General features: G+C 40.4%; 1 long non-coding RNA gene and 1 pseudogene across 1 annotated transcript; both read right to left on the reverse strand.

Annotated features, from left to right (window-relative positions):
- Positions 1-5861: 5861 nt before the first annotated feature.
- LOC142450810 (uncharacterized) lies at positions 5862-34679 on the reverse strand. Its single transcript, XR_012784963.1, has 3 exons — positions 34414-34679; positions 30219-30385; positions 5862-6014 (listed from the first exon to the last, which is right to left on the reverse strand). It is a non-coding gene; the product is annotated as an uncharacterized LOC142450810 (long non-coding RNA).
- Positions 27097-28033, reverse strand: LOC142450550 (malate dehydrogenase, mitochondrial pseudogene; annotated as a pseudogene).
- Positions 34680-72089: the final 37410 nt, after the last annotated feature.

Genomic DNA, 72089 nt, shown 5'->3' on the forward strand with positions numbered 1-72089 from the left:
CAGAAAGTAGAAAAGCATATATATATATATGAAGGAAGATTTTCCATAATCCAAATAAGTTTCGCACTTAATCGCTTAGTTATGTTTTCTACTTCTACTTCATATGCTCTTTCTTTACTTAAAAAAGAAAAAGAAGAAAAGCATATCAAGAGTTAAGTACTTATATTTTCTTAGCCATCTGTCACTATTACATCATTTTCTTGCTATAAACAGCCTAAGAGAAAAAAACAAAACAAACTATAATTATTTTTGTTATGCAGAAACCACAACAGGTTCTGAGCTTTATTTGGCCACATATGTCGACTTGGCATTTACTTCCTCGTCGTCTTTGTATGAACTGTAATTTTTCATAACCCATGTTTACCTAGCCAAAGCAACCTAAAGATTAATTATACCTATCTTAACTATAATTAATCATTTTTTGTTTTTTCCCTGGTGTTCCTGTCAAGCTTTAATTAGGGGACTTCTGTTGTTGTTCACTGTTGTCGAGTAAATCCAATTCATGGTGACCGTTGTGTAGAGCAGAGCTGCTCCATTGCCAGGCCTACCTCCTGACGTACCTCTGTATAGGCTCAAATTGTCAACTTTTCAGCTAATAATTGAACACTTAACTGCTTGTGCCACCAGGTTCTCTCACCCAGCTGTCTCTAGAATATTTTTAGGTGATGTAATGCAGGTACTCATAAAGGCCTATTACTGATCACCTGTGTCTGCTACAATACTCTCTCTCTCTCTCTCTTTTTTCCCCAGATCTCGCTGGTGATGTGTGCTGCCCAGGAAATCACCTGGTACTGCTTGACCACTGCCACAGCTACTAGTGCCCACCATCAAAGTGCTGATGTTCACTGTGAGGGTGTTGTCCTCACTTCCAGCAAGCAAGGTTGTGGCATGTGCATATCTCAGGTGGTTAATAAGCCTCCCTCCAACTTGATGTCCCATTATTCTTCATATAGTACAACTTCTCAGATTATTTTCTCAGCTTTCAGATTAAGTAAATATGATGAAAGGATCAACCATAAAGCAGATCATTCTTGATTTTGAACTATTCAGTATTTCCTTGTTCCATCCTAATGACTACTTCTTAGTCCATATACAGGTTCCATATGAGCACAATGAAGTGTTTTGGAATTCCTGTTCTTCTCAATGTATGCAGAGCATGTTAGACTGGGTTCTCTGGAGATGCAAAACTAGTGATTCTTATGTCTATATAATGAAATAAATTTATATTAAGAAAATGGCTCACCCAATTGTTGAAGTGGGTAAGTCCAGTTCAGTTCAAGTTCATGAATCAGATGTTAAACTGGTGGCTTTTCCTGACCCATATGTGCACACTGGTGGCACAATGGTTACTCACTGGCCTTCGATCTGCAATGTCAGGAGTTTGAAACCACTAGGCACTCTGTAGGAGAAAGATGGGGGTTTATATTCCTGTTAATAGTGACAGTCTCAGCAACTCACAGGGGGCAGTTTCACCCTGCCCTACAGGCTCACTATGAGTCAGCATTGACTTGATGGCAAAGAGCTTTTTTTTTTTTTTTTTTTTTAAGAGCTTTTTTAATAGCTGCAGAGTCTGCAGGAATACCACAGACTGGTGGAGAACATGTGGAAGAATCTGTCAGCAAGTCAGGCTCATAACTACAGATACACTTATATCCATTTCACAGGGAGTTTTGAGATTTTTCTCAGGAATGTGCAATTTACAAAAATAAATAAAGCAAAAGATCCTTCTGCCATCAAGTTAATTCAGGCTTATAATTAGCTAAGTCGAGTTCCCCTATAAGGAGCAGACTATCACATCTTTCTCCTACAGATTGGCTGGTGGCCTTGTACTGCCAACCTTGTGGTTAGTAATCCAATGTCTAACCCACAGGGCAACAAGGAATCCTTACAAAAAGAGTTAAGATGTATTCACATGTAAACAACTAGTCACACAGCCTCCCCCAACTCTTAATTGCTGCTTTCATTCCTGGAGATCTTTCTGCTCTTTGTTCTAGTTGATATCTAAGCTACTTCAGTGCCACCTATTGATCACAATTAGGAACTGTCTGACTCAGTATTTTCTCTGTTCTGTCCCTTATTTTTTCCCCACCAAAGTAGGATACAGAACATTGTCTTTGTGAAAAGTTATGCCAAGTTACCCTGGAATCCCCCAAACCTATAATCCCAAGCCCTCATCCCAGCAACTCATTCCCTCAAGATGTTTAGTTATGCCTAAGAAGCTTTCAAAACTTTGCCCACTATGTGTTCCACTCCATTCATTTTTTCATCTGTTGGAGAGTTTGGTTGATGTATTCAGCACGTCTCTCGTTCAGGGATTATATGTTTTAAATGCTTAGTGGTTCTTTGTATACTGTTCCCTTGAGCATTAAATAGTGTCTCTCCTTATCTCTTTTTATAGTTTGCACTTTGAGGTCAATTTTATTCGATTAGGATTGAAACCCCTGCTATTTTTGCTGTTTGCTTGGTATGCCTTCTCCAGCCTTTGATTCTAAGCCTATTTTTGTCTGTATTCTTGAGATGTATCCCCTGTAGGCAACAGATTGATGGGTTGTGTTTTCTAAGTCTGTCTGCTATCCGCAGTCTTTTAATGCCTGAGTTCAGTCCATTGATATTCAGGGTTATTACCTCCATCTGTGGACTTTGTAATGTTATATCTTTTGTGTTGGGTGTTTTCCTACTTCCTTTTCTTATCAGTGTGTTGTACAAGTGTGTGTGTGTTTCATTCTTGACTTCTTTCCACCCTTAAGCCAATGCAATCTTGGGGGATGTTTGTTCTTTGTTGCACTCTGAGTGTGGTTGTTCTATGTGGCAGTCTATTATTTGTGCTCATTGAGTGCTGTTCTTCTGCCCATACTGGGTCGGCAAGGATCTTTTGTGGGGCTGGGTTTCTTTTAACATATTCTTTGAGTTTTTCCTTGTCTGGGAAGAGTCTTACTTCTCCATCTATCTTGATAGATAATTTGGCTGGATAGAATATTCTTGAGCTTGCATTATTTTACTTCCATTTTTGTAATATGTTACTCCACTCTCTATTCTTCTTCATAGTGTCCACTGATTGGTCTGAGCATATTCTTATTTGGGAACCTTTACATGTGATTGTTTGTTTTTCCTTAGCTGCTCTCATGATTTTCTCCTTTTCCTCAAACTTGGATAGGTTAACTATTCTGTGCCTTGGTGACTTCTTCTTGAGATTCAGTCTAGCTGATGTTCTTTCAGTCTCCTGAATGGTTTCCTGGTTTTCATTCATTAAGCTGGGGAAGTTTTCCTCCAAGAATTCTCTCACTATTTTTGCAGATGACTTCTTTGTTGTATCTTCCTTCAGTAATCCAATTATTCTTTTTTTTTAAACATTTTATTAGGGGCTCATACAACTCTTATCACAATCCATACATATACATACATCAATTGTGTAAAGCACATCCGTACATTCTTTGCCCTAATCGTTTTCAAAGCATTTGCTCTCCACTTAAGCCCTTTGCATCAGGTCCTCTTTTTTCTCCCTCCCTCCCTGCTCCCCCCTCCTTCATGAGCCCTTGATAATTTATAGATTGTTATTTTTGTCATATCCTGCCCTATCCGGAGTCTCCCTTCACCCCCTTCTCTTCTGTCCGTCTCCCAGGGAGGAGGTCGCATGTAGATCCTTGTAATCAGTTCCCCCTTTCCAACCCACTCACCCTCTACTCTCCCAATATTGCCCCTCAATCCCCTGATCCTGAAGGTATCATCCACCCTGGATTCCCTGTGCCTCCAGCTCCTATATGCACCAGTGTACAACCTCTGCTCTATCCAGTTTTTCAAGGTAGAATTCGGATCATGGTAGTTGGGGGAGGAAGCATCCAGGATCTGGGGGAAAGCTGTATTCTTCATTGGCACTACATCGTGCCCTGACTGACTCATCTCCTCCCCTAAACCCCTCTTGTGAGGGAATCTCCAGTGGCCGACAAATGGGCTTTGGGTCTCCACTCTGCATTCCCCCTTCATTCACTAATCCAATTATTCTGATGTTGTTCCTCTTCATAGCATCAGACATAGCTCTGAGGTGTTCTTCAGCTTCTCTGATGATCTTATTAGATTTTTGTTTGCATTTGTTAAAGTCTGCTTTAACAAACCATCCTCTAGGTCACTGGTGCAGTTCTCTACCTCCTCCAGTTGATTGGCAAAGTCCATGAGTCTGCTCCTGGTTTTTGTTTTCTCCTCCCTAAGCTCTTGTATTTACCTTTGGTGTATGGTCACTATCTCTTCTCTCATTTCATCCTTTTTCTGTATTATTTCCCTCATATCCTGTGTAACTCCAAGCAGCAAACTGAAAATTTCTTTCTGTGGCATATCAATGTCTGCTCCTTCTATGCATGTTGTTAGGTTCAGGACATCTTCTGCCATTGCCTTTTCCCCCCCCTGCCATTGCCTTTTGTTTCCCCTGTTTTTGTCATTGAGATTGTTGGGGCTGATTGTTGTTTGTGTTGCATTGTTTTAGAGGAACCTGGTGTCATTTTCTAGGGAGTCAAAGAGCACTGACTCTCTCTGGGAGACTCATAGGAATGCTTCTTAGAACTGCCTTAGAATGCTTCTTAGAATTCCAAATTGCATTATGGAATTGGCCTACCGCTTTATCCTTCTGTGGCTTCACTCTTTCCCTAGACAACCAATATTCTGTTATTTGGAGAGAAAGTTGGATGGTCCTTTCAGGGGACGCTAGTTTGGTGGTTGTGGACCTGTGAGGATAGTCCTGTACTGTGTAATCTCACAAGGCACCATGATTGTGTGGCCTACAGCAGCTTGGGGCTCTGCAGAGGGCGTGTGGGAGTGCCTGCTGCAATGGGAGTGCCACAGAAGGCTGGTGGGTTTCCTGCTTTGGTGTAGAGCACAGCAATGGTGGGTGGAATTTCCCTGGTCAGGTAGATGACTGTGGAGGTTGGACAGAGATTGCCATAGTAGAGTGGAGCATTGGCAAGTGTTGGCTGAGATGCCTTAGGCCGTGTGAGGCACTACAGGAGGCAGGAAGAAGTTCCCTCAGTTATCTGGAACCAAAGAGGACAGGTAGGAACTCCCCCAGCCATGCAGGCAGAATTTCCCCCAAAGAAGGTGGGCCGGATTTTCCCTGGTGGAGGGTGGGTGGGTTCTCCCAGTTTCAGTTCATGCTGCAGAGGGTGGAGCTCTCCCAGCTGGTTGGAGGGCAGCCTTAAATGCCCTAAGTTAAGGGAAGTGGTCTGGAGGTTGTTTGGCAGTGGCATGTGAGAGAAAATGGAAGAGGAATAAAAAAAACAAACGAAGACCACTGAGACTGTGGGGGCACAGAGAGAAAAGAGGGAAACAAAAGTAACAATATAGCTGATCCCATATCCCTGTGAGGCTGGAGGAGTTTAATCCGTGCCCTGAGGTGGTGGCAAGCAGTGGCTGTGTTGAGATAATCCCCCCTGCGCTGGCTCCAGATGATCCCGGCTCTGGACGAGACAGTGGCGGGGCTAAATTCAGCTAGCCAGCCACCACTGTGGTAAGCCAAAAGCCACCAGCTCCTCAAAACCTAGTGGCTCTCTGCCCACTTATCTTTATGATGCTCCTCCTGCAACTCGGCGGTGTGAAATGTCCCTTTTAGTAACTCTCCTGCACTGATTTCTGTGGAGTCCCTCTGACATGTGTTACTCAGTCACCATCTTTCCAGAAGTCCCAGTTCCCATCTTGACCTTCTCCCTGTGTTTTCTCTTTTTTAAGTGGAGTGATAACTCCTGCGCTCATTCGAGAGCACACGCAGTGCTGGTCGCTGGGGTGCCCTCCCCGCTCCCCCCCCCCCCATCAAGGGAGCTTGTCCCATTCCTCCGGTGGGTTTCATTCCACCAGGAGACGGCCAGCTGTTGGGTGTCTGTGTCGCCATGTTTCCTCTTCTCTTGTCACACTGGGGATAATAAGTGAAAGGGATAACAAAGGGAAGGACAACTGTCAGCTACTCCGTGCTTGGGACTTCATGAAATGGCGTTGCCAAAGCCAGCCAGTGTTTTCTCACCGACTATGAGCAGTTTCTAGGAAGAAAAAAAGAAACCATGACTTTGAAGTATTTTATTCTTTTACCCAATTATTTTTAACAATAGGAAGACCAAGGGGGTAACTGGGAATTGCTGGCTTTGGGGGCCCCATAATTTCATCATTGTCCTTCCTTAGTTCTTTGATTTTGACCTTTGACACTCCCTGCATTTGATGGAAAGTATTTTGAAAAGTTAGTTTCAGGGACACTTTTCTATCTAGTCTCCAGCCTCTTGTCCCTCCTGAATAGAACTTCTGGACATACACAACCTCCTACAGACCTGTAGCAGGAGAATGAATGACAAAGTAAAGGGGTTGCTGATGTGCTTAAAACCTTCGCATAATTCTCTACCCTCTAGTGTCTCTAGAGTCTAGACTGACACAAATAATTTGCATTTGACTGCTAAGCTAAAGATTGAGAGTTCAAACCCACCAAGGAGTCCTGCAAAAGAGATGTCTGGCAATATGCTTCTGTAAAGATTGTTGTTATTAGGTGCCATTGAGTCAATTCTAATTTATAGCAACCCTATATACAAGAGAGCAAAATACCATCTGGTCCTGTACCATCTTCACAAGCATTGCTATGTTTGAACCCATTGTTGCAGCCACTGTGTCAATCCATCTCATTGATGGCCTTCCTCTTTTTCACTACCCCTCAACTTTACCAAGCAAACTGTTCTTGTCCAGAGACAGTCCCTCCTGACCACATGACCAAAATACATGACTTGGAGTTTCGTCATCTTTACTTCTAAGGAGCGTTTGGGTTGTACTTTTTCTAACACAGCTTTGCTCTTCTAGCAGTCCATGGAATATTTAATATTCTTCACCAATACTATCATTCAAATGCATTTTCCGCATTCATTGTCCACTTCTCCTATGCTGACCTATGAGGTGACGGAAATGACCATGACTTGGATTAGAAGCGCCTTAGTCTTCAGACTTTTTGATCATATGCTACCTCCTAAAATGGCTGAACACCTAGCTTCTTTGTTTACAACTTTGAAATTCCAGTCACCAGTAATTATCAGTGTATCTGGATTACATGTTTGATCAATTTCAAAGTACAAAATTTACTAAAACTCCTCAAGTTCTTCATCTGACATGAGTGGTGGATACATCAATGTGAATAATGGTCTTACTAACCGGTCTTCCTTGTAGGCACTTGGATAATATCACATCACTAACAGGTGTCTACTTCAGGAAAGATCTTGAAATATCCTTTTCAACCACAATGTTATCCTTTTTAGTTATTCTCAGACTAGTAGGTCAGACATCTGATTCAAAATGGTCAATACCAGTCCATTTCAGCTCTCTAATTCCTAAGGTATCAGTCTTAATTCTTCTGTTTTATATTTGACAACTTAAACATTTACTAGGCTCATACCTGGTGAAGATTAGAGGCAAGAAAACCCCATAGCAGTTCCAATCTATAACATATGGGGTTATCATGAATCAGAATCCACATCAGGACAATATGCTAAACTTGTTTATCTTTAAATTTTATCTTCATAGTCTATGTTGTGCCCAGGAGCAAGAGTCTCCTGTGTCAGACAGAACCTGGCTTCTGTTTTAGCTTACTTCAAGTGATGCTTTTGTGGATGGATGATGTTTCTCAGTGTCTGTAGTATGGGGTTATGACATGTCTTAGTTGCAATGTAAATGGAGATTCCTTTTCCAATTGTTTCAATTCTTTACATTGGGTATGAGAAATGCTTTTTAAAATTTTTAAAAAGTAAAAAGCCAACCTTTCCAGATGAAGAAGTTTGGAGGCCTATAAAAGTAAAATAGTCTGCTTGGATTCACATGATGAGCAGCAGAGTAGATGTCTGTAATGGCAGGGCCCCTGCTGTTTCATGGACCTGATTTTCCTGGTGCAACAGATTTATTTTCCATCTTTTAATTTTACAATGTTTGATGTTTCAACTATATTATGAATTTAGTTGGTAGGCACCTCAGAAATGACTTACTACTTAAATCAAATTTTCTTTGAGAAATGTAATTTTTATTTTAATCATTTTATTGGGAGCTCATACAACTCTTATCACAATCCATACATATATCAATTGTGTAAAGCATATTTGTACCTTCATTACCCTCATCATTCTCAAAACATTTGCTCTCAACTTAAGCACCTGGCATCAGCTCCTCTTTCCCCGCCTCCCTCCTCCCTCCCCCTTCCCTCATGAACCCTTGATAATTCATAAATTATTATTTTGTCATATCTTACACTGGCCGATGTCTCTCTTCACCCACTTTTCTGTTGTCCATCCCCCAGGGAGGAGGTTATATGTAGATCCCTGTAATCGGTTCCCCCTGACTACCCCACCCTCTCTCCACCCTCCCGGTATCGGCACTCTCACCACTGGTCCTGATGGGATCATCTGTCATGGATTCCCTATGTTTCCAGTTCTTATCTGTACCAGTGCACCCATCCTCTGGTTTAGCCAGATTTTTAAGGTAGAATTGGGATTATGAAAGTTGAGGGGTGGGGGAAGCATTTAAGAACTAGAGGAAAGTTGTATGTTTCACTGTTGCTACACTACTCCGACTGGCTTGTCTCTTCCCTGAGACCCTTCTGTAAGGGGATGTCCAGTTGTCCACAAATGGCCTTTGGGTCCCCACTCTCCACTCTCCCTCATTCACAATGATGTGATTTTTGTTCTGTGATGCTTGATACCTGATCCCTTCAATACCTCGTGATCACAAAGGCTGGTGTGCTTTTTCCATGTGGGCTTTGATGCTTCTGTGCTAAATGGCCATTTGTTTAACCTCAAGCCTTTAAGACCCCAGATGTTATATCTTTTGATATCCAGGCACCATCAGCTTTCTTCACCACATTTGCTTATGCAACCACTTTGTCTTCAGTGATCGTGTCAGGGAGGTGAACATCATGGAATGACAGTTTAATAGAAAAAAATATTCTTGCATTGAGGGACTACTTGATTGGAGGCCCAATGTCTTTCTGCTATCTTAATACTAAACCTATAAATATACATAGATCTATTTCCCCATTCCCATATATAAATATATTTGCATATGTACATGCCTGTATTTAGATCTCTATATATGCCTTTTGCCTCCTAGTTTTTCCTTGATTTCCTTTTACTTTCCTCTTGTCCCACTATCATGCTCAGCCTTCATTTGGGTTTCAGTAATTCCTCTGTTACATTACCCTTGATCATGCCCTACCAGGCCTCCTACACCCTCCTCACCACCGATTTGGATCAGTTGTTGTTCCCTTGTCCCTGTGTTTGTCAACACCACTACATTTCCCTCCCCCTCCCCCTCTCCCATGTTCCCCCAGAACTGCTGGTCTTGTTTTCTCCTCCAGATTGTTCATCCAGGCTATCTTATTTAGACAGACCTGCAGAGATAATAACATGCACAAACACAAGACAGAGCAAGACCAAGCAACAAAAGAAAACAAAACAACAAAAAGCCAATAACAAACAAACAAACAACCCCACAACACAACAACAACAACAAAGAAAACCTTGTAGTTAGTTCAAGGATTGTTTTCTGGCCTTTAGGAATGTTTTCCGGTCGAGTCTGATAGGGCGCCAAGCCCTGACCCCAAAGTCTATTTTTAGTATTCCCTGGGAACTTCGTTGCTCTGTTCCCCTTGCTGTTCTGTTGCATGCCCTTAGTGTTTTGCCTCGGTGTGGTGGGAACAGATCGGGTGGAATTCCCACACTGTGTCTCCAGTGTTGTCCCCTGTAGGGATATGGGTCAGTGAAGGATGTCATGTCTCACAGTGGGGCCGGCCATATGGTCTTCTCTGTGGATTGGCTGCTCTGAGTGGGAATGTTGTCTTCAAAGGTTGGTGGGCCAGGATGTGCTCTACTCTCTCTCCCCCTTCATTTGCTCCCATGTGCTCTGATCAGAATGCCCCTCTCCCGGAGCTGCAGCTTCAGTGTTGTCCTCTGACGTAAATTCTTTTGGGGGAGGGGCAGCTGTCCACCTAGTTGGGATTAGGGCCAGCCTCTCAGACCTCTCCACTGGTTCCCTACTCCATTTCGGCATGTGAGAAATGCATTTTTAAAATCTTCCATTTCTTTATGAATCTTTGGCACAGTATTCACAAAGATTTCAGGACATTGGTTGAAAATTGGAAATACTTATGTGGAAAAGGCCAGTCCAGGCCTGTTTATGGGGGCAAGGTCCATCACAATTGTGGGGGAGTGTAACACTGGCCGGTGAGGATGGAGGGAGAAGGGTTCACTCGAGCGGCAGCCCATAGTGTTGGTTCAGGCTTCAGAGTCTTAAGTTGGGTGATGCAAATTACTCACTCAACTCATTAATCAGCTATTTTAATTAAGTTACCCCTGTCTGTTCTGCTATCATAATTTCTAGTAACTCTTTCTCAGAGTTAATCAACTCTTAAATGGTGAAACACTATAACCATCCAATCTTTTTGGCTCTCTTATTTTGGTTCTAATTCCTTTCTGAAATGCCTCCAGGCTTAGAACAAAGATAATTAGATTCTTAAAACTAACACACATTACTATTCTTCAGCAATGCCAAGGAAGGCAGATAGATTAATTAATATAATTATATCTTTTCTGTACTAATAGTTAATCCAAGGGTAACTTATAGACGGAGTGGAGAATACGTTTTAAAAATAAAAGAATATAGGAACTGATTCAGAAAAAATAGAAGCAAATATGTTTATCTGTGAACTAAGTTAAAGAATATTTTATATACTTAGATGAATTCTAAATGCTTTTCTTCTGTTAACATAACTGCTTGTTTTTATTCTACCTAGATCTTGCTTCCTTAGTTTGATCCTATACTATCCATCGCAGGCAAGTCAATTCCTACTTATGGCTGCCCCCATGTGTTTCAGAGTAGAAGTGCAAACCGGGGGTTTTCAATGACCAGTCTTACACATGAAGCTGTACAGGGATCAAGAGACATAGGTAGACCAGAGGCTGTACACTGGTACAGACAGGAACTGGAAACACAGGGAATCCAGAACAGATGACCCCTTTAGAACCAGTGCTAAGAGTGGTGATACTTGGAGGGTGGAGGGAAGATGGGGTTGAAAGGGGGAATCGATTACAAGGCTACATAGAACCTCCTTCCTGGGGGACAGACAACAGAAAAGAAGGTAAAGGGAGATGTCGGACATTGTAAGATATGACAAAAAATAATAATAATTTGTAAATTATCAAGGGTTCATGAGGGAGGGGGTAGTGGGGAGATAGGGGGAAAATGAGGAGCTGATACCAAGGGCTCAAGTAGAAAGCAAATGTTTTGAGCATGATGATGGCAACAGATGTACAAATGTGCTTGACACAATTGATGTATGTATGGATTGTAATAAAAATAGTATGAGCCCCCAATAAAATGATTTTAAAGTAATTTTTTTTAAAAAAGAGGTAATTGTAAGAACAAAACAAAGGAAAACTGCATGGTTTAAAATCAGAAAATGTGTACATCAAGGTTGTAGCCCTTCACCATGCTTTGTAGCCCTTCACCATTCTATATGCTGAGCAAATCACCAAGAAACTAAATTATTTGAAGACAAATGAAGCATCAGGATTGGAGAAAGGCTTTTAATCACCTGAGATATGCAGTTAACACAATCTTGTTTGCTGAAAATGAGGAGGACTTGAAGCACTTGCTGATGAAGAACAAGGATTTCAGCCTTCACTAATGATAAATTATCATTCAAATTCACTGTATTTTTAGAATCGCTTCTATTTCACTTTTTCTTATAATATTTAAGACAAAAATGGCTACTACAGATATGTGCCTAGAATTGTATTGAAACAGTATTTTCGTTGTTGCTATTGTTTTGTGCTTCACAGTACTGTCTGTTGTTGTTAGGGGCCATCAAGTTGGTTCTGGTTCATATTCACCAAAATGAAACAAGGCCAAATCCTGAGCCATCCTCGCAATGGTCCCTATGCATGAACACATTGCTGCAGCCCCTGGGTCAACCCTTCTTGTTGAGGGCCTTCCGCTTTTGCTCTACCTCTCTACCAAGCAAAATATCCTGCTGCAGGGACTGATCTCTCCTGACACTATGTTCAAAGTATGTAAGAGAATGTCTCACCACCCTTGCCTCTAAGGAGCACTCTGGCCACACTTCAAAGACAGATTTGTTTGTCCTTTTGGCAGCCCATGATATTTTCAATTCAAATGCATTGATTCTTCTTCAGTCTTCCATATTCATTGACAACTTTCACTTGCATATGAGGTGATTCAAAATACCTTGGCTTGGATCAGGTGCACGTTAGTCCACCTTACTTTTTCACACTATGAAAGGTATTGTGCAGCAAATTTACCCAGTGCAATGCATCATTTGATCTCTTGACTGCTGTTTCCATAAGCATTGATTGTGGAGCCAAGCAAGATAAAATCCTTGACAGCCTCCATCTTTTCTTAATTTATCAGAATGTTACCTATTGATCCAGTTGTGAGGATTTAGGTCTTTGCATTGAATGGTAATCCATACTGAAGGCTTTAATCCTTGATCTTCATCAGCAAGTGCTTCAATTCCTCCTAACTTTCAACAAGCAAAATTGTGTCATCTGCATATCTCAGGTTGTTAATAAGCTTTCTTCCAATCCTGGTGCTACGCATTTCTTCATATAATCCAGCTTCTCGGATTATTTGCTCAGCATATAGAAAAAGTTAGTATTGTGAAAGGACACAAATTTGATGCACACCTTTTCAGATTTTAAATCATGCAGTATTCCTTTGTTCTGTTCTTACAACTGCCTTTTGATCCATGTACAAGTTCCACATGATCATGATGAAGTACTATTTTTTTAAAAAACAACCTCACTACAATCGAGTCAACTCTGACCCATAGGGACCCTATAGGAAAAGGTAGAACTGTCCCTGTGGGTTTCTGAGGTTGTAACTCTTTACAGGAGTAGAAAACCCCATTTTTTTCTCCCATCGGCTGGTGGTTTGGAAATGCTAACCTTGCAGGCAGAAGCCCAATGTTTAATGCACTGTACCAGCAGGGTTTTCTGCATAGTACTCTATCTCTTTATAACTGTTCAGCTTATTATTAATATGGTAGCCCCTATCTTCTGTTATGACAGGTATTAAAATTACAAATAAATTATTGTTAGGCCCCTTAGAAACATTAAATTATGTGATCCCTAGTTAATACTAACAGAGACAGAAGTTTCCCAAATTGGAAATACTTCCTTAATCAATGGTTATGGAGATGAAAAAAAAATTCATTTTCAAACATTTCAGTCTTGCCACAGAGATAATAACAGAGAAATTACTATATACTGAGCACTTACTTTGTGCCAGCCACTGTCCTGAGCACTCTGTAAACTTGTTAACTGAACCTGGTGTGTTTTTTTTAATTGTCAGGTTAATAATTTTTGCTTTAATATATGAATTACATTAATACCTCACATTGTTATATATACAGAGCCACATGACAATATCTTGGTTCCTAACCACCTCAAATAACAATCCCAGTACACATTCCAATAAATTGATTCTGTACAAATAATACATTGGGAGGGTATTTAGAATTTTTTTTTTTTGAACAGAAAGTGTGAGTTTATTGAAGGGGGATACTCATTTAGAATTTTTTTAAAGTTAACTTTCAACTACAAATTTAAAATATGCTAAAGGTGTTCCAAGAACAAGCAAAATTGGATTAATAAAACAAACTATGTTTTCACAAGATAAGCTGGCATAAAAATAAAATTCTCTATGATCACAATAGCAATAATAGTGTACACATAATAATGGTTTGTGGAATAATAGTGACTATTCTAACTCTAGTTCCAAAATAAAACAATTGGGTTTTTATAAAACATTTTATTGGGGGCTCAAACATCTCTTATCCCAATTCATACATACATCCATTGTGTCAAGCATACTTGTACATTTGTTGCCATCATCGTTTTCAAAACATTTTCTTTCTACTTGAGCCCTTGGTATCAGCTTCTCATTTTCCCCTCCCTCCCTCATGCACCCTTGATAATTTATAAATTATTGTTATTTTGTCATGTTTTACACTGACCGATGCCTCCCTTCACCCACTTTTCTGTTTTCCATCCCCCTGGGAGGGGGTTATAAGTAGATCAGTGATTGGCTCCCCTTTTCTCCCCCTACCTTCCCCTTACTCTCCTGGTATGACTATTCTCAATATTGGTCCTGAGGGGTTATTTGTCCTGGATTCCCTGTGTTTCCAGCTCTTATCTGTACCCATGGTGTACATGCTCTGGTCTAGCCAGATTTGTAAGGCAGAATTGGGGTCATGATAGTTGGGGGAGGAAGCATTAAAGAACCAGAGGAAAATTGTATGTTTCATCGGCACTGCACCGCACCCTGACTGGCTCATCTCTTCCCTGCAACCCTTCTTTAAGGGGATGTCCAGTTGCCCACAGATGGGCTTTGGGTCTCTACTCTGAAATCTCCCTCATTCACAATGATATGAATTTTTGTTCTGGGTCTTTGATGCCAGATACCTGATCCTATGGACACCTTGCGATCACACAGGCTAGTGTGCTTCTTCCAGTAGGCTTTGTTGCTTCTAAGCTATATGACCACTTGTTTATATTCAAGCCATTAAGACTCCAGAGGATATATCTTTTGATAGCCAGGCACCATCAGCTTTCTTTACCACATTTACTTATGCACCAGCTTTGTCTTCAGCAATCATGTCGGGAAGGTGAGCATCCTGGAATGTCAGTTTAACAGAACAAATTGTTTTTGTATTGAGGGAGTACTTGAGTAGAGGTCCAATGTCCATCTGCTACCTTAATACTAAACCTATAAATATGTGCACATAGCTATATTTCCCCATCATCATATATAAATATATTTACATATGTACATGCCTGTATTTAGACCTCTATAAATGTTCTTTGCCTCCTAGTTTTTTCCTCTATTTCCTTTTACTTTCCTCTTGTCCAACTATCATGTTCAGCCTTTATTTGGGTTTCAGTGATTCCTCTTGGTTAAATTTCCCTTGATCAAGCTCTATCAGGCTTATACCCTTCTTGCCATCGATTTTAGATCACTTGCTGTTCCCCTGTCCCTGGGTTTATTAACACCCACTTCCTTTCCCCCAAATCCCCCTCTCCTATGTCCCCTGGGAACCGTAGGTCCTGTTGTTTTCTCCTCCAGATTGTTTATCCCACCTAGCTTATCTAGATAGACATGCAGAGATAATAATATGCATAAAAACAAGAGAGAGCAAAACAAAGCAACAAACCAATTAAAAAAAAAGCCTATCTAAAATTCAAGGTTGATTTTTTTTTTAACCTTTGGGAGTGTTTTCTGGTGAGTCTGATGCCCTGGTTTCAAAGTCTATTTTTGGTATTCCCTGGGGACTTCATTGCTCTGTTCCCCTTGCTGGTCTGTTGCACACCCTTAGAGTTTTGCCTCAGTGTGGTGGGGTCATATTGGGCACAATGGCCGCACTGTGTCTCCAGTGTTGTCTCCCGTAGTGCTATGGGCCAGTGAGGGATGTTGTTTTCAGTAGTGGGGCCCTGTGATCCTCTCCGTACATTGGCCACTCTGAGCAGGAATATTGTCCTCGGGGCTTAGTGGGCCAGAATGTGTTCCACTCTCTCTCCCTCCCCCTTTATTTGCTCGGGTGTGCTCGGATCAGAAGACATATCTCTCTCCTTGAGCTGTAGCTCAATGCTGTAGCTTCAATGCTGTCCTCTGAAGTGTATTCTTCCAGGTGGTGGGGAGGTGGGGGGTTGGCGGGGTGGGCAGTGGCTGTGCATGTAGTTTGGATTGGGGCCAGCCCCTGAGACCTCTCTATTGGTTCTCTGCTTCATGCCAGTATGTTGCATTCACATCTTGGAGTATGGGGTTGAAGTCTGGTCCCTCTTTTCCTGTGGAGATATAAACAACACCCTCCCCTTGGGTGGGTTAGTGCCCCATTCCCCTGCTAACCATGCCTTTTCCTCCCTCCTTTTTAGTTGGTTAACATATGTATCCCTGGATTTGGTCTGGCCCCTGCTATACCACCTGGACCTCTCCCCAAGAATGTATGTGTACAGTAGCTTTTTCCCTATGCCCCTTTTGCATTTTTAAGCTTACCTCAGAGGATTCATGTTGTACTTGTCCTTTTGTGCTTGGGTTATGTTGATTAGCATAATTTCCACCAGTTCTTCCCATGAGGTGATGCACTTCATGTGTTCTTCACTGCTTTTTAGTGATGTGTAGTACCCCATTGTATGTATTTACCATAGTTTTTTAATCCATTCATCTGTTGATGGAAATTTGGGTTGTTTCCAACCCTTTGTAATTGTGAACTTTGCTACGATGAACACTGGAGCACAGATATCTGGTCATAGCTTGTTTCTTGCCTCTTCTGGGTATATTCCAGTAGGGGGATTGCTGGGTTGCATGGTAGCTCAATTTCCATCTGTTTTAGATATCGCCAAATTGATTTCCATAGTGACCATACATACCGTCAGGTCTTCCAGCAGTGGATGGGATGAGAGTTCCTATATCACCACAACCCCTCTAACACTTGTTGCTTTCTAATTTTTTAAATTAGGTTATCTTTGTAGGTGTTCGGTGGTATTTCATTTTTAATTTGCATTTCTCTTATGGCTAATGATCGGGAACATTTTCTCATATGTTTATTGGCTATTCAGATTTCTGCCCTTGTGAAACATCTGTGCAGGTCCTTTGCCCACCTCCTCAATGTGCAATTAGTTTTTTTTCTTTTTGGAAGCTAGCTGAGTATTGTAGATTTTAATAATAAGGCCTTTGTCTGATGTGTCATTGCTAAAGATGTTTTCCAAGTCCATGGGCTCTCTTATTACTCTCAGTGAATTCTTTCGATGTACACAGGTGACTTATCTTCAGTATATCCCATTTGTCAATTTGTGACTCCTCAATATTTGTGTCCTTCCCAATTTCTGATAGCCTATGTATTCCCTGAACCAACATTCTCAGGTTGGTCCCAATTCCCTCATTGACGGCCCTTATACTTTGGGGCCTTACCTCGAGGTCTGTGACCTACCTTGAGTTTATTCTTGTGCATGGAGGGAGGTAAGGGTCTTGCTTCATTTTTTATGCTGGTAGATATCATTTTTTTCCAGCACCACTTGTTGAAGAGGGCATCCACTACCCATTTGATATTTTTCGGGCCCTATCAAAGATCAGTTGTCTGTATGCTGAAGATTTTATTTCTGGGTTTTCAGTTCTTTTTTATTGGTCTGAGTATCTGTCATTATACCAATACCATGCGGCTCTGACCAATGTGGCTGTATAATATGTGCTAAAGTCAGGTAAAGCAAGCCCTCCCACTCTGTCCTTCTTGGGGAGTTGTCTGCTAATTCTGGGATTCTTCCCTCTCCATATGAATTTGGTAATCAGTTTTTCCAATTCTTTGAAGAAGGATGATGATAATTATATCAGGATTCCGTTAAACATATATAGTGCCTTGGACAGAACTGATATCTTTACTACATTGAGTGTTCCAATCCATGAGCATGGGATATTCTTCTATTTGTTGAGGTCACTCTTGGTTTCTTCACAATAACTATTCTTTTTTAAAGTTTATACTTAAAATTCAATGCTTTGTCCGGTTTCCCATATGGCTACTGCTGATTCCAGGGTTATTAAAATGTAAAGTGCCCATCTTCAGTTACTAGCTCAAATTGTATTGTCATTGGGGGGTGGGGGGCATAAAACATCACCTTTATTTTGAAGTAACACAAAAGATTCACCAACATCACATAGAGAAACTGAGTTTGTGTACGTAACAACATGAGCTCTGAGAAGTACAAGCGCTGGCATACGGACTAGATATTTTACAATATGATTAAACTTTACACATACATGGCCTCAAAACTGAAGGATAATTTTAATTTTATTTTCAATATACCAACATAATGTATATAGGAATTAAATCCTAGGTTGGTTCTGGCAGAGAGGAAATCCCATCCTTAAGCATTGAATGATGATTTAAATGCTCGTTTATACTGAACTGTTTGGCGATGGTAAAGTGAAGTGAAGGCAGGAGAATGGGGAGCCAAACTGCTTGAATACAAGAATTCTAGACTCTGATATGTCAGATAAGTCTGTGCAAAAGTGTTCATTTTCCTTAATGGTGAAAAACAATTTCATGCAACCAAACAACATTACATTAAATCAAATTGAACAGAAAAAGCTGAAATGCCCACCTCCCACCCCGCGCTGCCAAATACAACAGAAGAGGAACGTGAATACTGTACATGCAGCCCGGGGTTTGTAAATGGCAAGGACTATGTGTTTGTTCATATAAAATCAAAGATTAGCAAGCTAACATATAATAAATGCAACTCTGAAAGAAAAGAAACATTTTCAGCCTAGACTATATCTGGCATAATTGTCCCTTAAATTCTATAGCAAAATTAAGACATTGCCCAATAAACTAAAAACTAAGGGAATTTGTAACACCCAGATAAATCTTCAAAGAAATGCTAGAGGAAGTTCTCAGACAGAGGACTTGTAGGAAGCATCCGGCTGATCAAGGTGTTTACTAATGGGTGACTATTTAGTCCCCTGCGCCTCTGTGTCTCTACCGACAAGCGTTGCAAAATGACTGTTGTTTGTGACTCTGCTGCTAAAAGCATTGAGGGATAACTCAGTTATTTAAAATCTCTTTGAGGCTCTCTTGAATCCTGCATATCCGTGTGATTATCCTTGAACCTAGTGCTTTTATTATTCTAAAGTTAAGAAACTGTGACTAGTTAAGTAACATTTGCATAGATAAGAGTTTAGGAATGTTTAAGTCCTTTGATGTTTGTTTTTGTGACCAATTTCCTTGTGTAAGAAAAATATAAAATCCAAGCTTCAAATATACTTGGGACTCCAGTCCATCAGATTGGAGTCCTCCCGATCCCATGCTTTGTACACAGCTCTTTCTTTTCCTTTCATCCGCAAGCCTCAGTTCGAACCCAGCTTGATGCGGGATAGCTGGTCTAATCCCCCACAAGGTCTGACAACCGACAACCACCACATGAGGTGAAGACACTTGGAAACATCATGCAGAAGTTGATCCAGACACAGAAGTATCCAAAACGAAATAAAATGACAAGACCAAAAACAGGTAACCAGAGAAGCCAATTTATAAACAAGGGCAACTATCAAGCAAAACCAGAAGTAAATAATGTAGCTCTAGAACTTCCATTGTAGGTGCAGATAAGACAATATTAAGATACAATGGGCTGTTTTAAAAGTGGAGTAATAGTGAAAAAGTACACAGTAACCTAAAAGAAAAGTAACTAATCCTATTAACATAAGCAAGAGAAAAAGCATAAAGTTTCAGTAAACACTGAAACAACCATAATAATGGAAATGATAAGAAAACCGATAACAAAATGAACCCGGCATAGAAAAAATAATGGAACAAAGTAGAAGACCTAACCTTTCCCCAAACCACCCAACGACCAGAGTATAACGACAGATACGACAGACACATAGGCCAATGAATTGAGGACCCAGAAGTAAACCCATCCACATATTGAAAAAACTCTCACTTATATGTAAGTATACGGAAAGCAAGAGAGTCATAAATATACTACTTACTTATTCATAAAAGGTCACCTACAACTCCACTATTCTAAAACTCTTCTTTGGCTTTACAAGAAAACCTCAAAAACCGTTCGCTACTTTCCAACACCAGAGCCACCAGCTTCGATGCAGCACGTGGTTGAGTGAGGCACCTAACCATCCATACTGCTTCTTGGAGACCGACCGCAGGGAGCTCTTCAGAGGACATTGCGACCGTCTCTCAAGACTGGCGGCCTTTCAAGGGCGCCTCTGGAAACCTACTGCAAAGAGAGCTCTACAATAATAGAAAGCAGAACAGGATTACACATTTTTACAAGAGCCTCCAACCCGAACAGAAAATTAAGATGGGTGCTTTAATGGATATCCTCAATCACCCCCTTATCAGAAACACCCTTCTGCTGTTGGACTGTGCCTGCTTCATTGAAGCAGGAGGATAACAAGGAACATTAGCTGTTATTAATCTTTTAAGAAATTCCTCAGGATTAGGTAGAGAGAAAGGGGCATGTCTGATAAGTACAAAACTTATGAAAGGTTTGTCAAGTAATAGGATCCCAAATAAGGTAATTAAGAGCAGGAAGGGTGGGGTGGGGGAGGGGATGGCTTATGAGGAACTGTGGTTGTCTCAGAACCCTAGGGTGGAGATGCAGCAGAGCCTCAGTAACCAAAGGGAGTCAGGACCCAGAGCACCTCTGAGAAATCAGGAAGGGTTCTCTTCCTGGGTCTCTGTTCTCTCAATGTCTCCATCATTCTTCTCTCTTCCTGTACTTTGAGTTTCTTTGTTTCTACCATGTAACCCACTATGCCATCAGGGCTACCAGAAGACTTAACGAGGGGGAACTCTATGAGAGCTTATATGAAGCCTGTTGGTGTTGCTATTAAAATTTCCACCTACCTTAGGTCAGCAGTTTGAAACCACTAACCAATCCAAGGGACAAAGGCTAGGTTTTCTACTATGCTAAAGAGTTACAGTCTCAGGAACTCAGGGGCAGTTCTACCTTGTCCTATACGGCTGTTTTGAGTCAGAATTGACTCGATGGCAGTGAGTATGCTTTCATATATAAATATAGAGAAATAAAATTGGGACTTTTTTCAAAGCCATGTATTCAATTTTTTTTTTTAACAAAACAACCTTATCACCTTCAAAGTACTCTCGGTTACACTTAATCCATTTGTCAAATTGGCAGTTCCATTGTTGGAAACATTTTTCAAACTCATCTGTTAAGATGGCTGACAACACCTTCCCCCATATTTTTCACCTATTCTACTTCATCAAATTGCTATCCTTTCATGTCCCTCTTCATTCTTGGAAACAAAAAGAAATTGCACGGAGTGAAGTCAGGTGAGTAAGGTGCATGGAGCAAGAGAGCCATGCTGCTTTTTGCCAAAAACTGGTACTCTGAGAAAGCTTCCTGAGTAGGTGCATTGTTGTGATGGCAAAACCAGTCACCCATCTGCCACAAATTCATCTTTTTGTTGCATACTGTTACACAAACTTCTTAGAATCTCTTAATAGAAAGCTTGGTTAACAGCTTTTTTGACCATTTAAAATGAACTGTAAGTTGACATTTTTGTTCATTCAGGAAGCTGATGGATGTCTAGAACAAGGTTTGTCATCAATCAACATTTCAGCTATTTTGAAAAGAGAAAACCACTCTTACTCTTGAGTTTTTCAAATAGTGCTGTCCTTGTAAGGTGTGTTCAGCAAAACAACAGTTTCTGCAGCATTTTTCCCAAGCAGAAACAAAATTTCACAGCCATCACAAAAAATGAGGTTCAAGCAAAACTGATTATACAAAAAAAATTCATTGTGACCAGAGTTAGTGCACTGGGTGCCAGTTGCTGGATGCTCGCCTCATGGGAAAAACATGTACAATGAAAGCTCTACTCCACCCAGTGCAATGCCGACTTGGGGGGAAGTACTATGACTTAGATTACATACCTATCACTGGGGCTTGGCTGGGCAATTAATAGAGAGGGAGAATGAGAATGTAAATCCTTGCATATACATACACATATTCCTATCTTATCCCTCTAATTTATAGGAAGAACTCCCTTTATCCATTTTTCTAGGAACTGGGGCTCACCTTCACAACCAATATGAGTACATATTTTTCCTTAGCCCTGACATTCTTTCCCCCTTTCAGGAATGTCTACTCATCCTGCATGTCAAGCTAAGCCAATCAGCTCAGTCTGGATTTAGAAGTTTTCAACTCTCTTAATGAGAGGATCCATTGATGGAGGTGTTTTCTTTTCTGAGGACTGGAAGACAAGGCAGCAGTTGGAAAGCACTAGTTGCTCCGTGGGAGAAAATCCTGGATTTCTCCTCCCAGAAAGAGTTACATGACAGTCTTAGAAACCCACAGGGGCAGTTCTACTTTGGCCTATAGGGTCACTGTGAGTCTGAATTGACTTGATGACAGTGATTTAGTCTTCCCGACGTAATCTATAAGGAGTCCCAGGGGTGCACTGGGTTATAGTTGAGTTGCTAACAGCAAGGTCAGTGGTTTGAAAGATCATCTGCTGATCTAGGGGAGAAAGATGAGGTTCTGAAATCCTACGGAGCAGTTCCACCCTATAGGATTGATACAAGTCAGAATCCACTGGATGACAACAAGTTTGGGATTTTTCGTTTGGAGTTTATAATTTACAGTTCCCATTTTGATGCACCTTGGGTTTCCCAGAGGCAGATTCCAAATGTTATTGCCCATCGTGTTCTTTAGGTCTGAGGCTGGAATGGCTCTTTGGTTACCCAAAGCTGGCCCGAGATAGCTAGACTTTTTAAACTTCAAAACTTTTTCTTGTGCATCAGGTAAAGATTTTCAGAGTAGATTATCATTGTGCACTCCACATTCTGATGCAGTTCACCACTGTAAACCCTTCAATGTGCCATCACTTATCCCAGTCCTTCCTCTTCCCATTCTTCCTCCTTTCCTAACCTTTGGAATTTTGCCTTGGGAAAATGCTTCTCTCTTGATTGTGAATGACAGGTTATTCTAAAGAGGAGAGAGCTCAGTTCCAGGCCTGAAGAGTAAAGACCATTGTCTTAGGCGGTTCCACCAGCCTCTATCGGACCAACTAGCCCTGGTCTGTTTTATGAATTTTTAATTCAGTCCCACTGTATTTCAAATAGAGTGGTCCTCTTCAGAGCAGTTCATAATGGTAGCATTGAGAGGCTTATGTTTACATAGTCTACTAGTCCATTGGAGGTATAGTTTCCATGGGTATAGGTAGACTTTTATTTGCCCTTATTGGTCATTGATGTGGGATACCCTGGGGAGGAGTGTAAGACCTTGACTGAGGTGGTTCTTAGCCACTGAAGCAATTCCTAACGATCTGAGAACTGAAGATTTTCTACTTACAGCACTCCTAGAGTTTGGATGACAAATCTCTTATTGAAGAGGAATCTCAACAGTGAACGATCACAGTCACTACTTGTCTGTCAGTTTGTCCTACTGTGGTGGCTTGTGTGTTGGTGTGATGCTCATAGCTATGTCACTGCCAAAGGGCAGCAGGGTCACCCAAAGTGAATGGGTTTCAATGGAGCTTCCAGACCAAGGACAGACTACAAAGAAGGAATCAGGTGCCTACTTTGGAGGAAGTAGTCTACAAAAACCTTACGCAGAGCATGGAAACACTGTCAGATACTGAAGACCTATCAAAGGAAGCAGAACATTGTCAGAGAGATGCCACTGAATGAACCTCTCTGGTCAGGAGGCCCTGGAAATGTGACTGAGGTGGAGCTGCTTTCTCAAAGTAGAGTCAACATGTTGACGCGAATTGAAGAAGGGCTATGGAAATGGAGCCTTTGGAATGTTCATTTGCTGGTGGAGCACAACTCAAAATTCATGAATAATTAATTGCCTCTAGGAATGTACAAAGTCTGAATATAGGAAAATTTCAAGTCATCAAAAATGAAATAGAATGCATAGAAATCGATATCCCAGGCATTAGTGAGCTGAAATTGACTGGTATTGGCCATTTTGAATCAGAAAATCGAATGGGTTACTACGCTGGGAATAACACAATTAAGAAAAATAATGTTGCATTCATTGCTAAAAAGGATATTTCCAGGTCTGGTTTGAAGTACAATGCTGTTTGTGATAGGATTATATCTATCCAGGAAATCAGTAAATACAGTTATTATTCAAATTTATGAACTCACTACAAAACTAGTGATGAAGAAATTTAAGAATTCTACAAATGTACACATATTCAGTCAGAAATTGATCAAATGTGTAATCAAGCATTGGTAATTATTGATCATTGATATGCAAAAGTTGGAAACTAAGAGGAAAGAACAGCAGTTAGATTATATGGTCTTAGTGATTAAAATGAAGCTGGAGATAGCATGATAGAATCTTACAAGACCAATGACTTCTTCATAGAAAAAAAACCCTTTTTTTAACAACACAAAGGCCACTGTACACATGGACTTCTCCAGATGGAATACACAGAAATCATATTGACTACATCTGTGGGAAGAGATGATGGAGATGCTCAATATCAACAGCTAAAAATCAGGCCAGGGGCCAACTGTGAAGCAGACCATTAGTTGCTCTTATGTAAGTTCACATTATCAAACTCACTGCCATCAAGTCAATGTCAACTCATAGTGACTCTAATAGAAAAGGGTAGAGCTGCCCCTGCTGGTTTTCAAGACTATAACTCTTCACAGGAATAGAAAGTCCCAATTTTTTCCACAGAAGTGGCTGGTGGTTTTGAACTGCTGGGCCTTGGAGTGAGCATCCCAAAACATAACCCCTATACCACCAAGTGGCAGAGGAGTTCTGGTGGTGTGGTTATGTGTTGGGCTGCTCTCTCCAAGGTCTGCATTTTGTAAACACCAACTGCCCCTCAGGAGAAACATGGGGCTTTCTACTCTCTTAAAGTGTCCAAAGTATCCCAAACTCACAAGGTCACTATGAGTTGGTATCAAACTCGATGTAAGTTTGCTTGGATTTTTTGAAAATTGCAGTTGAAGCTGAAGAAAAATAAACAGGTTTATAAGAAACAAAATACAACTTTGAGTATATTCCATTCGAATTTTGAGAACATCTCAAGAACAGATTTGATGCATTAAAGACTAATGACAGAAGACCTGATGAGATGTGGGAGAACATTAAGAGCATTCTTCATGAAGAAAGCAAAAGGTCATTTAAACAAAGAAACAAAGAAAAGATCAGAGTGGATGTCAGAAGAGACTCTGAAACTTGCTCTTAATCCTAGAGTAGATAAAGCAAATGGGAGAAAATATTAAATAAAAAAGCTAAATAGGAAATTTCAAAGGGAAGCTTGAGATTCAAAGTAAAATATTATAATGAAATGTGCAAAGACTTTAAGTTGCAAAACCAAAAAGGAAGAACACACTCAGCATATCTGAAACTGAAATAACTCAAGAAAACACTCAGATCTTGAGTAGAATATTGACAGATTCTATAGTCAAAATATTAGATGATACAGGAAGCATGAAAAAATGGAAAGAATACAGAATCATTGTAACAAAAAGAATGAGTTGACATTCACCATTTCAGAAGGTAGCATATGAGCAAGAACCAATGGTACTGAAGGAAGAAGTTCAAGCTGCACTGAATGCATTAGTAGAAACCAAGGCTCCAGGGATTGGAATACCAACTGAAATGTTTCAACAAGTTGATGAAACACTAGACTGATTTCTGTGTTAGGAAATTTGGAAGACACTACTTGGCCAACGGACTGCAAGAGATTCATTTTTGTACCCATTCCAAAGAGAGTGACCCAGCAGAATGTTCAAATTATAGAACAAGATCATTAATATAATTTTCAAGTAAAACTTTGCTGAAGGTCATCCCACAAAGAGTGGCAGCAGTTCTTAGACAGGATTGTATCCTCTCACCATATTTACTGAATTTGTACACTGAGCAAATAACTTCTTATATGACGAAGAATATGACATCAGGATTGGAGGGAGGCTTATTAATAACTTGTGACATGCAGATGATACAACCTTGCTTCCTGAAAATATGGAGTATTTGAAGCACTTGCTGATGAAGTTCAAAGATTACAGCCTTCACTATGGATTACAACTCAATGCAAAGAAGACCAACACTTCACAACTGGACCAGTAAGAACCATCCTGATAAATGGAGAAAAATTTAAGTTGTCAAGGATTTCGTCTTGCTTGGATCCACAATTAATGACATGGAAGCAGCAGCCAAGAGATAAAAGATGCATTGCATTAAGCAAATCTGTTGCACAAGACCTCTTTGGAGTGTTGAAAAGCAAGGGGCTTACTTTAAGGACTCAGGTGCGCCGATCTGAGCCAAGGTATTTTCCACTGCCTCATACGTATGTGAAGTCAGACACTGAATAAGAGAAACTGAAGAATTCATCTGCTTGAATTGCGGCACTGGAGAAGAATATTGAACGCACCATGGACTGCCAACAGAACAAACATCAATTTTGAAAGAAGTACAGGTAGCGTGCTCGCTAATGACAAGAAGGGTGAGACTTCGTCATACATACTTTCGACATATTGTCAGGAAACCCAGACACTTGAGAAGGACATCATACTTGGTAAATTAGAGGTACAGCGAAGAAGAAAAAGGTCCTCAACAAGATACACTGACACCGTGGCTGCAACAATGGGCTCGAGCAAGGGAACAATTGTGAGGATGGTGCAGGACCCGGCGGTGCTAGGTTCTGTTGTGCATAGGATTGCTCTCAGTAGGAGCCAGCTCAACGGCACCTGACAACCAACGGATCACAGATTTTAACCTAGTCTTCTAAGTAAGTCTCCCCTTGCTGCCTGAAGGTGGAGGTTTCAAAACCTGTCTTCAGTTCCTTCACATTCTTCTCACCACGAGGTGATGTCAACTTGTTTTCCTCTTCTCTGTGGGCGGCCCTTAATGACTCACTTTTAGTGAATAGAATGCAGCAGAAACGTCACTTTGTGATGTCTGAACGTAGTCAATAAAGGGAATACAGCTTCTGCCTGGATCTCTTTCTGGGATGCTCATCGTTGGGAACCAGCCTTTGAAGAACTTCTGGACACATGGAAAGGCCATGTGTATATGTTTCTTTCAAAGGCCTCAGTTGAGGGTCCACTCAACAGTCAGCTTCAACCTCCACACAAGTGGATAAAGAAATCATTGAGATGAATCCAACTGATCCCATAATCCATCTGTAACCATACAAGACACAGGGCTTAGCTAGCGCTAGTCAGTTCCCAAAACTATCACGCAAATAAACAGACTGTTTTTCTGTTTTACAAAGTTGAGGGAGTTTATTGCCCAGCTATAGATAAACAGAACAGTGAAAAATTATTTTAAGGGATTTCCATTTATCTCAACATCTCCATCGGAGCCCAGGTAAAATTAGGGCTAAGCATTAGGCTGCACACTGCCAGGTCTGCAGCTCAAACCTACCAGTGAGACTCCACAGAAAAATGAGGCTATCTGCATTCTTAATGATATACAATCACAAAAAACGTTATAAAGTCAAAATCATCAGGGCAAGTTAGAAAAACAACGAAGATCTCTGAAATGACTTTACAGCGACAAGGAACCTGAATAAATTAAGGGACTGACTTCATGTCTTCACAAACTCCTCCCTGTTCTTGGAGGAGGCTTTCAGCTCGGGCATGGCTTCGGGATCATCTTCTCCACGGAGGACATCTTGTCGAAGCCCAGCTTCTTCTCCAGCCCGTTCCCCCCACCAGGTGCAGTCCGTCTCCTGGGACTTCACAAAGAAGCACTTGATGACTCCCTCCTGGCTGTTTACTGCATCCGCGATGGAGAAGACGAAGTGGGAACCCATGTAGGCCATGGACAAGGTGGCAGAGCCTGCCCTGCTTTTGCCTTGACCACCTCCATGCCCGCCTCCTGGATGTGCCCATGGGGGCATCAGCTGGTCCTGGGGGAAGTCCGCTGGGAGATCTGGGGCAGGATGCTCTTCCCTGCGTGGCCGTCTATAACCGGGACGATGACTCTAGCCGGGTCCGAAAGCTTCTCGAACACTTCCGCGGTGACGGGGACGGTGAAACTGGCCGACTGGCCATGCTGCAGACCACGGCTTCGGGGGATGCTGGGCACTGGGCACAGTCGATCGTGGCATCGGGGTTGAACGGGTCGTCCTGCGCTGTGCCTGACTTTCTCAGGGTGCCCGCTGGGAGGACCCCACCATCGCAGCCTTCCAAGCAGTCCGGCCCGAGGTCACCATTCATACGGACTCTGGTCTCGATGGCGCTCAGGTCAGCAGCTACTCCAGGGGCAGAGCGATATCGTCGAGGACATAGGGGCCTGGGCCAGGAGCGAAGGAGCTGGTGGCGAGCAAGGTGCTCAAAGGACGTCCCCACGGGGAAAGTCTCTGTGGCATCGGGAGTGTGCCTGGCTTCTGGCCCCACCCACTTCCCGAATCTCCATCTTTCCTGATTTTTAAACCATGCACAACTGTTTGTTTGCACAACTCCCTCTTGATCTATGTACAAATTTTGGGTGAGCAGAATGAGGTGTTCTGAAATTCCCATTCTTCTCAAGGTTATCCATAGTTTATTATGAGCCACACTGTTGAATGCCTTTGCATAGTCAAATAACACACAGCATCTTTGTGATACTCTCTTCTTTCAGCCAACATCAATCCGACAGCAGCAATGATATCTCTTGCTCTATGTCCTCTTCTGAATCTGGCCTCAAACTCGGGAAGCGCCCTGTCAATGGACTGCTACAACTGCTATTGGATTATCTTCTACTGAATTTTACTTGCCTATATTAATTATAGCACATTAATTAATCATATGAACAGTCTGTTGGGTCATGGAGAGAAACAAATATGGATCTCATCCAGTCTGTTGGCCAAGTAGCTGTTTTCTAAATTTCCTGGCATAGATAAGTAATTGTTTTCAGTGGTTCGTCAGCTTGTTGAGACGTTTCAATTGGGATTCCATCCGTTCCATGGGCCTTCTTTTTGGCTAATCCTTGCAGTGCAGGTTGAACTTCTTCCTTCAGTAACATTGGTTCTTGCTCATATGCTACTTCCTGACCAGTGGATATGGATACAGATCCAATGGATAACATCATGATAAATGGAGAAAAGGTTGAAGGTATCAAGGATTGCATCTTGCTTGAATCTACAATCTAAGTGCTCATGGAAGCAGCAGCCAAGAGATCAAAAGACGCAGAGCACTGAGTAAATCTACTACACAGTACCTGTTTAAAGTGTTGGGTACTAATAGTCGCCTGTTACAAATGACAGCATTTTAAGTTGCCTCATATGCCTGTGACAGTTGGACATTTAATAAGGAAAAATGAAGAAGAACTGATGTGTTTGAATTGTGGGGCTGGCAAAGAATGCTGAGAGTACAGTGACTGCCAAAAGAACAAACATATCTGTCTTGGAAGAAGTACGGCCAAGGCAGGAGTGGTGAGATGTGTATCACATACTCTTCACGAAGAAACGGGTCCCTGGAGAAGGACATCATGCTTGGAAAAGTAGAGGGGGCAGCAAAAGAGAGGGAGACCCTCAAAAAGAGGGACTGACACCGTGTCTGCCACACTGGGCTCAAACATAAGAACAATTGTGAGGATGGCGCAGGGCTGGGCCATGCTTTGTTCTATTGCACATGAGGTTGCCCTGAGTCACAACTGACTGGACGGCACCTAACAAAACAACAACTTTGAACTGTAGTGACTGGGCCTGCAAAGTTCATGAAGGATTGCTCATCTATGGTGCAAATATTGGTTTCTCCACGTGGACCAAAAAAAACCAAAAAGAGTAGGAGTGGGAAACAAGACACATGGAAACAACTAGCCCATGGTCGGAGGCACTTAGCCCTCAACCTCCATGAACCTGAGACCAAACACCAGATGTGCCTGATTCCACTTCCCATCCCTCTGAAGGAATCGCATTAGAAGCTCCCTGAGGGGGAAGCCAAAAGCCCACATGGAAGACGCACACCAGCCTGTGTGGCCATGAGGGGTCGATGCAAAGAGGTATCAAAAATTTGAAAAACACACAACCAAATCGATATGAAGGGGAGTGGATGTGGTAGAGACCCAAACTCTACCAGCGAGGAAATTTGTCAGTCCCTCTCAGAGGGGCCACATAAAATGCAGGATCAATCCAGGATACAGTATGGCACTGATGAACCACATAACTATCCTCTAGTTCTGTAAAACTGCCTCCCTTTACTATTAAGATCTTTATGTGATAGACCTCCTTAATCATGTTAGATTTCCATATGTTCATTTGTGTATTTAAGATTGCTCAGTACAGGATAGTCAAGATAGATGACTTCTAAGAAACAGTGACAGGAGCAATGGTTCCTTGAGAGTCTGGGAAGTGAGAGTGGGGAGAAGAAGGTGGGCAGAGGGGAGTTGATAGCACTGATGATTGTATAGCCCTACCCGATGGGATGGAACAACACAACTGTATGGGAAGGGAAGGGATATAGAGTAGAACCCCGGACCTCGACACTAGCCCATTCTAGAAGGGGCATCGAGATGCAATGCAGTGGCGTTCCGAATCAATTTTTCCCTTAAGAAATAACTGAAAATGGATTCATCTGTTCTCCACCACCAAGTTTTTACCCTAACCTTGCCTTTTTAGACAAAATATTACACAGAAATTTCAAAGTAAATAAGTTCAGAGTTAAATAATATAAATAAGAAACACAACATTAAAAAAGTTTTTCATAACTACAGTGTGGCCCATACCTTGAGATGGATGAGGATCTGGATCTGTGGACACGGATGTGGAGAGGAGGTGTGGAGAGAGAGTTCTTCTTTGGAAGGGGAATCCCCTTCCATGAAATCAACTGGTAGCTGCTTTTCAGGAGTTTTCCCTTTCTTTGCCTTTTTCACTAGGACTTGGCTGGCTTTCTCTAAAAAAAAAAAAAAAATCTCTAATGTGGTCTGCTGTTGGCATTTCCTTAACTATTTTCTAAAAGGGTTTACTAAGTTATCATCAACAATATTGATAGCACCGTTAACCAGTTCCTTATCATGATGATTCTTTAAAAAAAAAAAACCCTCTTTCTTAGGACCCATGTTTTTTATGTAAGAAAAGAAAAAAAAGTCACAAAAACTACAAAACTTATAGCAAAACACTTGGAACACAGCCACAAAAGGTTAAAACAAAGCATACTAACAACGCCAACTAACGCCTAGTGACCAAAACAGGAACTGCTTCTGTTTACAAAAATCACGCGTTTGTCATGATTCTGACATTGTGACATTCTGTTCGAGCTCTGATGCAAAATTTTCTCGACATTTCATGTCAAAATCCAATGATGTCAAGTACTGGCGCATTTGAGTACTGGGGTTCTACTTATTGGAATGAGTAAGATATGTCAATAAAAATATTACAGGGAAAATAAGAAGGTCCTGCAGGAAATAGAAAATGTGAAACAAAACTCAAAATAATAAGAGATCAGAATACTGGCTAGATAGAAACTGATAGGATCCAGACAAAATATGACCCCCTGTCACCCTGCAGGCCTGCAACTGAACTCATCCCCTGGGCTCAATTTCAATCAGACCATGGGCAAGTCTGAAAGGGGAACAATGGTAGGGGGTGCGCACTCCTGAGAGTGATCACCTATTAGAGGCAGCATCCGCCCAAGGACAATGTTCCGAGGCAGGAAGGGCTAGGACAGAAGGAGGAATAAAAACATGAGAGAGGCAGGGGTGGGATGGGTGATTTTACATTGTGAACATTGCAATGAAGCAATGTGTGTGGACCGGTGAGTGGAAAATTGATTAGCTCTGTGAATGTTCACTCAATTCACAATTAAAAGTTTAAAAAGAAATAAAACTTTTTTTTAAAGCAACTCTGGCAAAGCTACATAAAGGTGACAGATTAAAATAAACCAGTAGGAGTTGATGATGAATTACATTTGAATGTGAGAAAAATGTGATTATGAAGGATGAGTTCCAAGATTCGTGATTGAGGTAGCAGTAAAGGCTTAAGGATAAGTAGAATTGGAAGAAAGAAAAAAAATCAAAAGTTCCGTTCCAACCATATTCATTTTCATATTTTTCCATGAGTGAAAAATAGCAAGAGAAGGCCTGGACTGAAAAAAATTCTGAGTGCCTTGCAGTTGCAAACGTGCTCGTGCATTTGTTTAATCAAGCATGGTTTATATTCCTTTGAGCATCTTCATTAATTATTGCGCAGCAGAGCAGAAATGAAAGGGAATTTTGCTTTCTTATGTATAAGGGTCCTAGGAAATGTCTGGAAGCTCTAGTGGTGTAGTGCTTATGGGTTGGCCTGTGATCCTAGGTGTGAGGTTCAAAATCACCAGTCCCTCTGCGGGAGAGAAGCAGGGGCTTTCTACACTAGAAAAGAGTTACAGGGGCCCTTCTACCTTGTGCTGTGGGGTCTCTACAAGTTTGCAACTTGATGGCAGTAAATTGGTTTGCTTTGTTTTTTTTGTGAAATGCCTGCCACCTGGTGGTGAGTCACGTTGCGTAAAAAAATAAGTTTAATAACACTGTCTTACTAATGTTTACAATTTTTTCTGTATTTCTCATTAGGAAAAAATGTTTTACACACTTAAACCTGCTTACAGCAAAGCCTGTTGTATTTTTAATACTGTGAAAGGGAAGTTGAGTTTTATAAAATATGAAAACTAAAAATAATTTTATAAAGATATATATGATCCTCTCATACTAAATATTTTTAGGAACTATTTCTAGAGATGCAGTCTTCTGGCTTTTTAACCCCTTCACGAACAAGAAGACCAAAGAGGAAGTGATGTCTTTGGATGATGGCACTGGGGAAGAATGCTGAAGGTGCCATAGGCTTCCAGAAGAACAAGCGAGCCTGTCTTGGAAGAAGTACAGGACGGCAAGACCTCGCCTCATTACTTGGGACATGCCACTATTATCATTATAGAAATATCAAGAAAAGGAGAGGCCAATCCCTGGAAAAGGAAGTCGTCTTTGATAAAGTGGAAGGTCAAGGAAAAAGAACATCAAGTTGATGAATTGACACAGTGGCTCAGAGAATGGTCCAAAAATAAAGATTGTGAGGATGGTGCAGGAACAGACAGGGTTTTGTTTAGTTGTTCATGGAGTTTCTGTGGGTTAGAACTGATTACACAGCACCTAACAAGAACAAAGAGGTGAAAACAACCGAAACCCCATCAGTGGGGGGGAATGGAAAAGAAAACAACTTTAGTACCTACACAAAATGGAACACTATGAAATACTAAAGAATAAAAATGAATCTGTGAAGCACATCACAACATGGATGACCCTAGAGAGCATTATGCTGAGTGAAAATTGTCATTCACAAACGGATAAATATTGTATGAGACCACTACCATAAAAGGCCAAGAAAAGGTTTTCACACTAAAAGAAACATACTTTGATGGTTACTGGACCAAAGAAGGTGGGAGGAAAAGAAGCGCAGGGCAGAAGGTAGACACATGTTAACTTGGGTGAAGGGGACGGTAATGTACAATAAGAGGGAAGTTGGTTAAAAATGGAGACAGGGAGACATTCAAGAATTAAAGGCAACAGAGACAAATATTGTTATATACACAATCCTACAAAGGTTGTGATCCACATGAATAGAAACTTGGACAGACTTACAGACTGAACAGGTGTGGGAGGGAGATTGGGTGTATATCCATGAATATATATATCAAATATATATGACAGAGGATATCAGTATATGTATAATTTATCTTTGCTGACATACACATCTATGGATGTGTTAAAGCATACAAGAACAACGTTGTGAATATTCCTTAGATATAACCAAACTCCTTGAAAGAATAAATCAGTGGGCCTGTGGACTTGGGACCACTGTCTCAGAGATACCATGACATAATATAGTTCACAAAGACAATATTCTACAACCCACTCGGGTAAGTAGTGATTTGGTCTTAAAAAGCTTTGAGGAGCCATTTGAGGTACATCTATTGGTCTGTCCCTGTCAAATGGAAAAAAGAAAAACATACAGAAACATTTAGTCCAAAGAACTAATGAACCTGAAAATATCAGCCTCCACAACCTTGAGACGAGAAGTAGATGGTGCCTGTCTGCCTCTGTTCTGAATGAAATGCGTCTGCAGAAGTAGATGGCACCTGGCTACCTCTACCAACTGCTCTGAAAAGAATCACGTTCGGATGTTCTGCATAGAGTGGGAGGAAGATCCCAAGCAAAACTCAAGATCATAAGAAACCAGGCTTACTTGTGGGAGAGAGCCCAGAGGTGTACAGTCTCCAAGACTATGGGCCCTAGTTGTCCTTCCATTAACACCTGAATTCACACCTGCTGTAGGATAATTAACCATGTAAGAGCTACCTGGTAGCATTGACTGAACACCAGTGTTCAGAGGATTACAAAAGAAAGAGGAACCGAAATGGAAAGAGAGGGAGAATGCTGGATAAACAGTGGTACACTGAGGGGATTACAAAGAATGAACCAAACATGTAGGAATTACTGAAAGTAAGGCTGATGGTTTTCTCTGTAAACCTTCACCTCAAACAAACGCACTGCCCTTGAGTCACTGCCGACTCATAGTGGCGCCCTGTGTGTTTCCAAGACTATAATGGTTAACGGCAGTAGAAAGCCCAGTCTTGCTCCCACGGAGCTGCTGGTGGTTTTGAACTGCTTTCCATGAGGATCGCAGCCCAAAGTTTATTTATAGAATCATGGAAATAAAGTATCCTCAGTTACCACGTGAGAACATTTTTAAGTCTTATACGAAAGTGTCATCCATGAGTCTTTTTCTTTTGAGCTCCATGTTCAGTTGGGGCCCTAAGCAAGAAGACCCATCCCACCGGAAGGATATCCTTTCATCCTCCCACTGTCACGGCTGGAAGGACAGACGATCACATTCCACAGGGAGAATACTAACCCCAACCTTCAAGTTAGGAAGGCCGAGCCGCTGAGTTACCTCATCCTTCTCGGATTCAGGGAGAAAAGACTCGTTTGTGTTTCTGCAGTGGAAATGGTATGATTTATTCCTCAGAGACACCTGCCATCCTCTGCATTCTGGCTCACAGGACCCTAGAGGACAGAGTCGAACTTCCTTAGATGATTTCCAAGACTGTCAATCTTTATAAAAGGAGACGGACACATCTTTTCCCCATGAAGCAGCTGGTGCATTCAAACAGCCAACCATTTGGTCTTCAGCCCAGCAATTTAACCTCTGCATCGTCATGGCTCCTTGATTCCTCAGTTTTCTTTGTAATCTAGAGAGTAGATGAAATGAGATGTGTGAAACTATTTCGCAAAAGGGAAGAGGGAAATAAATTTATAGTTAATGCATGCTCACCAAGTACCAGGCAGTGCATGCAAAGCACTGAGAGGAGGCGGGTCTTTCTTTGCTCTGAGCAGATCTCGGCTCCTCACCTTTGGCGGTGATTTCAAACTGAACCCTTAGTCTCTGAGCCTCTTCACCTGCTGTGTTCCCTTACACACAGAAAGAGCGCCACACTTTGTACTCAGACTTGCTATTAAGGATATTTGCTGCTGTTTCTCTAAATGTAAAGGGATTGAAAAGAAGGTACCCAGTTTGTTGTTGTTGAGGTTTTCATGGCTTTACTGTAGCCAGATTTTCAAAACAGGCATCTCTGCTACTTTTAAGGGTGAATCTTAATTAAGTTGATTATATTGCATATACCTTTCAGCCTGATATAAGGAGTAGGATGAGTTGTCAGCCCAAAGGAGAAAGTCACTACCCCAAAAAGGAACATCCCTGGACATAACTTTGTCAAAGATAGGTCTCCTCTGCAGACGCTAAGTGAATTTCTGGATATAATCATATAATGACAAATGATAGTCAGTACTAAGTTTTAAAATTTTCTTTTTCATTCTGTGAAAATGAATGAGGAGGAAAGCAAGTAAACACTTTTAAAGTATGGAGTAGAAAACACAAGGATTGGGTTCAAATGCCATCCCACTACTTCCTGACTGACCTTGAGCAAGATACTTATTCTTTCCCTTTTGGAAATCCAGGTAATCATATCAAAGCAAGTGAGGGGGTGGGAGGGAAGAGTAGAGACCCAAAGCCCATCTGTAGACAATTGGACATCCCTTCACAGAAGGGTCACAAGGAAGGGACAAGCCAGTCATGGTGCGGTGTAGCACTGACAAAACACAGCATTCCTCCAGTTCTTTAATGCTTGCTCCCCATCACGATTATGACCCCAATTCTACCTTACAAATCTGGCTAGACCTGAGCATGTACAAGGCATTGGTACAGACAAGAGCTCTCAACACCCAGAATCCAGGAGAGATAAACCCCTCAGGAACAATAATGGGAGTAGCAATACCATGAGGGTAGGGGGAAGGTGGAGGGGAGAAAAGGGGAACCGATCACAATGATCGACGTATAACTGCCCCTCCCCCCCCCACCAGGGGCAGGAACAACAGAAATGTGGATGAAAGGATACAGTGGTCAGTGTAAGATATGAAAATAATAATACTTTATAAAATAAGGGCTCATGAGAGTAGGAGGATGGAGGAAAGAGGGAAAAAAAGAGCTAATACCAAGGGCTCAAGTAGAAAGAAAATGTTTTGGAAAAGATCATGGCAGCATAGGTACAAATGTGCTTGACACAATGGATGTATGGATTGTTATATGAGCCGTAAGAACCCCCAATAAAATAATTTTGTAAAAAAGGAAAGAAAGAAAATTCAAGCAATAAATCTAGGATCTGTTGTGAGGGTTACAAGACATTAAAAACAAATTTTAAAATGAACTTAATGAGTGACACATATGAATAATTCAAGAAACATATATATCACTTTAGAAGAGCTGTATTTGTAATATGTGGGCCGGAGAAAACCTACGCATCCTTAATTTTATATGTAGAGGAAATTTTCTATAGCAGCGGTTCTCAACCTGTGGGTCGCAACCCCTTTGAGGGTCGAATGACCCTTTCACAGGGGTCACCCAATCCACAACAGTAGCAAAATGACAGTTATGAAGTAGCAATGAAAATAATTTTATGATTGGGGGACACCACAACATGAACTGTGTTAAAGGGTCGCGGCTTTAGGAAGGTTGAGAATCACTGCTCTATAGGGAATTAAAGTATTAACTATATTTTTAATTTCCTCCAGATTTTATAAAGAAGCCCTCTATATGAAGCGACTTCAAGAAGTTCATGAGAAATTTGAATTTTAGGATAATGGAATTTTTTTACAAATTTCTTGAAAATGCCTTATGTTTATTTTGCAAAGTATATCATGCTTCAAAGAGATAATATAAAACCAGTATAGTTATAACCATACTTTTCTAATAACTATTAAGTTCCAGTTTTGCAAGTTGCCCTCCCTAGAATATGGTCACTTATTTGCTTAACAGGTGGTAAATTGAACTCGTTCCCTCACTAACATAAACTGTTCATTTTTAAACTTTCTTCTTTATTTCAATATCACCAATCTTTCAGTAAGCCATGCTAATCATTTTTGACTATCATGCACGATGCCCTTCTCACAACCTATTGATGTTACTTGCCCATGTTTCAGTTTGATGAATGAGCGCCTGAAGTCAGCCAAATGGGTATGGTTCCCCAAAAGAGTTGTTTCTGGCTAATTAAAGAGATGAAGGACAAGACCTACGGAAATGATAAACAGTTTAGATGACAGGGTTCCATGGAGGCCATATTGTTGTTACATGATAACTCAACAATAAAAGCAAATTATGTTCCAATTATTTGTCTTGATGGTAAGCAGGAATTCCCTTGATAAAAGTTAATGAAGGTAAACCAAATGTTGATTTAAAATATTTTAAAAACATTGACAAAAATAGGATGAAACTAGGGAAAGGAACAAATAAAATGTTCAACTTCAGGGTGGAAATTTTTTGGCATATGAATAAATTAGTAACTTATGTTGCTGGGAAGTGTGGCACTTGAAATGGAGAAATATACATAATTTTATGGTATTGTTAATGATCATAAATATGGATTATATTATTTTATAATTTAGAGATGCAGAGAATTGGTGGTTAAAATTTATAGTGATGGTTGCTTATTGTTATTGGGAATTTTTAGGAATCTTTGTCCTATCATTATATGGACACACTTTACAATGCCAAACACCATGGCCATGCTACAACCTGGATCAGAGCATGCAGCTCTAGAAAACACTAAAGTGATTAGCAAGCAGAGTTACATGATGTGCTGGTTACATTCTATTTCATCTTGGCTCAGCCAGGATCCTCAGAAGATTGGAAGGTGAAGCTTCCTCTCATAATGTGATCTAACAAAATTTAACTTCATGATGGTATCTTGTGTGAGTAGCCAAGCAGTTGTGGAAAGATTAGGAAGGAGTTGTTGTTACTTGCAAGTGCTGTCAAGTCAGTTACAACCTATAGCAACCCTGTGCACAATAGAATGGAACACGGCCTGGGCACGCCGGCACCGTCTTCACAATCATCCTTATGACGGAGCCCATCACAATCATCCTTATGACGGAGCCCACTGCTGCAGCCACGGGTCACTCCATCTCCTTTAGGTCCTCCTTGTCTTCCGCGACTGCTCCTCTAATCAGGCGCATTCCTGACACAGCTGAAAGGAAGTCTCCTAAGGTTGTGGGCTACTCCTCTACTCTTTGGGAAGGCTTTCTTCTTACTGGCTCATTTCACCATATCACTTGCCAACCTTGGACTCACTTGACTCTGCAGCAAGGAGCCTAACTTGCTGACTTCGGACTCATCCATGTCTGTCTCCCCGCCCTGTGGTCTTCCTGCTTTCTTGCTCATCAGCCCCAGTATCTATGCAAGTTGGGAAAAGTTATCTATAGATATACATATAGATATGACAGCATCACTAATTTTACTTCTCTAGACAACCCAGCCTGACACACGTGGAAATCCTTAACCTTACACAGAAGTACACATTAATTTAGTGGATTTATTTCCAGGATTAAAAGAGTAGAGAGCAATACTCGCTCCTGAAATGTACAGCCATTTGGCACTCATCTTTTTTTAGAGATATGAGATCCAAATGAGAGCAGCTGCAATAATTTTCTAGGTGTAAAAAGCAGTATAAATTCCAATTCAATGTTGGGCATTTGTTTATTTGCTCTCAGGCACACTGGTCTTCATTCTTCCCTGGCTATGTTTTGAATTAGAGCATGGTAAGGTTGAATTCTATTTCCCAGGTTCCTTATCAAGTAGTTCTTGGTTGTTTTCAGACAAAAAGAGGCTTTGTTGCGATATTTGAGAGAATACTGAGGATAAAACACCCCTCCCACACACATTAAGAACGGATAGGAACATGCAACTTTCCTCTAGTTCTTAATGCTTCCTCCCTGCCCCCATCATGATCCCAATTCCACCTTACAAATCTGTCTACACCAGAGGATGCACACTGATACAGATGGGAACTGGAAACACAGGGAATCCAGGACAGATGATCCCTTCAGGACCAGTGGTGAGAGTGGTGATACTGGGAGGGTGGAGGAAAGGTGGGGTAGAAAGGGGGAATCGATTACAAGGATCTACATATAACCTTCACCCTGGTGGATGGACAACAGAAAAGTGGGTGAAGGGAGACGTCAGACAGTGTAAGATATCACAAAACAATAATAAGTTATAAATTATCAAGGGTTCATGAGGGAGGGGGAAGTGGAGAGGGAGGAGGAAAATGAGGAGCTGATATCAAGGGCTCAAGTAGAAAGCAAATGTTTCGAGACTAATGGCAACAAATATACAAATGTACTTGACACAATGGATGTATGTATGGATTGTGATGAGAGTTGTACGAGCCCCCAATAAAATGATTTAAAAAATAAGTGAATAAATAACCAAGTTAATACATGGTATGTGGAAAACACTAATATGAATGTGTAGCTTGATATAACAATATATTATAGATGTTTAATAAAGAAAAGAAATTATAAAACAGAAAACAAAAGAATGGACCGGAAACCATCATATCGACCACTTGGGATAACTTGGAAGGATGCCAGTGTGGAGTGGGCTGAAGAGATGGCTGTGGCCCATGTTCAGACGACAGTGGAAGCTGTTCTGCCACGTGTGTCAGAAAACTGCACTTCTCAGAAGAGGGATCTATTTTGGATGCGAGCTCGTCCTCACTGCCCTATGTGGTTCTGCCCGCGATTACAGAGAGGACTGTCATCGTGTCATCGGTCCTTGACTAGCAATGTCTCTGGCCATAGGAGCCTAGTCCATTGTAAAAGAAGTGAATGAGACAAAGAGTGTTTAAACATGAAATAATCTATAGTCTAAAAAAAAAAAAGGAATGATCTATTATTAAAGGCTTTCCTAAGGAACCAGCTCAGGAATAACACTTCAAACGGATGGAGCCGTCCTTAAGAAGTGTATGCATATCAAATTTATGGCTCGTTTATGGTGATATGTTCTCAGGTGGTAGAAGACGAAGGTCCAGAACCAGAATTTTCAGTAATTTTTTGGGTAGAATTTGGGGCTTTCTAGACCTGGTGGTGCTGCCAGGTAAGAGTTGGACTGCTCACTGATGTAGAAACAAGCAGCTGAAGCAGAAGCACAGACGCGTAGGGCAGGCTTGTAGGGCACCTAGTCTGCTGCCTGTGAGGGCCGACAACCTGGTAGAGAGCCTGACCAGAGCCAGTAAACCATTCACCAACCACTCTAAGCAAGTATTTTGAAGATCGCTTTGCCAGAGGGCTCCTCATGATAGCTGTGATCAAATGGTCAAGGGAGGGGAAGGGGATGTTGTGTACTGAATGGCTGCCATGTAAACCTATGATGGGGTCCCCCTGGACAGGTAGACAGTCCTATCAGAGGAATGAGAGATACTGATGGGAAAACAACACAGAAGAGGGGATAGGGAGCAAACATGCTTGGAGGATGTTTGCATGTCTGTTGGTAGGAAAAGAGGGAGGACCGACCTCCAGTTGAGGAAAGAATGACTGAAAATGCTTTGGGGGACTCCAGGGGGTGAGGTGGGGTGTCTTTGGCGGTATTTCTCCAAATGGGCCACACTGACCTAGGCTTCTAGGTACATCCTGGGGACCCAGGTTGGGTGCTATGGAATGCTGAGACACTGAATCCTGGATCTTCAAGGGACACAGCATGCTCCAATGACTTTATCAGTGGGATCCCATGTGGAAACTCCACTGAGGGAACTGGGCTCTTCCTCAAACACACTTGTAACCCAAGAACTTAAGTTGCAAAATACATGGTTTCTGAGGAAGTGGAAGACAGCTGTACCCAGACTGTTGAACTGTGGGTAGGTGGACCAACATGGTCTTGCTACATGTATGCCCTATAAGCTGTATTAAGATGTGTATTATTCCGGAAAACCTGTGGAAGACATTCTGTTTCATTTTGGTTTTGTTTGTTCATATTAGGGTATATCGCACAGGTGTTATGTCATCGGGGGGTCACCCTCTTGAAGTTGTGTTTTATGTTTTTCGGTAAATGATACCCATGATTGATGAACCTATAGGGGCAGCAAGTAGAATAAGGGTTTTGGGAGTGGGATGGTGTCAGGGGTGGTGTCAGGGTAAAAGGAAGATGATGTCAAGGAGTCTAGGAAGAAAAAGTATGTTTGGAAACTGTGGAAGCAATTGTACAATTCTGTTTGATGTGATTGAACTAAGAAATGATATATGTATTAACACCCAATTAAGATAACAAACAAACAAAAAGCATAGATCCAGGAAAAGTTTAGAGGCTCACACTACTAAATCCTATCAAAACTCAAGAACAATTTATTCTTACATCACGGCCCTGTTCAATACTCGCCCACAGGAAGAGAACACAGAAGATACAGTGCTATAGCAAAATGTGGCGAAGCATCTAGATGGTGCCCGGCTATCAAACAAAATAGCATCTAGGGCAGCGGTTCTCAACGTGTGGCTCACGACCCCCTTGGGTCAAACGACCCTTTCACAGGGGTCACCTAAGACCACTGGAAAACACTTATTTTTGATGGTCTTAGGAACTGAGACACCACTCCTGTATGTCTCCAGGTGGATCCGCCCACATGCACATACGCCACATACAGGTAACCAGCATGAAGTCTTTTACCCATCACCATGCTTCAAGACAAATTTTCATTTATTTGTAGTTAGAAAAAATATTTCACAATATATAATTATATATTGTTGTGGGTTTTTTAATCACTTTATTCGGGGCTCATACAACTCTTATCACAATCCATACATATATCTATTATATGTAAGCACATTTGTACATTTGTTGCCCTCATCATTCTCAAAATATTTGCTTTCAATTATATTGTTTTTGTGATGAATCATTGTGCTTTAATTTTTTTGCTATGCTTTATGTTCAATCTTTAACAGTGAAAATACATCCTGCATAACAGATATATACATGATGATTCATAACAGTAGCCAAATTATAGTTATGAAGTAGCAACAAAAATAATTTAATGGTTGGGGTCACCACAACATGAGGAACCGTATGAAAGGGTCATGGCATGAGGAAGGTTGAGAACCACTGGTCTGGGGTCTTAAAGGCTTGTCTTCAAACAAGTAGCCATCTAAGTGAGAAGTCGACTAAGTCCACATGGAAGAAGAGCACCATCATCGATCACTGAAAGATTGTAAATTATATTTGCCAAAGATGAAGGAGGGATCAGTACCAGAGCCTAAATGGTAAGAATCCAGTTTGCAGAAGTCTACGGATGACAGGGGGAGCTCAGATTGATTTGTGGGAACTGCATGGGAAATAAGCCTCCGGTGGACTCCCTCTATCCACAATTGAAGGATAGGGGGGAAGTGGTTATTAAAGAGGGCATTGGAGAGATGAGTATAAAGATCAAAACATAAATCTTCCTTGAACAGTTAAACTTTGTCAGTTGATCTCCCCTCTGATGCATGCTGAACCTGAGCTAGTTTTCAACATTTTCTGTATTTTTGTTTGTTCATTTTAGGGTGTATCTCAGAGGTGTTATTGGTGGTCATGGGACTTGTGCTATATGTTTTTGTGTGTTTAGTATATAAAACCCAGGATTGATGCACCTACAGTATTAAAGGTTTCAGTGGGAGTGGGTACAGTGGGGGGGGGGGCTTAGGTGTGTGTGTGAAAAGGAGCCCAGGAAGAAAACATAGGTTTGGAAACTGTAGTAGCAATTGTACAACTCTGCTTGACATGACTGAACTATAGAATATATGATATAGGCGTTAACTCCCCATTATTATTAATAATAATAGTTGCACTGCTAACTGATTGATTGATTAAAGCACAACAGACTCTCTGAGGGAGAAAGATGAGGCTACTGCCCCAGGAAACATTTACAAAACTGTGGAGACCCTATATAGGGTGGTTATGAGTGGGAATTGACTTAATGACAGTGGGTGTGGAATTTATACATGCATTGCCAGGCCTTAGTGAATTAGAACTGGTCTGATATGGATCATATCTATAAGGACACACATTGAGCTTCCACAGAACTTGAATCTATAAAGGTCGCTTGAGATGGCTCGTCCAAGTAGATCAGCAATAGAAAATGTTACGATCTTGATGGGGGGCAATTGATAATGAATAACAACATGATTCCCAATGAGGATTGAAGTCCAATGTCTAGAACCATCTATCTATCTATCTATCTATCTATCTATCTATCTATCTATCTATCTATCTATCTATCTATCTAGCTATCTAGCTATCTAGCTATCTAGCTATCTAGCTATCTATCTAGCTAGCTATCTTTTACAGTTAAAGTTTATTGTGCCAACCTGGCCAATAAACACATGTGGGGTTAATTGAAGGGTGAAGAGATAAATGGCTCAGTGAGCCTCGCCTTTTGAGTTCTCGGGTCTCTTGCTTTGTGATGGTCGGAACAGGGTGAAGCTGCCTTAGCCAGTTCCCTGCTTCAGCTGGCAAGGTTCACTTCTTGCAAGACATCCCTGAGGAGAAGCCGCATGAACCTACCCCAATGCAGCCCTGGGTGCTTGAGCAGTCATGTGGAGACCCCTGCCAACCCTGAGATGATTACATGTTCACTGATTCGGTTTTCCTCCTGCAGTTGGCATCATTGCGTGTGTTTTGTGAGATGGAGGAAGACTTTGTGGATTGGTCTTGGACATAAGGGTTAATGGGTTAATGTTGGACTTGTGGGCTTGGGCAGCACTGGGTTGGGATGTTTTCTTGATGTGCACTTAACCTTTATATAAAACTCTCCCTTATACATATGGGTTTCTGTGGATTTCTTTCTCTGATGCTACAGTATAGATATACAACTTTGTCACTGTGCATGTGTAATTTGGAAGAATAAAGGAGTTAACTAACACTCACCAGTGACAATCCTTGAATGTCTTAGTTTTCTCATGCTGCATAATAAAGTACCACAACATTGATTATCTCAGTTTCTGTGGGTCAGAAGTCCAGGTATGGCTTACCTGGGATTTCCAGTTTATGGTCTTTCCAAGCTGCAAAAAAGGTATCAGCTGCACTGTGCTCTCATCTGGAAGCCGACTTTCAAGTTCTTCAGAATGGATTTCCTTGCAGTTGTAGAACTGAGAGCTTCTGTTTTTGTTGTTGGCCAGTGGATGTTCTCAGCTCTGAATGTTGAATGTGTGTCTTGCCATGTGATCCTCTTCACAGGCAGTTTACAACATAGCTACATGCTTCATTCAGCCCACCAAGAGAATGAGAGCATCTGCTAGCAAGACAGACCCTACATAATATAATGTAATTATGGGCCTGACATCCCACCACATGCACCATGGGAGTGACATCCCCTCACGTGTCAATGTTATCTTGGTTAGAGGCAATCACAGGTGAAATTCAGGGGAAGGACTCCAGAAAGGTATTAATACCAGGAGGCAGAGATTAGTGAGGATCATTTTAGGGTCTATCTGCCACATTGATCAATCAGGGACAGGAAACAGTGAATAAATATTCCCCATTTTCTCCACTCAGGCTGGTAATTTTGGTAAGTTCTTTATACCTATTCAAAGGCCCAGCAGAATTAATCAGACTTGCCACAGGAGTAACAGGTCAACAACACATTCTTGTATTAGTTTTATCTCCTTCCATGATTTAGTTTGCTCAGTCCCCCACTTCTATGCACTGGGATTTATTCCCATGATACACTACTTGCTTATAAGTTGTTATCAAAGATTCTGGTTTCTGGAAGTCAAGCTAAGATAGAATGAGTAAAAAACCTGCATAAATTTTATGCTACCAGATAGAAGAGATAATAAGCTCTTCTTAATCAGCGAAGTAATATCCTCACCCATCACAGCCCCATATAACTTCTCTGTAATATCTTTAAAGAGATAATACTAAACCTCCATGGAAGAAAGTATAGTAAAGGATTCAAAACCACAGCATCTTAATACTCCCTTTCATAAAATTGGCCACAGATATTGAATTGTCCAGGGATGGCAAATGGAAAAGAACTTTAGTAAACATAAACCCAGTGGGGCCGGCCCCAATCCCAACTATGTGGATACCGCCCTCCCCTCAGAAGAATGCACTTCAGAGGACAGCATTGGGGCTACAGCTTGGGGAGAGGGGTGCATCTGATTAGAGCATAGGGGAGAAATGAAAAGGAATGGAGAGGGAGGACATGGCATCTGACCCACCAAGCCCCAAGGATGATATTCATGTTCAGAGCAGACAACGCATGGAGAGGACCATAGGGCCAGCCCCACCACAAGACACAACGTGCCTCACTAAACCATAGTGCTTCAGGGTACAACACTGGAGACACAGTGCAGAAATTGTGCACAAACTGACCCCATCATGCTGAAGAGAAACACTACAGGCACGCAACAGAGTAGCAGGTGGAGCAAAGTGATGAAATCCCTGGGGAATACCAAAAAATAGAGTTTGGAGACAGAGTGTGCACCCAGCAGACTCGACTGGAAAACACTCGTAAAGGCCAACAGAACCTTGAACTATTTTTGGTTTTTCCATTTTTGTCAGTGACTTTCTTTATGTTGCTGTTATTTTTTGTTGTATTTTTATTGTTTTGTTGGTCTTGACTTCTTTTATTGTTTTATTTGGCTTTGCCTGGTTTTTGTGCTTATTAATGTATCTGCATGTCTATTCTAGATAAGATAGGCATGATAAATAATTCAGAGATGTAAAGAATGAGACCAATGGTTCCAGGGGGATATGAGAGAAGGAGAGGTGGGAGAAAGGAAGAGGGGCCCAGGAAATCAACCCAAGGACAAGGGAACAACAAGTGAACTAAAATCAATGGAGAGATAGGAGTAGGATGCCTAGTGGGGCTTAATCAAGGGCGATGTAACAGCGAGGAATTACTAAACCCGAATGAAGGCCGAACATGATGGTAGGACAAGAGGAAAGTAAAAGGAAATAGAGGAAAGAACCAGGAGGCAAAGGATATTTATAGAGGTCTAAATACTGGCATGTACATATGTAAATATATATATGACATATATATGAATATAATATGATCTATGTACTCATATTTATATGTTAAGAATTAAGGTTGCAGATGACCATTGGGCCTCTCCACTCAAGTACTCCCTCAACACAAGAGTATTCCCTGTAACAATCCGGCATTCTGTGATGCTCACCTGTCTGACACGATTGCTGAAGACAAAAATGGATAAGCAAATGTGGTAAAGAAAGCTGATGGTGCCTGGCTATCAAAAGATATAGTGTCTTAAAGGCTTGAAGATAAACAAGGGGCCATATAGCTCTGAAGCAACAAAGCTCACATGGGAGAAGCACACCAGCCTGTGTGATCATGTGGTGGTGATGGGATCAGGTGTCAGGCATCTAAAACCCAGAACAAAATCATACCCAATGTGAATGTGTGTGTGTGTGTGGGGGGGTGTTCATTGAGTGGAGATCCAATGTCCATCTGCAGACAATTGAACATCCCCTCACAGAGGTGTCATAGGGAAGAGATGAACCACTCAGGGTGCAGTATAGCACCAATGAAACACACAACTTCCCTCTAATTCTTTAGTGCTTCCTTCACCCAACTATCATGACCTCAATTCTGCCTTACAAATGGGATTAGATCAGAACGTGCACACTGCTACAGATGAGTCCACAACACAGGGAATCCAGGATAGATAAACACCTCAGAGCCAACAATGAGAGTAGAAATACCAGGAGGATTAGGGGAGGGTGGGGAAGAAAGGGGGAATTGATCACAAGGATCAACCTATACCTCCCTCCCAGGGGGAAGAACAACAGAAAAGTGGGTGAAGGGCGATGGAGGATGATATAAGATATGAAAATAATAATCTATAACTTATCAAGGGTTTGTAAGGGAGGACGGGGGTGGAAGGGGGAAGAAATGGGGAGCTGGTATCAGGGGCTCAAGTGGGAAGGGAATGCTTTGAAAATGTTGATAGCAGCATATGTGCAAATGTGCTTGACACACTGGATGAATATATGGGTTATGATAAGTGATGTAAGAGCCCCCAATAAAAGTATTTTTAAAAAGAAAAAAAGGTTACAGTATCAGAAATCCCAGGGGCAGTTGGCTTTTGTGCTGCAGGGTTGCTATAAGTTGGAATCAGCTTGATGGCAGTGAGTTTGGTTTCTGGTTTCCTCTTTCTCTTAGCTGGCTCACCAAAATTTGCTACCAGGATTAGGTTCCTATTTCTTAGCAAGAGAAAAATTACTCTGGACAGGTACAGTGGCAACAATGGAGAACTTTATTTGGGGCTCTGGAGGAAAGGCATGACCCCCAAAACTAGTGAGGTCAAGAAGATGGTGTCTCCAAAGTGTGGTGAAGAAATCATGTGGTGTCTGGCTATCAGAAAGAATAGCATCTGGAGGCCAAACAGGCCTCGAGGGTGATGTTCCTGATTAAAGCAGCCAGTCCACAGAGAGGACCACATGGCTGGCTCCACTATGAGACATGATGTCCCTGACTGATCCATAGCCCTATAGGGGACAACAACGGAGACACAGTGTGGTAATTGCGCCCTATCTGATCCTGCCACACTGAGGCAAAACACTAAGGGGTGCAACAGAACAGCAAGGGAACAGAGCAACAAGGTCCCCAGGGAATTCTGAAGGTGGACTTTGGGGCCAGGGCATGGTCCCCCAACAAACTGGAGTGGAAAACACCCCTAAAGGCCAACAAACAGTCCTTGAACTAACTATAAGCGTCTCTTTCTTGTGTCTTGTATTGTTTTTTTATCATTGGTTTGTTGTGGTGGTGATTTTGTTGTACATTGTTGCTTGGTTTTGCTCTGTCTTGTTTTTGTGCATGTTATTATCTCCGCAGGTCTGTCTAAATAAGATAGGCTGGATGAACAATCTGGAGGAGAAAACAAGGGGACCGACAGTTCTGGGGGGACATGGGAGAGGGGGAGGTGGGGGGAAAAGTAGTGGTGTTTACAAACTCAGGGACAAGGGAACAAGTGATCCAAATCGGTGATGAGGAGGGTGTAGGAGGCCTGGTAGGGCGTGATCAAGAGTATTGTAACCAAGAGAAATTACTGAATCCCAAATGAAGACTAAGCATGATAGTAGAACAAGAGGAAAGTCAAAAGAAATAGAGGAAAGAGCTAGGAGTTAAAGGGAATTTATAGAGGTCTAAAAAAAGGCATGTACATATGCAAATATATTTATATATGAGGATGTGGAAATAGATCTATGTGCATATATATACATAGGTTTAGTATTAAGATAGCAGAAGGACATTGGGCCTCGACTCAAGTACTTCCTTAATGCAAGAATACTTTCTTCTATTAAATTGGCATTCTATGATGCTCACCTTCCTGACACAACCACTGAAGTCAAAGTGGGTCAATAAGCAAATGTGGTGAAGAAAGCTGATGGTGCTCAACTATCAAAAAATATAGCATCTGTGGTCTTAAAGGCTTGAAGGTAGACAAGCAGCCATCTAGCTCAGAAGCAACAAAGCCCACATGGAAGAAGCACACCAGCCTGTGTGATCATGAGGTGCCGAAGGGATCAGTTATCAGGCATCAAAGAACAAAAAATCATATCATTGTGTGTTCACCTCCCTCATACAATCGCTGAAGACAAATGGGTGCATAAGCAAATGTGGCAAAGAAAGCTGATGATGCCTGGATATCAAAAGATATAGCGTGTGGGGTCTTAAAGGCTTGAAGATAAACAAGCGGTCATCTAGCTCAGAAGCAACAAAGCTTACATGGGAGAAGCATACCAGCCGGTGAGATCACGAGGTGTCGAAGGGATCAGGTATCAGGCATCATTACAACAAAAAATCTTATCATAGTGAATGAGGGGTGGGGAGTGTGGAGTGGAGACCTAAAGTCCACTTGTAGGCCACTGGACATCCCCTTACTGAAGGGTCTTGGGGAGGAGACGAGTCCGTCAGGGTGCGATATAACAACGATGAAACATACAACTTTCCTCTAGTTCCTAAATGCTTCCTTCTCCCCGACTATCATGATCCCAATTCTATCTTACAAATCTAGCTAGACCAGAGGATGTACACTGGTACAGATAGGAACTGGAAACACAGGGAATCCAGGGCGGGTGATCCCTTCAGGACTAGTGGTGTGAGTGGCAATACTGGGAGGGTGGGTTGGAAAGGGAGAACCTATTACAAGGACATACATGTGACCTCCTGCCTGGGGGAAGGTCAACAGAAAAGTGGGTGAAGGAGTCATGGCACAGGGCAAGATATGACAAAATAATAATTTATGAATTATCAAGGGTTCATGAGAGAAAGGGGAGTGGGGAGGGAGGGGGGAAAAGAGGAGTTGATGCCAGGTGCTCAAGTTGAGAGCAAATGCTTTGAGAATGATGAGGGCAATGAATATACAAATGTGCTTTACATAATTGATGTATGTATGGATTGTGATAAGAGTTGTATGAGTCCTTAATAAAATGATTAAAACAAAGTTTTTCTAAAAAAGAAAGTAAATGTCTAGAAAAGAATGAAGGCAACATATGTACAAACATGACTGATTCAATTGATGTATGGATTGTGATGAGTTGTATGAGCCCCCAATAAAAATTATTTTATAAAAAAAAGCAAACGAATAGCATCTGGGGTCTTAAAGCCTTGCTTAAAATAAGCAGCCATCTAAATAAGGTGTCAGCTAAGCCCACATGGAAAATGCACAGCCACTTAAATCCAAGGATTGACAATAATAAAATCCATGACCAGAGAGGGGGTACTAGGGCTTAAACTCTGAACACCCAGTTTACAGAAGGCTCTGGATGACAGTGAAAGCTCAAAATCCATTTGCAGGGTCCCCAAATGGATTACGCCTCTAGATAATGTCCTCTCACTACTGCCCAAGGACGAGAATAGTCTTGCTACCAGACTGTGTGCATTGGAAAGTGCATTAATACAGATAGAGTTAAGTTAAAAATCAACACCTTATCATTGGTTCTTCCCTTTACCCCATTTTATATACTTTTTCTAGTTTTTGTTATTTTCTTTCTTTTCAATCGAGACGTTTCTGTTTTATTTTGTTGTTGTTGACTTCTTTGATTGCTTTGTTTTCATATGATTTTACTTATATGAAATCCAGGATAGGAAAATCTACACAAATGGTAACTGGGTTTATAATTTGTTAGGGTTATGGCAGAGGATGTTATGGGGAAATGGCAAGCTAATGAGTACAAGGAAGAAAATGTTCTAAAATTGATTGTGGTGAAACTTGTACATCTCTTTTTAATGTTTAAACCATTAAATTGTGTAAGGTGTGAATTTTATGCAAATAAAATAATTAAAATAATAATAATAATAAAGATGGTTTCCCTGATTTAAAAACCCCACAGCCTGACGGAGCTTAGCAGCTTAAAAAGAGACAGAAATATTTGCATGTGAGGGGGAAGAGAATATTATTACAGAATACATGTAATTTAAAAAACCACTTGTGGTGAGAGTGGCAATATTGGGAGGGTGGAGGGAGGGTGGGGTAGAAAGGGGAACAGATGACAAGGTCTACATATAACCTCCTCTCTGGGGCACAGACAAAGGAGAAGTGGGTGAGGGAGACATCGGATAGTTTAAGATATGACAAAATAATAATAATGTATAAATTATAAAGGGTTCAGGGGGAGGGGGGAGTGGAGATGGAGGGGAGGAAATGAGGAGCTGATATCAAGGGCTCAAGTAGAAAGCAGGTGTTTTGAGAATGATGATGGCAACATATTTACGAATGTGCTGGACACAATTGATGTTATGTATGGATTGTGAAAAGAGTTGTATGAGCCTCTAATAAAATGACTTTTATAAAACCCCACTAGTGTATTCAGTGATCTTTATTTCCATGGGGCCTGATACCAAAAGTGGTGACTGTCATTCACTCAACAGTGCCATCATTTGACAAATCACACAGTTGAAATGAGATCACAGGTCACATGTGTGAAGGGATGGATTGCGAAGAAAAGGTGTGTGTGTGAAGAACCACAGCACTGAAGGAAAGGGTTCTGAGGAAGAGAAAACATGGAGATGCTCAAGAAAAATATGTGAGTTAGAATCAGCTGGGCACCATGAATCACTATAGCCATCACATAGCACTTCTAAAATGACAGCCTTAAGATTCTACTGTATGGATGGAGAGAACCTCATTCTCTTTTCTTAGAATTAGGGTGATGTTCTTTGAAATAACCAACAATAAAAAAAAGATTGTCATGTAGTTGATTCCAGGTGGCAGAATGAATTACGGGTTTCCCTACTAACTCCAAAGTCAGCAGTTAAAAACCACCAGCTGCTCCTTGGGAGAAAGTTGAGGCTTTTACTTCCATAAAGATTTATGCAGAGGCAGTTCTATTCTTACTATAATTTTGTCATGAGTCAGATGACAGTGAGTTTTGTGTTTTCTTTGAAAACCACACAAAAAAAAGCTTCAGTAAATAAATAAATAATCCAAACCATTGTCATGGAGTAGAGTCTAAGTTAAAATTGCAATGGATACCATTGACTAAGTACTTCATATGTGCAGGTCCAGTTCTGAGCTAAGGGTTTATGTACTATTTCTCAACAGCTTTATGTGGGTAGATGCCCTCTTTCCTAAGTGTGGGGAAACTTTTAACCGCAGTTAGGGTATTGAGTAACTTTCCCAAAGTCACACATCTAGTAAATGACAGAGCCAAGGCCCAAATGCTTGTCTGCTGACTTTAGAGCTCAGGCTTTTCTCAGATTTCAAGTTAGAAAATATGTATTGTATTTTAACATTTTAAAAATACTTAAAATTTTGCCGCATTGCATTTCAGTCCCTTAAATTGGTGAGCTTAAACATTCTCTTCTGTGAACTAGCCCTTAGTAACAGAAAACATATCAGGAGTTGTTTGGGACGTGAGAGAAGGCTAGCAGAATGGGGGGACTCTGGAGAGAGAGGTCATTATCACGATCTCCATTGCTGCAATGGTCTCAAAGGTATATACATACCGCAGGTTAACACCTTCTAAATCTGTGCTATTTATAGTATGATGATTATGCTTTACTTTCCAGATGATTATTGAGAAGTTAACTTGCCTTGTTCAAGGTGAGCTGAAGAAGAGGTAGCAAAACTATGGTTTTTCTGCCCTAAATTGGGAAGTTCTCTGTGCATGGGTTCCAAAGGACTTGAAGGGACATAAAATATAAATATATGTATGATAGGAAAAAATGGACTTGTGTTTTAAAATGTTGGGTTAATTACAAAATCAATTGAGCCCTGGAAATCCATGGTAGAGTCATTTGATGAAAAAGTTGAATGAAACGTCTCTTCATTAGTTTGTCACTAATTACATGCAATCTCCTGAGTAATTTTTTCCAAGAATCCCATAATTATCTGGCCAGCAGAGGGCAACTAAATACTTCCAATTGAAAAAGTTAAAATTGGAAGTGGAGAGCAAATGCCTTGAGAATGATTGGGGCAGGGAATGTATGGATGTGCTTTATACAATTGATGTACGTATATGTATGGATTGTGGTAAGAGTTGTTGGAGTCCCTAATAAAATGTAAAAGAAGAAAAGAGAAAAAAAAATGATTAGGGCAAAGACTGTACAGATGTGCTTTATACAATTGATGTATGTATATGTATGAACTGTGTAAAGAATTGTATCAGCCCCAATAAATTGTTAAAAAAAAAAAAAAAAAAGAAAAAGTTAAAATTGGAAAATGTCTTGTTAGTATTCTCAGCTGTCTGGAGAATCAAATTTCTTCTAAAATGATCATTAATGCCTAGACACAAATTCTCGTAACCCTGCATTTGTAAAGATAATTAAAACACTCCCCTAAGTGGGCAGATTATAAAGCTAAACTTAGAAGCCTATGCATGGCAAAGTTTTCTGGTGTTTTTTGTTTTGTTTTTTCCCAATCTGCAAGGTTATTTGCAAAAATCTGTATATTTTGTCATCGATATGCTGTTTGGGCTTTTGCTTAGTTTTTAGCTTCTTGAGTAAATGATTTTTAACATCTGTATAGTTTCTTCTATAGATTATTATGGAATTCTTCTATTATGTTACACTTTAAAAATCAAAGTAAATAGGAATTTAATATGATCTCATTCTTATCCTAAAATTTAAATACAATTTCTTATAAAAAATCATTTTATTGGGGGCTAGTACAACTCTTATCACAGTGCATCCATCCATCCATTGTGTCAAGCACATTTGTACATTTGTCACCATCATCATTTTCAAAACATTTTCTTTCTACTTAAGCCCTTGGTATTAGCTCCTCATTTTTCCCCTTCCCTGTTCCATCCTCCCTCCCGCATGAACCCTTGATAATTTATAAATTATTATTATTTATAATTTCTTAACCTTCTTTCATGGAAACTAATTCCAACCTTCCACCACTTCTCTGTTAGTTTGTTGGACTGTGGTGACTTGCCTGTTGTTAAGGTGCTGCAAACTATTTACCTGGTATTTCAAATACCAGCAGAGTCATCCCTGGTGGATGGGGAATAACTCAAACTGAGAAGAAACTTTTGTAAATATCTATTAATAATTGCAATGTGGAAAATACAAAGTATGAATCTAGAAAAACTGGCAGTCAACAGAAATGAAATGGACCATGTAAAGACCAATACGATAGGCATTAATGATCTGCAATTCATTCTTTGTGGTCATTTTGAATCAGATAATTATATGGTTTGGGGCATGAGAAATTTAAGATTAATAGTGTCAAATTCATTATCAAAAAGGAGATTTCAAGATCTATCTTGAAGTACAATGTTATCTGTGTCCAGGCAATACTACTATCTTTCAGATTTATGCACCAACCACCAAAGCTAGTTATGAAAAAATTTAATTTTACTAATGTCTTTAGTCTGAAATTGATCAAAAGTGCAACTGCAATACAGTGATAATTATTGGTCATTGGAATATCAAAGTTGTAAACAATGAAGAAGGAAAAATAGTTGGAAAATATGGCCTTGGTGGTAAAAATGAAGCTGGAGAGCATAAGACAAAAATTTTCAAGACCAACAACTTCTTCATCACCAATACGTTTTTCAACAGCATAAATGACAATTGTACATGTGGACTTCAACTGGAATACACAAATATCAAATTGACTACATCTGTGGAAAGAGACAATGCAGAAGCTCAATATCATCAGCCAAAATGAGCCCAGGCAAAGAATGTATGGATGTGCTTTATACAATTGATGTATGTATATGTGTGGATTGAGATAATTGTTGTATGAGCCCCTAATAAAATGTAAAAAAAGAAAAGAAAGAAAATGATTAGGGCAAAGAATGTACAGATGTGCTTTATACAATTGATGTATGTATATGCATGGATTGTGATAAGAGTTGTATGAGCCCCTAATAAAATGTTTATAAATAAATAAATAAATAAAACCAATGTCTTACATAAAAAAAAAAAAAAAAAAAAATGAGCCCAGGGGTTGGCTGTGAACAGGCCACCAATTGTTCATATTTGTAAGTTCAAGTTGAAGAAAATTAAATCAAACAAATCCAGGAGAGTCAAAATACAACCTTGAATATATCCCACCTGAATTTCAAGAACATCTAAATGGATTGGACTCGTTGATCACTAGTGACAGAAGACACAAAGAGCTAACATCAAAAACATTAAACACAAAGAAAGCAAAAGATCACTAAAGATTTAGGAAAGACATGATCAAAGTGGTTGTTAGAAAAGACTCTGAACCTTCCTCTTGATTATAGAGTAAACCTACTCACTGCCATTGAGTTGATTCCAACTTTTAGTGACCATATGGGACAGGGTAGAACTGCCCCTGTGGGTTTCCAAGACTGCAAATCTTACAGGAGTAGAAAATATCATCTTTCTCTTGCTGAGCAACTGGTGGTTTCAAACTGCTGATGTTGGGGTTAGCAGCTCAATGCATAACCCACTAAGCCACCAGAGCTCCTGCTGATTGTAGATTAGCTAAAACAAATGGAAGAAATGATGGAGTGCAAGAGCTGAAGAGAGAAGTTTGAAGGGCAGCTCGATAAGACAAAGTAAACTATTATAATGAAATACACAAAGATCTCGAGTTAGAAAATCAGAAAGTAAGGACAGGATCACAATATCTCAAGCTGAAAGGACTGAAGAAAAAAGTCAAACCTTGAGTTGCAACATTGAAAGATTCCATGGGCAAACTACTGAATGATGCAGGAAGCTTCAAAAGAAGATGGAAGGATTATACAGCATCACTATATCAAAGTTGACATTCAGCCATTTCAAGAGCTAGCATACGATCAAGAATCCACGGTACTGAAGGAAGAAATCCAAACTACAATGAAAGCATTAGCCTTGTGCTTTTAGTTTGCTCCAAAAAGATGAAACAAAAGAATAATTTTAGAAACAACAAAGCCCACATGGAAGAAGCACACCAGCCTATCCTGACATGATCACTGATGATAAAGCGGGTGCATAAGCAAATACGGTGACAAAAGCTGATGGTGCCCGGCTGTCAAAAGATATAGAATCTGGGGTCCTATAGGCTTGGAAGATAAACAAGGGGCCATCTAACTGAGAAACAACAAAGCCTACATGGAAGAAGCACACCAGCTGTGAGATCACAAGGCGTCGAAGGGATCAGGTATCAGGCGTCAAAGACCAAAAAAAAAAAAAAATCATAGCATTGTGAATGAGGGGGAGTGCGGAGTGGGGACCCAGGGCCCATCTGTGAGAAACTGGACATCCCCTTGTAGAAGGGCTGCAGGGAAGAGACGAGCCAGTCAGGGTGCAGTGTAGCAATGATGAAATATACAACTTTCTCTTGACACAATGGATGTATGGGTGGATTGTGATAAGAATTGTACGAGCCCCCAATAAAATTATTTTTTAAAAAAGAAATATACAAATTCCTCTAGTTCTTGAATGCTTCCTCCCCCCATTATCATGATCCCAATTCTACCTTACAAATCCAGCTGAACTGGAAGATGTACACTGGCACAGATAGGAAATGGAAATACAGGGAATCCAAGACAGATGAACCCCTCACGACCAGTAGTGAGAGTGTGATATAGGGAAGGTGGAGGGAAGGTGAGGGAGAATGGGGGAACCGATTACAAGGTCTACATATAACCTCCTCCCTGGAGGATGGACAGCGGAGAAGTAGGTGAGGGCAGACATCGGATGGTGTAAGATATGACAAAATAATAATTTATAAATTATCAAGGGTTCATGGGGGAAGGGAGAGCAGGTAGGGAGGGGAAAAATGAGGAGCTGATACTAAGGGCTCAAGTAGAAAGCAAATGTTTTGAGAATGATGATGGCAACATATGTACAAATGTGCTTGACACAATTGACGTATGTATGGATTGTGATAAGAGTTGTATTAGCCCCTAATAAAATGATTTAAAAAAAGAATAATGTTATTAACATTGTGGACAGGAAGATTTAAAAGAGATGGCAAGAAAGGGTTTGGTTCTTATTTTTTCTCCCTAAATCACCAATTAAGGAAAACTTCTTCTAGTTAAGGAAGGAAGGAAAAATGAAAAATGGAAGTTATTCTTCCCTAAAGTTGTAAAAGTAGACACCTATTTTATGATCCAAGTAGGAAAGACGGAAAAGATGGCTCCCTCTAAACTTCAACATATGTGAGCTGACTTGAATAATGGATTAATTGAATTTAAATGGATTAATCCTTTTTTAAAAGTTCTTTTTCTTGTTCTGAAGTTATTATTTTTTGCTACATAATAAATAGATTGCTGATGATGATACTAAAACTCTCCTGAAAAAAAATAAATTTTATAAAAGTTCAAATACTAGAAGTTATGCAATTAACATTTTAAAATGAAAACTTATTCTAAATTTCCTCCTAATTTCTACTGGTAATAATTTTTTCCTCATTTTTATTGTTGATAATTAATGGACCACAGGAAACATTCAGTAGTAAATAATCCATAAATATTTATTGAGTATATGCTGTGTGCAAGATACTGTGTTTAATGATTAGAAAAAAATTTTAAATCCAGTTCTTGACCTACCAGTCTAGGAGAAGAATACATTTACAATGTGATATGCATAGCAACTATAGTAAACAAGAAGCAGTATGCAAAACAAATAAACATGCCTTTAAAATTTTTTTTCTAACTTTGTTTTTAAAAACTTTTTGTTGTGATTTTGGTGAAGGATTAAAAAAGTGATCCATTTTGTGTTCACCAGTTCACACACAGTTCACTTCCTTGCATTCATTGCAATCCCCCAGCCTGGCACCACTCAGCTTTCCTGCTCCCTGGGCTTCCCCCTCACAGGCCTCCTTTATTTTCACCTTTCTGTGCTTTGTTCTTGTGCAATGGCTGCCCTCTTGATCGCCAATGATTCATTATCCTAAGGTGTGCATAGATCGCTAATTTTATTGTTCCCCTTATAGACGAGTCTATAGTTTGGAGTCCTGGGGGTGGAGTGGGTTACTCAGGACTGCTAACTACAAGGACAACAGTGAGAATCCACCAACTACTCCCTGGGAAAAAGACAAAGCTCTCTACCACTGTAAAGAGTTACAGTCTCAGAAACAGGGCCAGTTCTACCCTCTCCTGTAGGGTCTCTATGAGTCAATATTGACTCGATTCAGTGAAGTTATTTTATTATTTGGCTGAAAATTGAATCATAAAGAATGTTCAGTTCCATACCTGAAGCATAATGAAGGGCCATAGTCTCTGGGGTCCCATCAGTTTCTATCTGACCAGAAAATCTAGTCTCATTTATGATTTTCATTTTGGTCCATTTTTCCCCCCACTCTGTGCAGGGCCGTCTAATGTGGTGCCCATTTCTGAGAAGTTGGTAGTGGTGGCTAGTCACCATCTAGTTCTTCTGGTATGGGGATGTGGAGACATGTTTGTGTGGTCCATTAGTCTATTAAACTAATAGTTTCCATGTATCTTATATTTTCATCACTCTTTTTCCCCCGGGCAAGGAGAAATTAATAGCTGCACCTTAAATAGACACTGCTCACATGATTTTAAGACCCCAGTCTTGTTCACCAAAGTAGGATGCGGAATATTATCTTTGTGGACTATTTACAAATGGCATGCTCAAATTACAATGAAATGGAACAGAATTGCTTTGAAAGGGAATTTGATCATGATAGTCTGATTATCACACTGTAACAGTTAGAGAGGAAACTAAAGGCAGAGAGCATCCAAGTGAGCCCTGTATTTTTTCAACAGCAGAAGCCAAACTGAAGAAGCCTGGGAAAAGCAGTGAAGTTCATCTTCCTCAAACAGGGAGCAAACCACAGTGTGCTGAAGAACCAGTTTACAAACAGAAGACCTTCCTTTGCCTCCTCTTATGCATTGCCTTTTCATTCACCCAAATTAACGTATAGCTCGCCTAAAGTCACTGCTTATCCTCTCCCCAGCTTTCTCCACTGGCCACCATCAAGGAATGTTTGTTCCTTTAAAAGTTTTGTTGACTTTATAATAGTGGTCTCATACAATACTAGCCCTTTAGTGATTGAATAATTTCACTTAACTCTAATGTCCACCAGATGCACCTATTTTCTGAGGGTTGGGTTTTTTTTTTCCAGATTCATCATTATTCTTTAAAATTGTATAATAAATATATTCTATTTTGCATATGTACCAAAGTTTTTTTTTATCTATTCTTCCATTGATGGTCATTTAAGTTGTCAAATCCCACCTTTGTCATTAACTCTGCTGCAAGAATAAATATGAATCACTAAAACCTAACAAACCTAAAAAAAAATGTGTGTAGACTTTATTTCCCCTCTTCCTCTCTTTGATGCTAACCACCAAGTTACGTCAAACTTGAACTGCCTGTGCAGCCTTTGCTGCCACCAGGTGCCCAGAGCTCAGTCTGTATCAGTTAGGCCGTTGTCCTTGTGAATGCCTGCATAGTGCTCTTCTGAATTAGCCATGTTAAGCTAAGATACTGAAAACCTAATGAATAGAAACAGAACATTGACAGTAATGGTGCCAGAATATGAGTCCTGCAGGTCAAAAGGCACTAAACTTATCACTGAGGAAGAGCTAATGTGTTAGTCCGGGTAGACTAGAGAAACAAATTCATAAAGACATTCGTATATGTATAGAAAATAGCATTACATACAAGAGAGATTGAATACTTAGAAAACATACCAGCCCAGCCCAGCTCGAGTCCATAAGTCCAATATCAGCCCATATGTCTGACGCCAATCTATATAGAGTCCACTTCAGACTCACGAAACACATGCAATGACGCCGAATGCAGGAAGATCATGGGCCAGTGGGTGGGAAGTTTTGTGGATCCAGTAATGTTGTAAGCATGGGTCTCAGTGCTTCTCCACGTGGGTCTCCACATGGCTTCTCCAGCTCTAGAGGTCTGGCACCATCAGCCTCTCTCCACGTGTCTTCTCCACAGGAATGTCTCTCAGGGAGTGAGCCTAGAGAGCGAGTGTTTCCTGCCTGCAAGGAGGAATAAGGGAGTTCCTAAAATTCTGAGGAGAAGGCCATGCCTACACAGAGGCATCATTGGCTATGGCCAATGATTGACAGGCTAGACTCCACCACTACACTCTTAATCCTCTCAAATTAACAAAGGATTATATAACTACCACAGCTACCTTCTAAAAATAGAATGGATTATAATGATGTGGATGGGGTAAAGCCTTCAGGACCTTTATTTGCAGATGGAGCATGCCTCAGAATGAGGAGAGACAGCTGCAAACATCTGTTAATAAATGCAACTTGGAATGTATGAAGTATGAATCCAGGAAAATTGGAAGTTGTCAAAAATGAAATGGAACCCGTAACAATCAATATCCAACTAGATGAATTGACACAGCGGCTACAACAATGGCTTTAGACATAGAACAATCAGGAGGATGGCGCAGGGCTGGGTAACGTTTCGTTCTGTTGGACATAGGGTAGCTGAGAGTCAGAACTGATTCAATGGCACCTAACAACAACAAAAATAGGCACTAGAATTTACGGTACATCACAAAGTGGAGAGCTACAGCTAGAATGGTCATATTAAGTAATTAACTACGTCTGAGCAATATTTGCCCACCCAACACTTTCAGCTTGTACATGTTAGTTTTACCAATCACAACAACCTTGTTGTGCAAGCATTTTCCATCAGCATAAAAGACACTGAGGCTCCTACGCAAGGACGATCTTGACTCATTTCCTTCCACCCCAGTAGCTACTAATAAAACTTTGACCTCCATTCGTTTGCTATTCTTGTTGTTTCATGTAAGTGAGATTATGCAGTGTATATCCTTTTTACCACAACATTTTGAATAAATTGTGCTTTCTTGATTTAGGCATTACCACATTTTGGGGTCACGTTTTGCCTTTTTCTTAGTATTCCTTCACGAGCAGGAATACTAAGCAGCCTTTGGGGAGCATGAAGATAGAAAGCACATATAAAGGACAGTCGAGCAGAAAGTAAGATAGAGACAACATCTCTGATGGAATCCTGGGATCATTTTCTTAACTATGAACTGCCTACTGCTATTTAATTAAAATATGTGTTGATGTCTGTTTCCTGTATATGTCTAACTGCTGATTTTTGTTCTATGCAGTAAAACATAATCCCTAGCTGGTACAAGTACTTCAGCTTTTTTTGTGTGAAATAGCGTCTGGTAAGGCATTCTGAAAGAGACACTCTGAAATAAAGGATGAGTGAGTAGCATTAGTGAAATGAAGAAGTGAGAAAAGAATAATCTGGGCTAAGGGGAAAGCTTGGAACAAGCACTAACATGTGGTAACACATGCCACATTTAAGGACATTGGAGTTAGAATGAATGTCCAGTATTAAGGATGAGGGATGGAAAGAGATTGGTTGAAGAGGCTGACAGATAGAAGAAAGAATAAAACTTACTGTTAGATTGTGTAATTGTACAATAAGTTATTAATAAGAGAGTGTAGCAGTTAGCTTTCATGTCAATTTGAGTGTGTATGAAAGTGTAGCGGTGTAATCCAACCAGTCAACTAGGTGACAACCTGACGATGCTTCCTTGGGGGCGTGGCCTTGTTGTAAGGAGAAACTGGGAACCTCCCCCACTCTTTCTCTGCCCCTTCACCTTCTTGTCTGCTGGAACTCTGCCTAAGGGGGCAGCCCCATGTGGGCCACCTGACCCTGAAAGCTGTCGGAACCCTGCCTGTTTTACCAACTTTGGATTCAAGGGAGTCTGTACCCAAATGCCTGTGATATTTCTGCTTCCCAGCTGACCTTTCTTTGTCACTGGCGTGAAGCTACATGAACCTGAAGAGGGATCTATGGACTAACATCAGACTTATGAACTTGAGTTGAACTAGGCTGGGATGACTTCTTGATATATAATTACTTCTTGATATAAAACTTTCATATCTATATATCTATCTAAAGCTATATCTATATCTATGATCTATATCTATATGAGTGTCTCAATCAAAAAATATCTAAAAGTGGGGAAAGAGGAGAGACTCTTTATGGAATAGGATGCTAGAGAAGTCTTTGAGAGAAACTATCAAGAAAGATTCTAGGGATTAATTAAGGAAAGCAATAGATTTACTATGTATTGAATTATGAATGGAAGTTTCTTTTAAAATTCTCTAATAATCTAATTACTTGTATCTTTTCAACAATGGTTGCTTTAATTCCACACCACTCCAATACTATATCTGAGCACATACCTAAAATACTATATATAGGTTCTAGTAGGAAGAGGAAGGATGGAAGAAAAAAGAGGTCTAAGTTTTTCTTTAGACAACTGTTGGCATGGCAGTACGACTCACTGGAGTGGAAATAGCATATTCCCTGTCTTAGACTGGCTTCTCTACAGAAGCAAAACCAGTGAAGCTTACATATGTGTGTATATATGGAGAGTACAGAGCTTTATTTCAAAGAAATGGTTCACATGGTTGTAGAGGCTGGCCCAAGTCCATGAGTCAGATGTGTGACTGAAGCATTTTTCCCACTCTGCTAGCTTCTGGGGCTGATGAGCCCAAGACAAGCAGAGCAGATGGTAAGCTGCTGGTTCACAGTTTTTGTAGGCTGAAGAATACAAGATCGGTAATACAATAGGCTGCTGGGTCGCACGCCATGGAGGCCAATGAATTCCAAGATTGGCAGGCAATAAAGCAGGCTGGTGACCAACGTTTAAAGAACTGGAGATGAACCCTGAAAGAAATGGGGAGTGGACTGATGGATCATAAGAGGGTCTGGTCACTGTTTAACAGAGAAACTCATTTACTTTGGGCCAGGATAGGTTATATTTGGAACTATTTACATGGTCTTTCTTTTTTTTTGGTGTTGCTGTGTTTTATTTTTCTCGTCATCTTTCCCTCCAGTGTCTATGTATATATGATAGGCAGTGTCTATGTATATGTGTGTCTATGTATATATGATAGGCAGGATTAGTATTCTACAGAGACAGCAAGGACTGAGAGTTGGGGTGGGGGTGGGGGTGGGGACTGGGAAGAGAGGAGGCAGAAGGAGGGGGAGCAGTGAGCCAATAACAGGGATGGGGAATAGCAAGGACTCTAAAATTAATGGTGAGGAGGGTATAGCATCCCTGGTCGTGTTTGATCAATTGAAATGTATCTGAGAGGAATTACTGTGAGGGGAACAATGGGGAAACAAAAAAAAAAAGAAAAAGAAGAAAGTAAAAATTATATATATAATATCTATATATGTAATTATATAATATATAAACATAGGTATATTTATATATTAAAAAACACAAGGAAGCAGATGGACTTTGGGCCTCTACTTAACTCCCACCTCAGCACAAGAACAGTTTGTTTTAATAATGTGGCAATGTATGATACTCACTTTCCTGACATGGACGCTAAAGATAAAATGGTTGCATAGGCAAATGTGGTGAGGAAAGCTGATGGTGCCCGGCTATTAAATGATATAACATCTGGGGTCTTAAATTCTTGAAGTTAAAAAAAATCTTGAAGTTATACAAGTCACCATCAAGCAGGGAAGCAAAAAAGCCCACATGGAAGAAGCACACCAGCCTATGTGATCATAAATTGTTAATGGGAATAGGTAACAGAGGTTCAAAACAATCAATAAAATTGACATGAAGGAGTGTGGAGAAAGTGGAGACCAAAATCTACCTACAATATAATTAGACAGTCCATCACAGAACAGTCAAACAGATGGGGTGATATATCCAGGGTGCTGTATAACACTGATGAAACACATAACTATCACCGAGTTCTTTAATATTCCTTCCCCTTACTATTATGGTCATTGCTTTACCTCATTAATTTTGTTAGGCCTGCGTATGTTCATTTGTGTAGTTAAGATCATTCAATGTACGAAAGCCAAGATGGATAACCCTTCAAAACAGTAATGGGAGTAATGAAACCCTGGGTTATGAGAAGAGAGAGAGGAAAAGGAGAGTTGATAACAATGATAGCGGTATATTCCCAATCAAGGGGAATGAATAGCAGAATTGAAGGTGAACAGATCCATTAGATGGTAGAATATATGGCTAATATATATATTATATATACACACACACGTAAAACATATAATGTACTAACAGGGGTTCCTTAGGAGTAGGATCAGGGAGGGAGGGGATAAAAGGGAGCTGATATCAAGGAGTTCAAGAAGAAAGAAAATGTGTTGAAGCTGATGATGGCAGCAATTGTACAATTATGTTTGATCTAATTAAATTATGGATTGTTATAATATATGTAAGAGCTCCCAATAAAATGATTTAAAATAATAATAATAATAATAATAATAATAAAGAACTGGAGATGAGATGATGACTAGTTAGATGCAAATAGCTAAAGCCCACATGGAAGAAGCATACCAGCCTGTGTGATCATGAGGTGCTGACAAAATCACGTATCAAAAGATCCAAAATACAATTATATTGATGTTAAAGAGGGAGGACCAGTGGAGAACCAAAGCCTATCTGTAGACAATTGGACACTCCCCCAAAGAAGAGTTACAAGGAAGGGGCGATTCAATCAGGGTGCAGTATAGCACCATCGAAAAACACATCATTCCTGTAATTCCTGAATGTTTCCTTCCCCCCACAACCATGACCCAGTTCTCCCTTACAAATCCAGCTAGACCAGTGTGGCAGTTAACAAAAATCTCCTATCAACTTGAGTTAAGGGGTGGAGTCTAGCCTGTCAATCAGGTAATAGCCAATGAGGCCCCTCGGAGGACATGGCCGCTTCTGAGGATTCTGGGAACTCCTGTCTTCCTCCCTGCCTTCCCTTTCCTGCTATTGAGACACTCAGAAAGCTGGAAGAGACATGTGCAGACCCATGCCAGCATCGAGATGCTTCTACTGCCACTGGATCCACAAGACCTTCTACCCACAGGCCTGTGATCTTCCTGTATTCTGCATCATTGCATGTGCTGTGTGAGTCTAAAGAGGAATTTATGGACTAGTATTGGACATATGGCCTAATTTCAACCTTATGGACTTAATTTGGACAGGCTAGAATGTTTTCTCAATATACAATTGCTCTTTGATATAAAGCTTTTTCTTATTCACATATGAGTGTTTTTGGATTTGTTTCTCTAGTTAACCCAGACTAACACAACCAGAGTAAACACATTGCTGCAGATAAGAGCTCTTGACACATGGAATTCAGGACAGATAAAACCTTCAGGAAGAGTAGTGGAAGTAGCAATATCATGAGGGTGGGGGTCATGGGGGCAAGAAGGCGGTAGTGGGTGAAAGAGCGAACCTATAACAAGGTTGGATATATAACACCCCCCCAGGGGAATGACTTACAAAAATGTGCCTGAAGGGAGACAATGGACAGTGTAAGACCCGAAACAACAATAATAATATACAATTGATTAAGGATTCATGAGGGTGGGAGGGTGAACAACCATATATCTTAAATACAGGTTACACCCCAAGGATGTTGTTCTTGTTAGTTGCCATGAAGTTGGTTCTAACTCTAGGTGACTATGTACAACAGAATAAAATCCCACTTGACCCTGTACCATTCTTACACTTGTTCTTATGCTTGAACTCATTGCAGCCACTCTGTCAATCCATCTTCTTTTTTGCTGCCTCTCTACTTTACCAAGCATGGTGTCTTTCTCCAGGGACTGGTTTCTCCTATCAACATGTTCAAAGTATGTAAGACAAAGTCTTGTCACCCTTTGCCATCAAGGAGCATTCTGGTTGTCCTTCTTCCAAGACAGATTTATTTGTTCTTTGACAATCCATGGTACTTTCAATATGAGGGGGTTACCCCCACCCCTTACTAAAACAAACAAACAACAAAAAAAAACAAACTCCACTGGGTGAAGGTTTCATAGTACTCATTTTTTCCCATTAGGCAACCATCAAGAAACCCAGTGCATCTAGTGGCATCACCTGGGAAGGTTCCCTCTGGTTACAGTGAATTTTTTTTTGTTTTACCTGAACCTCATTTTTTATGTGATGGACAATTTAAGAGAACAGCATGTGGCTATGAAATTTTGTTTCCTGCTCCCACAAAATGCCACACAAACTGTTGTGATGTTGAACACAGCTTACATGGACATCGCTGTAGGAAAAATTCAAGTGTACGAGTGGTTTTCTCATTTCAAAAATGGTGAAATGTCAATTGATGACAAATGTTGTTCTGGATGTTCATCAATTTCCACGGAAGAAAATGTTAACTCATAATGCATTTAGAGTTTGTTCCATCAGGTCAGACTGTTAATCAAGCTTTCTATTTAGAGGTTCTGAAAAGATTGCATAACAGTGTGCGACAAAAAAAGGCCTGATTTTTGGCAGACGGGAGATTGGTTTTGCCACCATGACAATGCACTTGCTCACACAGCCATCTCAGTGCACCAGTTTTGGGCAAAAAACAGCATGCCTTTCTTGCCCCATACACCTGACTCACCTGACCTTACTCTGTGCAACTTTTTTTTGTTTCTGCAAATCAAGAGGAATATGAAAGGACAGTAATTTGATGGCATAAAGAGAAAAATGAGGGAGGTGCTATCAGCCATCCAAACAGATGAGTTTGAAAACTGTTTCCAAGAATGGAATGACAGATTTGACACATGTATTAAGTGTAATGGAGAGTTCTTTGAAGGTGATAAGGTTGTTTTGCAAAATAATTTAAAGACATAACTTTGAAAAAAAATATGTTTTTGGGGGGAGGGGGGTACCCCCTTGTCTTCTTTGACTACACCGTAGTCCAAATCCTTGAGTCATGTTCACCTTAGTCCTAAAAGTAACATCCTTGCTTTTCAACACTTTAAAGAAGCCTTGTGCAGCAGATTTACCTAATGCAATGTCTTATTTGATTTCCCGATTGCTATTTCCATGAGCATTGATTTTGAATCTAAGCAAGAGCAAATACTTGGCATCTTGACTCTTTTCTCCATTTATCATGATGCTACTATTGGTAGCATTTTAGGAGGTAGCATGTAAGCAAGAAAAAATGAAACTGAAGGAAGAAATTCCAGTACTACTGAATACCTTATGAAAAAACAAGGCTCCAAGAATTGATTAAATACCAATTGAAATGTTTCAGCAAGCTGATGAAACACTGTTGGAAGGACCCATTCATCTATGCTAGGAAATTGGGAAGACAGCTACTTGGAGAACTGACTTGAAGAGATCCATTATTGTGCCCATTCCAAAGAAAGGCGTCCCAACAAAGTGCTCACACTATAGAACATTATTATTGTTATCACATGTAAATACCATCTTTAGCTCATTCAACAATGGGGGCAGCAGTACACTGACAGGGAACTGCCAGAAGATCAGACCAGATTCAGAAGAGAACATGAAACAAGGGATATCACTGCTAATGTCAGTTTGTACTTGGCTCAAAGCAGAGATTACCAGAAAGATGCTTACTTGTGTTTTATTGACTATGCAGGTACATTCAACTGTGTGGATTATAATATGGACCATCATGTGAAGAATGGGAATTCCAGAGCACTTCATTGTGCTCATGTGGAACATGTACACGGATCAAGAGGCAGTTGTGGGAACAGAGCCAAGGAGTGCTGCAGGGTTTCAAAGCAGGGTTGCATCTCACCATACTTGTTCAATCAGAGGAGGACTTGAGCACTTGCTAATGACAATCAAGGATTGCAGCCTTCAGTATGGATTGCAACTCAATGCAAAGAAAATCAACATCCTGACAACTGGACCAATAGAGAACATCATGGTAAATGGAGAAAATGTTGAAGTTGTCAGTGATTTTATCTTGCTTGGATCCACAATCAATTTTCATGGAAGGAGCAGTTAAGAGATCAAAATACATACTGCGTTAGGTAAATCTGCTGTACAAGTTCTCTTTAGAGTATTGAAAAGCAAGGATGTTAATTTGAGGATAAGGCATATCTGACCCAAGCCATGGTATTTTCAATTGCCCCATATGCATGTGAAATTTGGATGCTGAATAAGGAAGACCAAGGAAGAATCAATGCATTCAAATTGCGGTGCTGCAGAAGAATCCTATGGACTGCTAAAAGTACAAACTGATCTGTCTTGGCAAAAGTATGGACAGAGGGCTCCTTAGAAGCAAGGATGGTAAGACTTTGCCTTAATATACTGTGAAGTTTTGTAAGGCGAAATCAGTCCTTAGAAAGGACATCATGCTTGGTAAAGTGAAGGGACAGTGAAAAAGATGAATTGCCACAGTAGCTGCAACAAAGGCTCAGGCATAGAAAAAATTATAAGGATGGGGCAGGACAGTACACTTGTTGTTCCACTGTGCATAGGGTCACTAGGGACTTGCACCTAACACCAACAACCTACTAGTCCAGTTGTGAGGATTTCGGATTTCTTTACATTAAGCTGTAGTCTGTACTGAAGGCTGCAGTCCTTGATCTTCATCAGCGTGTGCTTCAAGTCCTCACTTTTAGCAAGTAAGGTGGTGTCATCTGCATATTTAAGGTTGTTAATGAGTCTTCCTCCAATCCTAACCCCATATATTTTCTCATGTAAGCCAGCTTCTCCGATGATTTGTTCAACATACTGATTTTATAAGTCTGTTGAGAGGATCAACCTTGTTGCTTATGTAACAAAACATATCTAATACTGGCTTTGGATTGTATCTAAATTTGTATGCTGACCTGTGAAAGAACAACAGTTTTCTTTGATAGGCCAGAGTGGTAAAAGGGCAGTAACAGTCCTGGTCTATGCTACCCAAAGTCAACCTGGTGTAGGCTCTCCCAGGACTGGGAAGAAAGTAAATAAAGCCTTCACTTCCTGGAACAATATGGCATTCTCAAAAATGAGTTGTTCTGCCTGTGTTATAAGGATGTGTATAATAAGGCATGGGGGTTTGAAAAAGCAGGTAACATCTAGCCTAGCCAGGAAGCAGTGACTGGCTGGAGATAGAGAGGTTTCTATTCCAAAACTGCTTATATCTTGTCTGACATCATCAGAATGTTTGACTAAGTTAGTTTGGCCTTACACGTAATACAGAAGAGGGTGTTTGACTAAATGGGTTTGACCCTAGAGATAATGTAACAGATGACAATGAATGGTCCTAACAAGAGACGCACAAAATGTCTATTTAAAGTCACGATGTAAAATATGAAAATAAAAATAATTTATAAATTACCAAAGGTTCACGAGGGGTAGGGAGGGGAAAAAAGAGGAGTTGATACCAAGGGCTCAAGTAGAAAGAAAATGTTTTGGAAATGACGGCAACATATGTACAAATACGCTGGATAAAATTGATGTATGGATTGTGATAAGAGCTGTAAGATCCCCCCAATAAAATGACTTATTAAAATTTTTAAAATCCTAATTCTACCTTAAAAATCCAACTGGATCTGAAGATGTACATTGGTATAGATAGGAACTAGAAGCACAGGGAATCCAGGACAGATGATCCCTTCAGGACCAGTGGTGAGAGTGGCGATAATGGGAGGGTGGGGTAGAAAGGGGGAACAGATTACAAGGATCTACATATAACTTCCTCCTTGGGGTGCGGACAGCAGAGAAGTGGGTGAGAGGAGACGTCAGACAGTGTAAGATATGACAAAATAATAATAATTTATAAATTATTAAGGGTTCATGAGGGAGGGGAAAATGGGGAGGGAGGGGAAAAAATGAGGAGCTGATATCATGAGGGGGTATCAAGTGCAAAGCACATGTTTTGAGAATGAGGAGGGAAACAAGTGTACAAAAGTGCCTGACACAATGGATGGATAAATGTATTGTGATAAAAGTTGTATGAGCCCACAATAAAATGATTTAAAAATTTTAAAAATAGATCAAATAAATATAACAAATATTAATAAAATCATGGGGAAAAGTGTTAGTGTGACACAAATAAGTTAGGATGTTCTGATTTGCTAAGCTACACTGTGAGGGCAGAAGAACAAAAATGAATAAGGAAAAATGTGTATATACTGTGCTATGTTTATAGAAAAGTTTTATTTTATTGTGATTTGTTGTCCTTGAATTAATTTGACACGAAGGGATTGATGCAGGGCTGACTATATATTGAACGAGGCGGTCTGGATGGTGACACAAGCAGAAAACACAAATATGAAATTGAATTTGACTCCTGTGTGCTGATGAAGTGGCTTTAATGTTTATTCATATGTGAGCTTCTGATGCATGCTTTGAAAGCTATGTGTAGTTCTAAAATAAATCTGCTGATGAACCTGAGGTATACCCATTATAATTGTTTTATAGTGCTCAGAACCAGCCTAGTTGCTGCAAAAGCATTTGTATAAATGGAAGGTTGGTAGAGTATATATTCTCTCTGGTTATTTACTTCTTAGTAAGTGAAAAATGCAATCAGTTGTGATATTGGGTAGAATATAACATTTGGAATAATTATGATCCCCAAATATAATAATCATCATTTGTATGTTTTGAACTCTTTATTTCTTATAATAGTACTGTAAATAAGTTTTGCTTTATTTTAGCTTCACTTTGCAGTTGAAGGAAACAGCTTTGGTAACAGGGCTAGGATATGAAGCAATATTTTTCAAACTTTACAACTGAAACTAAAATCCTCTACAAAAAACTACTATGAGGCACATTTTTATCAATGGTATTTTTAATATATGTTGGAGTACTGTTGAGATTGTCTTTGTACTTAATAGTTACATTAACACTCATGTTTCCAGGCTATCACTAATAATCCACTGGGAATATCTGTGCATAAAATGAAAGAACAAGTACTTAGTTCTTGACAGCATTTGAACTGATGGAATTAAACCTTAACAGAATACTTTCCATCTCATTTTTGAGGCAACAGTCAATGCTATTCAAAGCTAAGCCTATACTTTCATTTGACTTTTTTTGCTACATTTTTTATGAATTTGACAGTTGTGCATTTGGAATCTGTTCAAATTCTATTTGTAGTTGAATCATGTGAATGCCAAGAAGATCAGTACATCTGCTTCTTGGAATCTCTAAAGAAATCTGTATTTTCAGAACTTGAGCATGTTCGCTTACTCAGTCATATTTTTTTACCATAGATCATATGATGTAAGACTTTAAAAGTGACTTAATTAGCTTTCAAACAAATGGAAAATATTACTTGCTTTTAATATGCATATATATTTTTAAATCAGCAGGATAATACACAACTAAGGAAACCCACACTAGCTTTAATATTGGCTCAAAAATAACCAGCAATTGTGAGGATGGTACAAACTGGGCAGTGTTCTGTTGTGTTACATCTTTGGTTAAAGATAAAACATTACAGGAGATATGTTGATACAGTGCGTGGCTTAAATGAATGGGAGAAAGATGAGGCTGTCTGCTTTTCTAAAGATTTACTGTCTCAGAAAATCTAATTAGCAATTCTACCCTGTCATATAGGGTCATAATACAATGGAATTAATTTCATGGCAGTGGGTTTATTTTGTGTGCTTCATGTTAGTAATAGAGTACATTTCCTGACCTACAGGTAAAGAAAAGAAAGTAATACATTTATTTAAAAAAATTACCTAAAGCAGATACCCAGTTGCATTTTTGTGTTTTTAAGAAGTGATGCATTTATTATTATCTCTGAAGGTTTATCTAGATAAAATAGGCTGCATGAACAATCTGGAAGAGAAAACAATGGAACCGATGGTTCTGTGGAGACATGGGAGAGGAGGAGGAGGGGGGAAAGAAGTGGTGTTAACCAACTCAGGGACAAGGAAACAAGTGATCCATAATCAGTGGCAAGGAGGGTGTAAGAGGGCTGGTAGAGATTGATCAAGGGTAATGTAACCGAGAGGAATTACTGAAACCCAAATGAAGGTTGAGCATGATAGTGGGACAAGAGGAAAGTAAAGGAAATAGAGGAAAGAACTAGGAGGCAAACGGCATTTATAGAGGTCTAAATAAAGGCATGCACATATGTAAATATATTTATATATGATTATGGGGAAATAGATCTATGTGCATATATTTATAGGTTTAGTATTAAGGTAGCAGATGGACATTGAGCCTCCATTCAAGTACTCTCTCAATGCAAGAATAATTTGTTCTATTAAACTGGTATTCCATGATGCTCACCTTCCTGACACGATTGCTGAAGACAAATGGGTTATAAGGAAATGTGGTAAAGAAAGCCGATGGTGCCCGGCTATCAAAAGATAAAGCATCTGGGGTCTTAAAGGCTTGAAGGTAAACAAGTAGCCATCTAGCTCAGAAACAACAAAGCCCACATGGAAGAAGCACACCAGCCTGTGCGATCACGAGTTGTTGAAGGGATCAGGTATCAGGCATCATCAGAACAAAAAAATCTTACCATAGTGAATGAAGGGGAGTGCAGATTGGGTACCCAAAGCCCATCTGTAGGAAACTGGACATCCCTTTACAGAAGGGCCACAGGGAGGAGATGAGCCAGTTAGGGCACAGTGTAGCAACAATGAAACATACAACTTTCCTCTAGTTCTTAAATGCTTCCTCCCCCCCACATGCCCACCCCACTGCACTGTCATGATCCCAATTCTGCCTTACAAGTCCAGGTAGACCAGAGGATGTACACGGGTACAGATAGGATCTGGAAACACAGGGAATCCAGGGCAGATGATCCCTTCAGGACCAGTGGTGAGAGTGGTGATTCTGGGAGGGTAGAGGGAAGGTGGGATTGAAAGGGGAAATCGATTATAAGGATTTATATATAACCTCCTCCCTGGGGGATGGACAATAGAAAAGTGGGTGAAGGGAGACATCAGACAGTGTAAGATATGACAAAATAATAATAATTTATAAATGATGAAGAATTCATGAGGAAAGGGGAGCGAGAAGGGGACTGATACCAAGAGCTCAAGTAGAAAGCAAATGTTTTGAGAATGATGAGGGTAACAAATGTGCTTGACACAATGGATGCCTGTACGGATTGTGATAAGAGTTGTACGAGTGCCCAATAAAATG

Source organism: Tenrec ecaudatus, chromosome 6, assembly GCF_050624435.1.
Source record: "Tenrec ecaudatus isolate mTenEca1 chromosome 6, mTenEca1.hap1, whole genome shotgun sequence".
NCBI classification, from domain to species: Eukaryota; Metazoa; Chordata; class Mammalia; order Afrosoricida; family Tenrecidae; genus Tenrec; species Tenrec ecaudatus.